This window comes from Lepus europaeus, chromosome 15 (genome assembly GCF_033115175.1).
Source record: "Lepus europaeus isolate LE1 chromosome 15, mLepTim1.pri, whole genome shotgun sequence".
Taxonomy (NCBI): Eukaryota; Metazoa; Chordata; class Mammalia; order Lagomorpha; family Leporidae; genus Lepus; species Lepus europaeus.
The window spans coordinates 39221047-39293135 of NC_084841.1; positions in this window are offsets into that span (position 1 = coordinate 39221047).

The following is a 72089-nucleotide window of genomic DNA, read 5'->3' on the forward strand; positions in this document are numbered from 1 at the left end:
AAGGAGAAAGGAAGGGAGGATAGCAAGAAGATGTGAGGGAGAGAGGAGTGGAAGGGAAGAAAGGACTGGATTAACAACATCTTCACTCCAGTTGCAATAGAACTTCACACACAAACTTTGAAGATTACTAAAGACAATATTTCCATTTTTCAGATGAGGAGAAAAATCCAGAGATATTGTGAGCTTTCTAACCCAATTAGGGAGAGAAAATTCAGAAAGGAGTTTTCAGGTTTGTAAAGTCCATTACATGGTTCTTTCCTGTATATTCTTACGGTAATTATTGAACTTAATCACCCCTTAACATTTCTTAATGCAAAATCTTTGTTCCTCCTTTATCAACATTTTTACATGATGAAGTCTTTTTTTTTTCACAGTTTATTCACATTTTACTAACAAAGACACTGGGGCACAAATAAAGCCAGTTAAAACCTTACAAATTGAGCTGGTATTACGGCACAGAAGGTTAAGTCACTGCTTGTGGTACCCGCATTCCACATTGGCGCTGGCTTGAGTCCTGGCTGTTCACTTCTGATCCAGATCCCTGCTAGTGCTCCTGGGAAGCCAGCAGGGGATGGCCGAAGTGTTTGGACCCCTGTACCCATGTGGAAGACCCAGATGAAGCTCCTGGCTTTGGCCTGGCCCAGCCCTGGCCATTGTAGCTGTTCAGGGAGTGAATCAGCGATGAAAGATCTCTTTTTCTCTATCTCTCCCTCTCCTTTTCTTCTTAATCTCTTTTTCCAATAAATAAATAAATTTTTTCAAAAGCAAAAAAAAAAAAAATCACATAGCTTGACCAAAGAAAATTGGCCCAAAATAGACTGTACAAAGAGGGACTCAAGGCCAGACAGTGTCAAGTGTGAGTCCATAAACTTGACCTTCAGACTCTGCTGATTTCCATAAAACCTTAAAAAGGAATAATTCAAGATGATGCCATTTAAGATTGGCTGGGGGACTAGGAGGAAGGGAATCTATGAATGAAAATGACCTGGGAAGCCTTTCTGCGAGAGAGGTCTTTCTTTTTTTTCTTTGTAAAAAAAAATATTTATTTGAAAGACAAAGTGGCATGGGTAGGATGGGTTGAGGGGAATAAATCATCAATCCACTGGTGTGTTCTCCAAATGGCTGTAACAGCTAGGGTTGGCCTGGACTCAAGCCAAGAGCCAAGAGCTGTCTCCCACATGGGTGGCAGGGACCTGAGCACTTGGGCCATCTGCTGCTGTTTTCCCAGGCACATTTGCAGCCAGCTAAGTGGAGCAGCTGGAACTTGAAGCAGCACTCTGTTGTGGGATGGCTGGTGTTGCAAGTGACAGCTTAATGCTTGGTTTAAACTGCTGCATTGCAACACCAGTTACTAAAACGAGGGCTTAAGTCAGACATTGAGAGCTAGAAAAACATTAAACTGTATTAGCCTAAGTACTGATAAAGGAGAGAAAATTCTGAGCAAGGAAATAACCCACTTAGAAATTCAGAAGCTATCAAGATATATTCAATGAAAAATTAATAATATTATAGAGATTTTCGTTTTACATAGAGATGTTCTGAGGTGTTTTTTTGTTTGTTTGTTTGTTTGTTTGTTTGTTTTTTGATAATGGGTGCAGTGGGAAGCCAATGGTTAGTGAAGAGAGGAAATAAATGAGTTGTGGCCTTGATATGAAAGCACTACTCCATCTGATTTTGATTAGAATCTAAATATATGGAGAAGATGGAGCAAATTTTTTGAATTGTTCAGAGGAAATGACTTAGAAATGTTATTTGTTAATCTCTTTCTGGTGACTATGTTTCTAACAATTGTATTTTCATTATATATTTTGCCCTTAAATACAATGAACTCAAAAATGCTTTCAAAACCAACAGCAAAAAGGAAGACCTTTCTCTCTGTCTCTCTCTCTCACTATCCACTCTGCCTGTCAAAAAAAAAAGTGATTTAAAAAACATGCTTTCAAAAAGTGATGGCATCATTCAAAATTGTGATTGTGAATTGCCAAGAGCCATTGACCAAATCACACATATGCACATAGACAAGGGAAAATTAAATTGAATCACAAGGACCTTTAATATTAAGCAGAATCAGTCAGATGATATTTCAATTTGATTAAGTATACTGACAAGCTGATAATGCTCTCCACTCACTTGTGGATATGCTTCAATAACTTTCTAAATTCATTTTTCATTTTATTATTAAAACAAAAACAAGTTAAATAATACTGAATCCAATACTTCTTAAATAATGGTTTAAATTTTATTTTACTTATTTGAAAAGCAGAAGGACAAAGAGACAGAGAGTGGTGAGAAAGAAACAGACACACATACACAGAGAGAGAGAGAGAGAGAGAGAAACAGAGACAGACACACACACACACAGAGACACATACACAGAGATATAGACACACACACACAGAGGGAGAGAGAGAGAGAGAGAGAGAGAGAGATCTTCTGCTGGTCCATTCTCCTAAATGCCTGCACAAGTCTGAGCTGGGTGTGGTGGAAGCCAAGAGGCAGGAATTCAATCTGGACTTTCCACAGGGATAGCAAGGACCCAACTAGTTGAGCCATCACTTGCTGCCACCCACATTATAATACTGCTTCCCACTCTAGGAGGTAGCTAGAATCAGAAATGGATCCAGTTCAGGAACTCAGGAACTCCAATATGGGATGTGGACGTACCAAGTGGTGTTTTAACTGCCGCGACCAAGACTTGGCCTGAATTCCATATTTTTAAAGACTTGCTTTGATAGAATATCAAATCAAATGATATTGGAGGGTACGGCACTGTGGTGCTGCAGGTTAACGCCCTGGCCTTAAACGTCAGCATCCCATGTGAGCGCTGGTTCTAGTCCCGGCTGCTCCTCTTCTGATCCAGCTTACTGCTATGGCCTGGGATAGCAGTGGAGGATGGCCCAAGTCCTTGGGCCCCTGCACTCACGTGGGAGACCCAGAGGAAGCTCCTGGCTTCAGATCAGTGCAGCTCCGGCCCGTTGCGGCCATCTGGGGTGTGAACCAGTGGATGCAAGACCTCTCTCTTTATCTATAACTCTCTCTGCAATTCTCTTTCAAATAAATAAAATAAATCTTTAAAAAATGATATTTGAAGCCTCACAAATGTTACTAATTACACAGTAATTTGTGTAAAACTTGTGTAGAAAAATGCCTACTTTTAAATTTACTTCGAAAATACGTATTCTAATACTTGTGACAATGCTTATGTAACTCAGAAATCTTGGTTTTTTTTTTCATTACATTCTCAATTTAACATTAAAAATAAAGAACAGAGGGATTGACTAAATAATCCTACTAATTTTAAAGTATAATTATAAGCTAAATATTAATAGAATAACAAAATATTAGCAATTAAAATCTACTTATCATTTGGAAATGCTATTTTTGCTTATTGAAAATAAGTTTGGTTTTTGTCATCATTAAGACTTTTTGGGATATATAAAGGATAATTTTAGAATATAAAGAATGTGAAATATAAAATATCAATAACATTTAATCAATAACATGTTAGTCTGTGAGATATCCCTACAGGTTAATTTTAGCTATGTGTGTCTTCATTGTTTATATAAAGAATCATCGTGGGGCCGGCACTGTGGCAAAATGGGTAAAGCCACCACCTGCAATGCTGGAATCCCATATGGGTGCCGGCTCGAGTCCTGGCTAATCTACTTCCTATCCAGCTCTCTGCTATGGCTTGGGAAAGCAGTAGAAGAAGGTCCAAGCCCTTGGAACCCTGCACCAGTATGGGAGACCCATACGAAGCTCCTGGCTCCTGGCTTTGGGTTGGCACAGGTCCAGCTGTTGCGGCCAGTTGGGGAGAGGAACCAGCAGACGGAAGAACTCTCTCTCTCTGCCTCTCCTTCTCTCTGTGTAATTCTGACTTTCAAGTAAAATAAATAAATCTTTGAAAAAAAGAATCACCTTAAAACATTCTTTAAAATACAGTATTATGTTAACATGCTCCAATAAATATAAAACAACTTTTGAAATGTAAGAAATTATAATTTCTATAAAGACAAAATGATATTGTAATGATCCTTCTCTCAAAAATTTGAAAGCATTTATTCAGTGAAACAACTTTAAATATATTTCATGAGATGCACATAACCAATTTATTCATCATTAGCTTTTATATCTAGAGAGATGTTGTGTAAGATCTTTATCACTCATACGGAAAATGCTAGAGCAATAATCTTCAAATTTAGTATTCATCAGAAACTAAGTGAAAGCAAAAACTTCAGAGCTTCAACTTCAGAGTCTCTCATTCAGTCGTTCTGGAGTAGGTCTAAGGAATGCATTTTTAACCAGCTCTTCATTTAGGGCGATATAATTGTTCTCAAACTTCATGAGCTTGCAAAATCTGAAGTTTATTCAGAATCAAAGGCAGATACCACTGCAATTCTTTCTCTTTTACTTGTCCATTCATTCAACAGCCACACCATATGAGGAAGCAGTTGCATGACATAATCCCTTCCAGTTTAATAGAAGAAAGTTTTAGACCAGAAGGAAGATCTGGGTCAAATTCAACTGGTCATGTGTTATATGCGTGGTTTGGGGTGAGTTAATGTCTTTGAATTTTAGTTTCCTCCTTGTAAAATAAAGATAACTGTTTTCAAATTGCAGACTGTGAATATGAGTGTTAAATACATATATTTCTTTTAAATTATATATTCTACACAAGTGGAAGGTATCTGTTTGCTTAGAGCTCAGAATTTCTTATGGTGACATAGTTATGAAGGAACATTCAATTAGTTTACTAAAATCTATTTGAACAACATTTGGAACATTTAAAGAGTACTGAACATATCAGTCCATAAGAGTGCTTTCCCACATGCAGCCATTATTCAATACTTTCCTTTCCAAGGAGTTTTCGAGTCTGTTAAACATCCACAGAGCCAGAGTGATTCTCAAAGTGATTCTCCACTATGGCTGGAGCTATGCTGATCCGAAGCTAGGAGCCAGGTGCCTCCTCCTGGTCTCCTATGTGGGTGCAGGGGCCCAAGCACTTGGGCCATCCTCACTGCACTCCCGGGCCACAGCAGAGAGCTGGACCAGAAGATGAGCAACTGGAACTAGAACTCGAAGCCCATATGGGATGCCAGTGCCACAGGCAGAGGATTAACCTTGCACGCCACAGCACCAGCCCCTAACTCTACCATTTCAGTTGACTTTAAAAAAAAATTTTTTAATTTTATTTATTTATTTGAAAGGTGGAGTTACTGAGAGGGAGAGGCAGAGGCGGGGGGGGGGGGGGTCTTCCATCTGCTGGTTAATGTCCCAAAAGGCTGCAACAGCCAGGGCTGGGCCAGACCAAAGTCAAGAGCCAGGAGCTTCTTCCAGGTCTCCCATGTTGTTGAGGGGGCTCAAGGACATAGCCCATCTTTCGCTGCTAGAGCTAGGGAGCTAGAATGGAAGTGGAGCATCCGGGACTCCAACCAGTGCTTATATTGGATGCCAGTGCTGCAGGCAGCAGCTTAACCCACTATGCCACAGTGCTGGCCCAGTAGACTATTTAGATTTTATCAGTGGGGAGTATTACTACCTCACTAATTGGGGAGAGCAGCAAGGTGCTATCAAGATGGCTGCTTCTTGAGGCATGGAACCTTCACCTTATCAGGACTGGCCAAAGCAGACTTTTCAGTCTTTGAGGGGCTACAGCTAGCTGGACTCATTTGTTGGGACAATACAAACATTATTGTTCTGGACCCAATAGTGAAGATGTTCTGGCCCTCTTAATTCTTATTTCAGATCAAATAGGAGTCTTCTGACCTATGCCATCTACAGAACTTGTTAAGCCACCAGAGAAATCATACTAGCTGTCAGTGAAGCCACTATAATTGTTTCTACTATAGGAACTTCAAGTTAAAGCTCTTCCATTCAGTCAATGAAGGAATCAAGTTAGTGATCTCCAGGAATATGGGAAGCTACATTTCATGGGCTAATCTTCCAAGAAGCTATTCAGTTAGCCAAAGAAATAAAGTAAAATCTCTCTAAGAGTAAAAATAAAAGAGAAATGATGGCTATGGTAGAAGTGTTGGAGAAGGGAAGCTTTGATCAACAGAGTAGGAAAAAAAGAATTCCTAAATTTGTGAGCCATTACTGTATTTAGCATTCTAAATTTAAGTCACCACTCTCAAATATCTGAGCAGTGTTGACTGTTGTGTCAGTTTAAAACAATAGAGTTGGAGCCAGCGCTGTGGTATAGAGGATAAAACAGCCACCTGCAGTGCCAGCTTCCCATACGGGGCAGGTTTGAGACTGGCTGCTCCACTTCCCATCCAGCGCTCTGCTATGGCCTGGGAAAACAGTGGAAGATGGCCCAAGTCCTTGGGCACCTGCACCTGTGTGGGAGACCTGGAAGAAGCTCCTGGCTCCTGGCTTCTGACTGGCACAGCTCTGCCCATGCTGCCAATTGGGGAGTGAACCAGTGGATGGAAGACCTCTCTCTCTCTCTCTCTCTCTCTGCCTCCCCTTCTCTCCCTGTGTAATTCTGACTTTCAAATAAATAAATAAATCTTTAAAATATGTAAAATAATAGAGTTTAAAACATTACAGAGGTGTTTGCACAAATTACTTAGTTCTGGCTTGTATCTGTTGTTCCAGGAGATACCTGTCCATGGGGAGAGGATGCGTCTAGACAGGAATCACCACTTGAGTTACTGCAGTGTGGGGAGGTACGGTGCTCTTATTTACTCAGAGACTGAAGAGTCAGTGGTATATGAGTAGGATATTTCCAGCCCATGGAATGAACATCTAGGGGACTGTCAATTAAACTACATGTGAAGGGGAAGATTGTCATTCACATACATATATGTATATGAATTTGGTATAGACAACAGCAAAACAATCAAAAAGATGTTCAGATGATAAACTTGTACATCTGGTTTTCACAATGCATCATCTATCAATGATTTGCTGAAGTTGATTTCATTAAATATATAGGTTGAGGGGTTGGCTATCTATTCCTCAGTTGCCTTATATTCCTTTCTTTACTTTATGGTCCTCAGTAAGTGTGTCTTTGCAGATTAACAAAATATATCTGTATGTAATGTAGTCAACCCAATAGAGCACGTCTACATAGATTATGCTTACACACTTATTTTTACTTTCCTGGGTGGATACCTTGATTTGTTTTTGGTCTTTTATGCCCATTGTGTCAATATTCCACACACACTCACTAGAGTGACATGTTATTGTACAAAAATACTTTAATATATTTACTTAAAGCTATATTATAAATATTGATTATGTAATTATTTTTCTAAAATGATCTTTGTGAAATACTTTATGTATGAATTATAATTAATAATAAATTCTTGATTTACAGATTTTTAAATTATTTCCATGTTTCTACTATTACATGTCTATTATGAATATTTTTGTAATGTATGGTTTCCTTATAATATATTCTTGTTACAGAATTGCATTTAACATATGAATGCTTTCTTCCAAGTGTTTGTAGCAATGGATACATCCCCACAAATATGAGGATGTTTTCAGCCCTGTGTTTTTATTAACACTAAATACTGATAATTTTGAATTACCATATTTATATAAAAATAATACCTCATTTGGTTGAATTTGTTATTCATTTCTTTTAAATAATGTTAAGTATAATTAGCATGTTTATTGTTTTTGAACTTTTTCTTTGAAAGAATGTAGCGTTTATTACTTGAGTGTGCATGTGTCAATGTACATATATAGTGTGTTTTAATGGTTTTAACTTCTTTACCTGTATAGGAAGTAATCTTGGAACATATAATGCAAATTATTTTCCAATTTTAAAAATTAAGTAAGTAGCTAGAGAGGCACAGACACATGCACACATACACACACACACAGAGGTATATAGAGAAATAGACACTGGTTAACTCCCCAGACGCTTACAATGGTCAAATGACAAAGACTGGGGCAGGTCAAATCAAGAACCAGAAATCAGGAACCTAATCCAGGTTTCCCACAAGGGTGGCAGGGACCCACTCATTTGAGCCATCCTGTTATGTCCAAGGATACAAATTAGCAGGGAGCTGATACTGAGAACGGAGCTAGGACTCAAACATAGGCATTTCAGTATGGAATGTGCACATCTTAACTACTGTGCCAAATGCCTGGCCCTCCTATTGAGTTTTGTGTTTTTATTTCAATGTTTAATATTTTGCTCTATTCAGACTACTACTTGTCATCTTTCTATGAATAGTTCTCCTGTCATCTTTAAAGTGTTTTGCATTCTCTAAGAAATAGTATATCTATATATTTGTTGGATATTTATATTTTTATTAATTTTGCTTTCCATTTAGCTGCTTGTGCCAACTATCACTTATTTTCCATTATGTGAGTTAATTCCAATGAGCTTAATTCATTTGTCTTCTCAAAAAGAAAACTTGTTTTTGACATTTGCCACTCATTCTTACACAACTTTTTACATATGTCTAGGTTCTTCTATAATTCCCTATCTAAGTCCCACTTCCCACATTTTTTATCTTCTGATTATCCCACATCATTGCTTTACACGTCCAATACTTGCTTTTCAAGTTTGTCCACCATTTGGGATTGATAATCAGGTTTCTGGCCAGAATTTATTTAAACCATTCACATTATTTATGCTGGCCAATATATGGCATTTTGGTTCACAGTATGGGAAATTCATTTGTGTATTTTGAAAAGCTTTTATCACATTGTACTGGATCTTTCACTTCTATAATAACCACTCACAACTACTTTAAGCAACTCAACCTCTTTCAATTGACTGCAAAAAAAAATCTTTTTTAGCCTCTGTTTTCTTTCTTTTATCCCCAACCTTGATAGTTCATGCTGTTTATTGGGATACCAAATCATATGTTAAATTTTAGTGAGTTGTCCTTAAATTTGAAGTTCTATGTTTTTCTTTCTTTCTTTCTTTCTTTCTTTCTTTCTTTCTTTCTTTCTTTCTTTCTTTCTTTCTTTCTTTCTTTCTTTCTTTTTTTGACAGGCAGAGTTAGACAGAGACAGAGGAAGAGAGAAAGGTCTTCCTCTTCCATTGGTTCACCCCCCAAATGGCCACTATGGCCGGCACACTGCCAGCGCGCTGTGCCAATCCGTGCCAGGAGCAAGGTGCTTCCTTCTGGTCTCCCATGCGAGTGCACGGCCCAAGCACTTAGGCCATCCTCCACTGCCCTCCCAGGCCACAGCAGAGAGCTAGACTGGAAGAGGAGCAACCAGGACAGACTCTGGCGCCCCAAATGGGACTAGAACCCCGGGGTGCCGGCACCACAAGCAGAGGATTAGCCAAGTGAGCCATGGCACCTGCCTGTTTTTCTTTTTTTTAACCCTTTGCCAAAGACTCTCAGAAAATTAATTCCAAATAGCAGAAATCCCAGTGACCTTAGTGATCACTCTTCCATTTTAATGGCATGCATTAATTGAAAAGGGAAAGAAAATAAACAATAATTCGCATGTAGTACTACAAATGTAAATTCTGCACTGAAGATTAAATTTCAACACCAAACAGGAAGGAAGACCAGAAGATAAAACAGGCTGTATTTGAAGCCAGTGTCATGTGCAGGAAGCTGAGAATCCTATGCAACGCCGGGTATAAAGTCTGGCAAAGATCTGCTATCATGGTCAGAGAATCAAGGGAAGTTTCAGAGAAATATTTGGAAAGGCACAAGCCTTCAACCAGTTTATTTCTTGGCCCTTTGCTAAATGCAAGAACTGCACAAGTGGGATATTAAAATCAAGGAGTTAGTCTTAGAAAAGCAAGTGATTTTATTTTGACATTGCCATAGCTCAGAGAGTTGAGTTTTAAATCATGGGAAGAATCTCAAATAAAGTAGTTGAAAATCTCATAGGTTCTGAAGGTCAGAGTAGAGGAACCCTTACCAATGTTAGCAGTCACACAGCCACACACAGACCTCCACAATGACCCTTACCTGCTTAAGATGATCACAGCCAACAAAGTACAAGAAGGAACTCCCCCTGTTTGAGGACAACTTTACTTGGATTATTCATTTTTTATACAGAATGCCTAGTGCTTAGTAAAACAAAGGATTCCAGGCAAAAAACTGACAATACAAAATTAAAACATAAATAAAAGGAATGCATCTAGAAATGACTAAGAAACTTCATTTAGTGCACACAAGCTTTTCAGTGATTGTATTTAATGTGTTCAATACAATGGAAGCAAGTGATAGTCAAAATAAATGAAATATGAAGTATTTTGAAATGAAAACATGAAGTGAGTGGGGATCTAATTTCTTAAAGAATCAAATAGTCATCATAAACAGAAAAATAAAAATTAGAAATTAATTCATTAAACAAGATTAACAATAGATTCACCACACTGTGGGAAAACATTAATGTTCTTGAAGGCAGATCAGTAAAAATATCCAAACTGAAACACAGAGAAAGAACATAAATCCAGAAAATATATTTCATATGTGTAGTTCTCAATGGAAATATCGAATACACATGATATATTAGCAAAAAGGAGAGCAAAGAAATAGAGTAGAAACTCTACTTAAGGCACAAAGAGGAGAAAGTCTATTAATTCTAAGCAGAATCGCACCATACAAAGACATTTTATGGATACACTACTAATTACTAAAGGCAAGGAAAAATACTGGAAGCATCCTGAAGATAAAATTAAGATTGCCTTCCAAAGAGCAACAATTATACTTACAGATGAGTTTTCAACAGAAATGCTGGAAGCCATTATGAAACATTTTAATACACTTAAAAGAAATAATTGTGCATTAGAATTGCATATGTATGCTGAAAAATATTTTAAAAGTGAGAAAATGCTTTAATTACAAAAAGAGAAATGAGTAAAAAATTTTAAGGGCATGTCTGAATAAAAGAAAAATAAAACAAAGAAACAAACTGATTGAAAAAAAATTAAAAAAAAACTGGATGAAAACATTTCTGGATGATAAAGGTACCATCAAAAGCATCAAATACACAGGAGGAAACTTAATAGAAGATATACAAGACCTCTGTACTGAAAATCATTAATGTTACTGACAGCAATTTAAAATACTTAAATAAAGAAATATATGAAGTTCATGGATTATGAATCTTAATTATTTTAATTTTTAAATTATTCTCTAGCTAAGCAATAGACTTAAATTGCTTTCAGAATCATAGCTCTAGTGCATGTGTGTCTATGTGTGTGTATGTGCTTACAAAAAGTGAACTGATTGAAAATTGTGCATCAAACAACCAGGGAAGTATATAAAGAAAACTGTTGAACTTACTGTACTAAATGAAAAGACAAAAGCTGGAGTAATTAAGACAGTACAATATTATCTTAAGGATAGATACATAGATAATGAAAGAAAAAGAAGTTCTAGAATCAGATCCATAAATGTATTTCCTGATTTATGAAAATATGGATATTGCATTGTAGTAAAGGAAAGAATAAAATTTTTAATAAATTGTGCTGAATCAAATGGCTTTTTAAATGAATTTGTGTGTGAGAGTGTAGGTGTACTTAAAAATTCTTTGCAAATGGAATTAAAAGATAATTTTGGTGCAAGATTTTTTGAAATCCATTTAACTGGCATCTTCAAAATGTTTATGGAAAATGTACATTATAGAAAAGCTATGAGAGGTTTCAAAAATTTTTCATAAAAATAAATATATATTTAATTCCATTTTCACATAGTTTTTGAAACTGTGTGTATAATATCTCTATCATATATAATACAACAAAATCAAAACCAGATGGTTATAAATCTAAAAGCGAATAGTAAAACAGCGATATTCAAAGAGAATAAATAGCTTTTTGTCTTAGAGAAGGCAACATTTCTCAAACAAGATGTGAATAGCATTTATTCCTAAACTTAAAAACCATTAAATTGGACTACATTATGATTACAATTTCAGTTCACCTAAAAGTTATATTAGGAACTAATAAAAAACCACAAGCCATTCAAAAGGAGAAAAGACAAGTGTAATCTTTATTGCATAAAATATTCATGCCATGAATGTAAACATTATACTGTCAATCAATTTTAAAAAGGCAGACTACAGTGGGGAAGTGGGAGAAATGTATTTTTACAAGAAATTCACAAAAACACATAGCTAGATGGTTTAAACAATTACATAATTAGTTTTCAGAGAAATGTAATTTAAAACTTGCAGCACTACCAATACAGCAGCAGAGCACTGTTAAAAGGAAAAAAAGACATTACCAAGTGCTTGAATGTAAATGGATTAAATTCACCAACCAAAAGACTTAGGATGACTGAAGGGATTAAAAAAAAAAAAAAAAGCGAGAATCCACTATATGCTGCATATGGGAAACTCACTTCAAAAAGATACACACACTGAAAGTGAAGGGTTGGAAAAAGGTATACAAAGCAAATGGAAATCAAAAACAAGAAAAATTAGCTATCTTGATATCAGATAAAACAAACTTCAAATCAAAAATTGCAAAATGGCATAAAGAAGGACATTATATTTTTATAAATTATACAATTCAGCAAGAAGATATAAGCCATAAATATATATGTGACTGACATCAGACCATCCAGATACATACAGAAAATACTATTAAAACTAAAGGGAGGGCCTGGCGCTGTGGATAGTGGGTAAAGCCACAGCCTGCAGTGCTGGCATCCCGTATGGGCACCGGTTTGAGTCCTGGATGCTCAACTTCAGCTGTAGCTCTCAGCTGTGATCTGCGAAAGTAGTAGAAGATGGCCGAAGTCCTTGGGCCCCTGCACCCACATGGGAGACCCAGAAAAAGCTCCTGGCTCCTGGCTTCGGATTGGCACAGCTCTGGCCATTGTGGCCTATTGGAGAGTGAACCAGCGGATGGAAGACTCTCTCTCTCTCTCTCTCTCTCTCTCTCTCTCTCTCTCTCTCTCTCTCTTTCTCTCTCTCTCTCTGCCTCTCCTTCTTTCTGTGTAACTCCAACTTTCAAATAAATAAATAAATCTTAAAAAAAAAAAACTAAAGGGAGAGATAGACTATAATACAATAATAGTGAGTGACTTCAACTCCCATTCTCATTAATAGACAGATCATCTAAACCAAAATAAATAAGTAAATATACACAGGAGTTGAAACGTACTTTCCAGCAAATGGACCTACCAGACATTTACATGACATTTCACCCAACAGCTACAGAATACACATTCTTCTTATCAGCACATGGAACATTTTCTAAGATAGAACACATATTAGGCCAAAAATCAAGTTTCAATGAATTCAAAATGTTGAAATCTTATCATGTATCTTCTCAGACCATAAAGGAATAAAACTGGAAATCAACAAGAAGAACAATACAGCACTCATTAAATACTTGGAAATTAGCAACATGCTATTGAATGATCAATTGTCATTGAAGAAATTAAAAAGGAAATCACAAACTTCCTTGAAATATATGAAAATGAAAATACAACATATTAAAATCCTTGGAATACAGCAAAAGCAGTATTAAAAGGAAATCTATAGCATTAAGTGTTCACATTAAAAAATGATAAATGTCTCAAATTGAAGATATAATTATGTGGGGCCAGTGCTGTGGCTCACTTGACTAATCCTCTGCCTGTGGCGCCAGCATCCCATACGGGAGCCAGGTTCTAGTCCCTGTTGCTCTGCTTCCAGTACAGCTCTTTGCTATGGCCCGGGAGGGCAGTGCAGAATGCCCCAAGTGCTTGAGCGTCTGCACCCACCTAGGAAATCAGGAAGAAGCACCTGGCTCCTGGCTTCAGATAGGCACAGCACCAGCAATAGCGGCCATTTGGGGAGTGAACCAATGGAAGGAAGACCTTTCTCTCTGTCTCTCTCTCTCACTGTCTATAACTCTACCTGTCAAATAAAAAAAATAGAAGATATAATGATGCTAATAATGCATCTTGAAGACTTAGAAAAATAAGAGCAAACCAAACCCAAAATGAGCAGGAGGTGAGAAATAATAAGGATCAGAGCATGAATAAGTAAATTGAAACTTAATACAAAAATCAACAAAACAAAAGTTATATTTTGAGAAGATAAACAAGATAGATAAACCTCTAGATAAATAAAAAAGAGAAAGAACTCAAATAAATAAAATTGGAGATAAAAAAGAGACATTACATCCAACACCACTGAAATACAGAGGATCATATGAAACTACTATAAAGAACAACATGCTAATAATCTGGAAAGCCTCTAAGAAACGGATAAATTCCTGGATTTATATAACCTACAAAGATTAAATCAAGAAGATATAGACAATCTAAACAGACCTATAATGAACAATGAGTTTGCAACGGTAATCAAAAGTCTTCCATCAAGGAAAAGTCAAGGACCTGATGGTTTTACTACTGAATTATAGAAAACATTCAAAGAGGAAGCAACTCCAAGACTCTTCAAACTATTCCAAAATACTGAACAGGATGGAACTCTGCTAAATTCTTTTTATGAGGCCAGCATTACTTTGAACCAAAACCTAACAAAGACATAAGAAGAAAAGAAAATGAAGGACCTATATCCTCAATGAATATAGATGCAGATTCTCAAAAAAATACTAGCAAATTGAATCCAAAAATCATATATCATGATCAAGTGGGATTTAGCCCGGAAATGCAAGGGTGTTTCAACACTCACAAGTCAATAAATATCACAAATCACATAAATATAGAAGAAAAAAAAAAAACCATGATCATCTCAATACATGCAAAGAAAGCATCTGATAAGATTCAACAGTACTTCATGTTAAAAATCCTCCACAAAGTAGGTACAGAAGGAACATTCCTAAAAATTATAAATGTGATGTATCACAAACCAACAGCCAATATCACATTGAATGGGGAAAAACTGAAGAAAACTGAAACAGTTTCCCCTCAAATCTGGAACAAAACAAGGATGTCCACTTTCACCAATCTTACTCAATGTATTACTGGAAGTTTTAGCAACAGCAATTAGGGAGGAGAAAGAAATAAAGGGCATTAAAATTGGAAAAGAGGAAGTCAAATTATCCATATTTGCCAGTGTCATGATGTTGTACATGGAAAATCCTAAACACTCAAACCAAAAGCTGTTATAATTTATAAGCCAATTCAGGCAAGTTACAAAGAAAACATACCAAAAACAATAGCTTTTTGTATGCTAATGATGAACTCACAGAAAGAGAAATTAAGAAAGAAATCCCATTCACATTAACCACAAAAAAAAAAATCAAATGTTTAGGAATAAATTTAACCAAAAAAGTGAAAGATTTCTACAGTGATGAAAGAAATAATCAAGAACACACAAAAAATGGAAAGATATTCCTTGTTCATGGATCAGAAGAATCAATGTCATTAAAATTTCTATACTACCTAAAGCAATCTGTAGATTAAGGAATCCATATCAAAATATCAAAGGCATTCTTTACAGAGTTAGGAAAAAAATCCTAAAATTCATATGGAATCACAAAAGATCCCCAATAGAAAAAGTGATCCTTAGCAAGAAAAAATAAGCTGAAGGCATCACAATACTTGATTTCAAAAAATACTATTAAGCTATACTAATTTAAACAGCTTGATACTGGCATAAAAACTGATACATTGATCAATGGAACAGAATACAGAGTCCAGAAATTAATCTATGTACATCCAGCCAGGTGACTATTGACAAAAGTTCTCTGAGCATACAGCGGAGTAACAGTAATTTCTTCAACAAATGGTGCTGGCAAAATTGGCTGTATATATGTAGAAGAATGAAATTAGACCCATACCACTCACCATATACAAAAATCAACTCAAGATGGATCAAAGACCTACATTTAAGATCTAAAACTAAGAAGTCGCTGGGAGAAAACATAAGGGAAACACTCTAAGACATTGATCTAAGGGATGACTTCTTGGACAAGACCTGCATGGCACAAGCAACAAACGCAAAACTGAACAAATGGGACTATATCAAACTCAGAAGATTTTGCACTTCCAAGGAAATGATGAGTGGAGTGAAGAGACATCCAATAGAATGGAAAATATATTTGCTAAACACCTACCTGACAAAGCATTAATATCCCAAATATATCAGCAACTTAGATAACACAACAACAAAAATCAATCCACTTCAGAAATGGGCAAAGAACTTCAGAAGACAGTTCTCAAAGAAGAAATACAAATGGCTAACAAATATATGGAAAAAAAAATGCTCCATGTCACTAGCCATTAAGGGAGTGCAAATCAAAACTACAGAGACATACCAACTCACCCCTGCCAGAATAGCTAAAATCCAAAACACAAAGAATACCAATTGCTGGCAGGGATGTGGACAAAGGGAGACACTTATACACTGTTGGTGGGAAAGTAAATTTGTGCAGCCACTGTGGAAAACAGGGTGGAGATTACTTTAAAAATTAGAAATAGACTTGCGGTATGATCCACCAATCTCACAACTGGGTATATATATCCCAAACACATGAACACAATGTATCTGAGAGATACCAGCACCATCATGTTTATAACAGCACTGTTCACAATAGTCAAAATTTGAAATCAACCAAGATGTCTATCATCAGATGACTGGAAAAGAAAAAAGTGGTATATATATATATATATATATATATATATATATAATATAAAATATGGAATACCATTCAGATACTAAAAAGAATGAAATCTTAAATGTATATATATGTATACACACAATGGAATATTATTCAGCTATTAAAAAAGAATGAAATTCTACCATTTGCAGCAAAATGGACGCAACTGGAGGACATCATGTTGAGTGAAATAAGCCAGACCCAGAATGATAAATATCACATATTCTCCCCTATATGTGGGAGCTAAAATTTTAAAAAAAGAAAGAAATGTCTTTGTGTATCAGTATTGCTGCAAATATAGTTTTGTAATACTTTGTTTTACACCTTTGTCAAACCAATGGTAAAGAAAGTTATACTACTATAAATTTAATGATCTGTGATTAATTTAAAATCTACTGTTTATGGGGGAAATGGTCATTTTTCCAGTCAATTATTGTTTATAGCCATTGGCTATATTCCCACTGATCTAGGGTCTTTTTACTTTACATTTCTTAAACTCCTTATTCAGTGAAGCATTAAGCCTTTTTAGTGTAATGTAAGTTTGAAATATATTATCTCAAAAACTAATAAAAAAGAAAGGGCAAAGCAAGGAGAGTGAGAGGGAGAGAAGGGGAGGGAGGGAGGAAGAGATCATTATGTTCTAGGAATTGTATCTACAAATGACATTGATTCTGTTAAATACTAATTAAAAATTTTAGAACTTAAAAAAATTTGGATGCAGCTGTTTAGTGGTCTAGCATGGAGTAAATTATTTCTATTGACTTAGAATGACAAAATGAATAAAATTACAATAATACTAATTGGTGTTACAATATATTCTTAATTGTTGGTTGCACTGTTATAACAATTAATTCATGTCAAAACTGCAAAGCAGTAAGTATAGACTTGCCCATGACAAAAATATTTAATTTAAAAATTCAAAATGTCACAGTCATAAAAATGCAAAATTACATTTCGAGTCATAATGATCTAATGTTAAACAACCAAAATAACCGAAAGCTTAAATTGGATGACAGTGACGATGTTATTCATGCATTACATATGCACAAGAGTGCTGTGACAGATACATTTAAATATGCTTAATGCTCCAAAACCCGCAAAGGCAATTAGTGGTGATAAAATTTGTATTGAATTTGGATAAATTTTAGACAATTAGCCATCTTCTAAATGTGATTTTAGCCAAGTAATCCAATGGGACATATGACTTAGCCACATTTATTACTCATTAAGGAGAGTAATTCCTGTCATAGCTGAACATCAAGGGATTTATTGTCATAAATTCAGATCAGCTAATGGACTCTGTAACCCTTTTTGCCCAAGTACAAATCCCTGGGTAAGACAGAGAACTATAAATTGATCACTGATATGTCTCTAAAATAGATAAAATGTGAACACATACCTGAAATTTTCCAGTCTACATATTCTATAGACTTTATAGCTACCTATGCATCCTATGCGAATTTAAAAAATTCACACAGTACTTAGTTAATAGTACACACAGAGTGGAAAATTCTATTTCTATTTCTATTTTTTCTTGTTTCTGGCAAGAAGACGTGTGTGTGTGTGTGTGTGTAAATTCATATACCATGGCCGGCGCTGTGGCTACATAGACTAATCTTCCGCCTGTGGCGCTGGCACACCGGGTTCTAGTCCCAGTCGGGGCACCAGATTCTGTCCCAGTTGCCCCTCTTCCAGTCCAGCTCTCTGCTGTGGCCTGGGAGTGCAGTGGAGGATGGCCCAAGTGCTTGTGCCCTGCACCTGCATGGGAGACCAGGAGGAAGCACCTGGCTCCTGGCTTCGGATCGGTGCAGCGCCAGCCGTGGCGGCCATTTGGGGAGTGAACCAATGGAAGGAAGATCTTTCTCTCTGTCTCTCTCTCTCACTGTCTAACTCTGCCTGTCAAAAAATAAATAAATCATATAACATGTAAATGTTTACCTTTAAATCCAACACACACACACACACACACGCACACTTTTTTTCCCAAATGTTTCAATATCACACACTGTACAAAAATGTCTCAACTACTCATCAACTGCTATGAATTTTAAGACACATCGCCACCAGGGCTCAAATAGTAGATTTCGATGATTTTCTTCCCCTTCCTAGTTCCTCCACTATCACCACCTGTTTTCTAATATTGTTTCCCATTGTCTTTAGGAGCCGTATACTTTCCCCTAAGATTCTTTCAATGCTCTTCCATTCAAAAAAGACACAAACAGACTCCAGGAAGTCACACATATTCACCCAGGCCACAGGTCATTTTTGTTTACATATGGGCTGCTTCTCCCCATCTGTCTCTGAGGCGCTGATGCTTTGGAGACAGCAGCTTGCTGCCTTCTTTCCGAGCAGTGACATTTCCTGTCAGCAGCAGAAATGGCAAATGAGGCTGGGTTTTATGAGAACTAGCCTGTGGCTTTCCATCAGATTTAAAACATACTATGCTCACATGTGTGGGAGGAACTTCATAGAACTTTCTTTTAATATTTTCAATTCTGTTACACTGTCTGCCAATTCATTTGGAGGTTATCAAAACATGAGAAGAAATAATTGAACTATCTTTTCATTATTGATTTTAAATTTTATTACACCTGCCTAGCAGTGTTTTCAATTTAATCTCTTTTTTTTTGATATTTCATTGGAATTGACATCTATCCACTCATGTTATCCATGAAATATTTGTTGGGGTTCCTCACTCAGGAAATTTTTAAAAATATTTGTAAAGTCAAGCCATGTACATGAACATGTGTGTACATGCATGTGTGAGGACAAAAATTACTAGAAATATTAAGGCCTTTAAAGAACTTCCCATTCAAAAACAAATTTAAGACCCGTAATAAAATACTAATCAAATGTGGGAGAATTCTTTCTCTCTAGAGGTTGGAGAAGGCTACAGATATTTGAAGAGTAGAAATGGCCGATTTAAAAGCCAATAAAAAAAGTTATCCTGCTTTCTTGGTACTCTGACATTATCACGTCAAGTTAACTTTTTATTTTCTGAAAAGGAAAAATATATTCTTATTGTTTCCCAGAATGAGAAGATGGGCTCATAGGAACTAAATTAAGCTGGTATAAATACAGCAACATAAACTGGCCAAAATAATCATGTAGTCCAAAATGTTCTCTATCCAACCTCCCTGCCATGGTAAGTCAATTCAACATTTACCCACAGCTTTATTGTATTTTATTGATTTTAATTGAGTTTATTATCACATGACATCCCTCTGTCTCTATATATCTCTGTTACACATACACACACACAAATACACAAATGTGATATATTATTTGTTATTACCAATAGAATGTAAGAAATCCATGTTTTCAGGGATTTTTTTCCTCCAAAATGCCTAGTCCCTAAAATATGACCCATATGTGGTAACACCTCACTAAGTATACACCAAATTAATGAAATTGAGGACTGTGAAGGTGATGTACCATTCGGGGCACCGGATTCTGTCCCGGTTGCTCATCTTTCAGTCCAGCTCTCTGCTGTGGCCCGGGAGTGCAGTGGAGGATGGCCCAAGTGCTTGGGCCCTGCATCCGCATGGGAGACCAGGAGGAAGCACCTGGCTCCTGGCTTCGGATCGCCACAGTGCACCAGCCGCAACATGTTGGCCACGGCAGCCACTTGGGGGTTGAACCAATGGAAAAAGGAAGACCTTTCTCGCTGTCTCTCTCTCTCTCTCTCTCTCACTGTCTAACTCTGCCTGTCAAAAAAAAAAAAAAAGGCATTTGTTATAAATTCATAAAAAGAAAAATGATGATACAACTAGATGGTATAGCATATAGTAGCCCTTTATAAAAGAATATTTAATGACATAGAAATGCTTATGACATATAAAGTAAGAAGTAGGTATAGGGACTGACACTGTGGTACAGTAGGTCTATCCTGCCTATGGCGCCGGCAACCCATCTAGGCGCTGGTTCTAGTCCCAGCTGTTCCTCTTCTGATCCAGCTCCCTGCTGATGGCCTGGGAAAGCAAGTACTTGGGCCCCTGTACCCATGTGAGAAACCCAAAAGAAGCTCCTGGATCCTGGCTCCTGGCTGCAGATCGGCTCAGCTTCAGCTGTTGTGGCCACTTGGGGAGTGAATCAGCAGGTGGAAGACCTTTCTCTCTGCCTCTCCCTCTCTCTGTCTGTAATTCTACCTTTCAAATAAATAATAAAAAAAATCTTTTTTTAAAAAACGATGTATAGATTCCTACATTTTTGTAAGAAAGCATTCTCATACCTCAACAGGAAAAAAGGCCAAGAGAAATGAACCAAAGCGTAAAGCGGTTCTGTAACAGATGTGTGGGTTATACACACAGCTGTAATTCCCAAGTGGTCAAGATGAAGATATCTCACTGTCAAAATTCGTAAAATGAGATGAGGCTTCAAAAACAAATATTTATATGACTATTTGCTTATTTTAGAAGGGGGGATGAGTATGAGCAAATGTTCCTATCAAAAATTATCTAGGTTATGGTACATTACACCTCAGCTTCTCAAGCCAGTGGTAGTGAAGGACTAGTTTTCCCTCCATTCCATTATATATTGAAGGGTTTGTAAAATACAGTACCAAGGTCTCAGCAAAAAAAAAAAAAAAAAAAAAAAAAAAAACTCTCAATTCTCGTGTCCAGTATGGTTAGGCAGCAACAGTCCTGATGCAAACTAGGTCATGGGAGTTATAATTTATCCTATTAAAATGTAACAGTGGGTCCGGCAATGTGGTATAGTGGGTAAAGCCGCCTACAGTGCCAGCATTTCATATAGGTGCTGGTTCGAGTCCCGACTGCTCCACTTCTTATCCAGCTCTCAGCTATGGCCTGGGAAAGCAGTAGAAGATGGATCAAGTCCTTGGGACCCTGCAACCACGTGGGAAGACCCAGAGGAAGCTCCTGGCTCCTGGCTTTGGATCGGCGCAGCTCCAGCTGTTGCAGCCAACTTTGGAGTGAATCAGTGGATAGAAGACCCCTCTCTCTCTTTCTCCCTCTCCTTCTCTGTGTAACTCAGACTTTCAAATAAATAAATAAGTCTTTAAAAAATGTAACATAACAAGGTTTCTTGGCAGAGATCATTCTCTGAGAGAACTGGATGTGAGTCACACCTATTTTTGTATAGAGGTGCAGAAAAATCTTCACTACTGGGTATTTTCAAGGTCCGAACAAGATTCTCTGGGATGCCTCCAAAGTAACTTGAGGACAAGGGGTTTGAGGTTCAGATACAGGAAATGCTAACCATGTGGAAGTCATCCTGGGACCTACCACATGCTTTTCACAATTCTGCTTGTGCCACTCTTGAGTATCTATTTCACAAATGGGAATGACCTCAGAGATCATCTCATCCAGTGACCCTCAGCTCTGGCCACACATTAGAATCACCTGGGGAGCCTTAAATAGCTACCAAGACCTTGGGCCACACCCCCAAAGACACTGATTTAACATTTGTCTGCAGTAGACTCCAGGCATTGGCAGTTTTAAAATCTCCCCAGGTAATTCTAATGTGCATCCAGGGTGGGGAACCACAGATGCAGCCTAATGTACCCTCTTGACAAATAAGCTAATTGAGACCCAGGGACGTTTAACATGTCTCAGGACCATTATATGGCTAATTCTTGTTCATCAGTTCAGATTTAGCTCTAGGATTGTCTTCTTCAAAAAAACTTTCTAGTGCATCTGGGGTAGGGCTGCAAACCAGCCCCATTCTAATGTTTTTATTTTTTTGGTGGTTGATAGTGGGGAGGGGTTGCCCCACTGTCTCCTGTATCCCTGTTCTCAAATTGAGGACCTCAGATTTGAAGGGCAGAGATACCCTCTGCAATCAACACTTCTGCCTCAGAGGCATGGAAGGTCATTGTTGACTGGTCAACTATCCTCATCTACTCTCCTAATTTTCCAGAGAGAGTAAGCCACAAATTCCACATGGGAGAGCCAACATCCTTAACCATAAGGTCACAGACCATCTTTCTAAGTTTATTTTCTAGAATACATCTTCAGATTATTTTATATTTCTTCCAAGAAAGAATTAAGCTCTCAGGACAATTGCTTTTCCCTCTCCATGGAATTCTCTTCCCTCTGCCCCTTTTCCATCCAAATAAGACCCATCCATCCTTTAAATTGCAGCTCAAATATCACTTCCCCAGTGTAACCTTTCCCTGACCTCTCAGACAGAACAGATCACTTCCTATTTCATGCTCCTGTAGCACTCAGGGCATTGTGCTGCCACCAATGGGAAGGGATGCAGTCCGTGGGGCTCCCCTCCATACCACTTTGTATAGTGCTTTCAGAAGCCACTATGATTTCATTTATTTTTATATCTCTAGTACTTAGCACATTGATAATATACTCAGTACCTAAAATACACTTGTTGATTAAACATAGGCAAAAGCCTAATTTTTTTTCATAGGGATTCTCTGGGTTTAAATAAACAAAGAACTTAATGCAAATGATTATGTTGACAACAATCAATTCAATCTTGATTGATTTCAAGATTGAAACTGAACTTGATGTTAAAAAAAATTAAGACCTTTATACATTGGTAAAATAATGGGACTCCAATTCTGAAATCTCTGTAGACAGGCTAGCAGTTTACAAAAGTGTGAAGGTGAGATGCCATTTATTGTTAGATTCTAGTTTCTACTTAGGATTTAACTTCAAATTCAGGCCACTATGGTCTTTCCTCATTGTTAAGCCAGAGCTACTGAGGCTTCTAATCAACTTGTTAATGTGTGTGTGTGTGTGTGAGTGTGTGTGGGAGAGAGAGAGAGAGAGAGAGAGAGAAAGCTGACTGGAATGGCAGAGTAAATCAATCCGTGCATGTGTCAGGACAAGAAAATCATATAAATCAAAATTTTGAACTTAACAAGAGGTAGGAAAAGAATTATCCTCTGGTTCCCACCTTCTCCTATAAATGAAGAGTGCAGAATTTGAAAGGATTGTCTAAATATCTTAGAGACACTTTTATAAGTTAAAAAGCAGCCAAGACATGTACTGATTTGCCCAGTTTCACAGCAAGTTTTCAGTATAATAGGTGCTGGAAGGTCAAGTTGGATAGTCACTTGTTCCATCATCCCATGTTGCTTCTCTTTACAAAGCTTGATTCTACAGTTCCATTTTCATAGTAGATCAATTGAGTAAATTGTTCCATTTGGAGGGGGATACTTATAAGTCCAATTATAAAACCTAAGAATTTTTCATTAAATACACACCTTTGGGTATACCTTAGCATGTGTCAAGAGTAATAATATAATCTCCTCTAAGTCACAGTACCCCAGTTTTGCTTCAGGAAGAGCTGTCTAGTACCATATCATCGTCTGTACTTGCTACCCAGTTGCCTCTCTGTGTGGGTTGTCTTTTCCCACCCCCTTGGGTTATACATGCTATAAACTTTATCTCAGATGAAGCTTCTCTGGGAAGATGTTCAAGACCCTCAAATTGTATGCCCATTACAAGTGGCACACATATCATCCCCACTTTTCCACCTATCTGAAGGGTATCTAGTGATTGCCTGCTCAGGATCCAGCCTCTTGGAAAGTCCCTGCCAAGTGTGGATTGCACCCCTTTTCACATGCCTCCTGGGAACTGTCAATTTCCCATATGACTCCTATCTTTGACATCATCAAATGTTCTGGAGCTGGTACCTGAGTCATTCTGAAAGTAGCATAATACAATGTTGCACACTTTTATAGCTTGTTTATCTACTGGTATACTTTGGACCCATGCCAACACTGTCTCATTTCCTCCATGTTTCAGTTAAATAGGCTGTATGCATCTTCTGTGTGGTAAATTCCTAAAAACTGAAATCAATTTTGTTGTTGTTTTCCAGAATAAAGACTTTAGGAAGAGGGCAGCTTATTTGGGTGTAAGATTAGTCTTCAGGTTGAATTTGGAGCATGGGTAAACCTGTGCCATAAGGGAACCCTGCATCTGATGACTTAGCATGTGATAAAGTAGATACCAGGTTGTGCTACAAATTTCTCCTCAACTCAAACTTTTATTGGTGAGATACATCTGTGGTTTTGCACCAGGATGTTCCTGGCATGCCAGAAAAATGACTACAAGGATTTTTAGCTGAAGCCGCCTGGCTTTGGAGAAATTTCCACTTTGATGCAGCACTGTCTGAAATACATTCAGCAAGACACAAAGCACAACTGTCAGTTCCCTGGGGGTGTGTATTCAACATATGTTCTAATTAAAAATTTATTTTTGTCCATTTAAATTAAGTTCATATGTCATGCTGATTGTCTGTTTCTTCCCATTCTTTGTCCCTCAATCCACTGACCTGAAGGTCCTGAGTCAGAAGGCTGGAGAAGAATGCATGTGCTGCAGGAGTGGGGGGCGTTTAGCCAGGACTGATAATGGAGAAGTGGGACAGAGCAGAAGTGCAGCTTTCTGGGTCATTTATTGCTGGTTTTGTTGCTTTAAGTATCCACTGTGGGAGGTACAGGGGCAGACTGACCACCATGTAGACATGTAAGATTGAATGGAGAGTTTTGTGCTCTCTCTAGCAGCAATGCCTTGTCGTCTCTAAATGCCTGAAGAGGGGTCTGCTATCCCTAGAGCCTTTGAGAGCTGTGTTGTGTAGTCACTTTGGGGTGAAGAACAGGAAGGAAGGACAGATTTTTTCTTATGACTTTTGCCCCATACCTTATTCATCAAGCTATGGATAAATACATTTTCATTTGAATGAATATGAAAAAATATTGTTTCCTATATGTTTTCTTTTGCCCACATACTTGCAAGTTAGGGCCTGGATAGAACAAGTTTATATTCTTCCACAACTATTCTGCTTTAGTGTTAATTTCTTAACTTTCTTGGGCCTCACTTTTCTCATCTGTGAAAAGAACACAGTAATAACTATATTTTGAGGTCATTGTGATGATGAATGAGGTAAATTGAGGATATTTCAAAAAGTTTGTGGAAAGTGGGATTAAAAAGTAAACTTATTTTGGTGCAAACACTTTTGTGAAAACCACATGCAGGTTTTTATTAGTGTATATTTTTCATGAATTTGTTGACGACTCTCACATGTCTCAAGCTCCTGGAGTAATGTCTGGATTTTAGCAAATGTTGTAATTATGAAGCTGTATGTTGGCACTTTGCTTCTCTAAAAGAAGGGACTCAATTATCAATGTTCTTTGGCAGTAAGCAAAGGTTTCATTTTTTAGCTACTTTATAGTCATGGCAAAACCACCAGTAGTTACCTGGGAAATTTTCAAGGAAATGAGACAATGAATAAATTCCTTTTTATATATGCCTTATGCCTTGGTTTTAGTCAGTTCACAGAGCATCCTGTGATGTCACTAACTCATGCTATTTCTGAGGTGGAGAGAAAACAACACTAACATTATGTGGAATTGATCAGAGATCTCTTCTAGATATTGTGATGATGATTGGTGGTGGTTATTGTTGGGCTCTAGTGCCCCAATTTTACACATATTGGAATCCAATTATTTAATAACAACATTAGTAATTGATTTTTTTTAAAAATCCTTTTATTTAAAAATTAAGTTTGATCACTACTCTCTATTGACTGGGCACTTTAAATGTAATACCTAAGTCCTACCATCTGGTCAGGACAGTGATACAGTATGATCTGATTTCTTTTCTCAAGTTATAGACTTTTAGGATATGTTTACAGGCATTTCTTTTTCCCTACTCCCTCTACTTTCAGTACATTTTAGAATCCCAGCTGTAAATGTGCAAAGCAGTGCATTAATTATTTGGATAAATATATCATAGAATTTTAGTGAGGGTTACATTAGCTTAGTTACAGTTTAGAAAAATTTGTTTATGTCAATAAGTTCTTTTTGGTGTTTTTTGACTTCTGAAGAATGACAGCTTAATTGATAGCAAAAAAACATTGCTTAAAGAGGTTGAGGTTGATAATAGCATTGTATAAAAAAGGTCTTTGAGTTAGAATATTCTAACATAAAGTAGTTAAAATTATTTTTAACAAAAACTGTCCATATTAACATAAATATTTTAAAATAAATTATTTACTTATAGAATTCAATTGTATTTGATTCATTAGGGTGAATGTATTTGATTCTTAAAACAATCTGCAAATATTCTCTTTAATTCATTTGACCCTACTAATTTAAAATTTGTAGAAATTTGAAAAACACTTTGTAGCCTGTATGATAAGACAAAAGAGAAACAACAACCATATTTCTACTAATATTCTCTCCAGCATGGTGCCAGTAATTCTTCATCTTCTGTAATACCTCTGGTGACTAGAATCATTAATCCCATGTTTTGAAAATTATTTAAGATTGAAGGTGCCACAGTTGTACATATTGGTTCAGTCTCCAGAGCCCGAAGAAAAGATTTAGTGCATTTTCAAAAGAATTTTGCAGGTAGGAGCCCAAATGGATTTTCAACTAGGCCTCAACCTTTTTGAAACCTACTGATGTTGAATAGTCTTTTACTGGTTGCCATGCCAACTGATACCAGAGGAACACTCTGCAGTGTGTTCATCCCCTAGAAAGCTTCACCAGATGTCTTCAACAAATTGCTATGAAAAGACTTTGGTCTGTCAGTCTTGTTAGGAGATAAAAATCAGGCTAAGAGCCGTCCCTGCCTCCACTTCTGATAAAACCAACCCATAAAATATGTAGACTTGTTCTACTCTCACAATAAACCAGTAAAATCTCTCACCCCCACCCCAACCCTCCTTACTTCCTGCAGCAGGATTTTTAAAATATTTATGCTCTTATTTCTACATGAAGCAGAGGCCATTATGTGTTGCAGCTGACATTGTCTGGCCGAGCAAAGCGAGAAGCATCTGGCTGGCAGCAAGGAAAGACAGCAAGTTGATAAATTATTGATTTACATAAATCAACACCCTTTAAATATTGTCTTTTGAAGAAAAAAGCTTTTATGTTATTTCAGGTAGAAAAGTGTTAAGTGATAAACAGAGTCAGCTGCATTATGATTTTATATTTCTAATCAAACATATACAGGTGTCATATATATATAGTATATCTTATAAATTTGGGACGCACATGATAAATTTTTTTTTCAAATAGGGAAAGAGGAGTATTTTTTTCAAATATTTAAAATGTAAACTTTTTTCTACTTCAATAGAAAGAGATTTTATGTAATGAAAATAAAAACATTTATGTAAGGGTTAGTTTTTTTCAAAAAGAGAAAAAAGCAGATCTATCCAATAGGGTCCACATGGAATATTATTTACATCTACCAATTGGCATCTGTATGTTAAAATTGTAGGTTTGCATGTGCAAATGAATCATTAACTGTCAAATTACCTGTTTGCATATGCAGTTATTCCAAGCAGTATGAAAATGTGTGGAATTTGCATATACAATTGAAGCTTAGGCATTTATGAAGTCTGATTTTTAAACAGAAATTTAAAATCTTACTGCTAATTAGCAAGACAAGAATTACCAAATTGAATCCAAAATGTATTTCGGGCTACAATGTTGTACTGCAGTTCAAATTCAAAATCCAGACAAAACATTTAAATCAGTTATAAAGTGCTATCTATTTGTATATTCAGGATTTTGTAGTCTTTTGTCATTCCATGTATGTGTGTGTGTGTGTGTGTATGTATGTGAAAGTCCATTTGATACGTTCGCATTTTTGACACGTACAGAAGAGACATTTGGAGAATATGAGATAAGTGATAAGTCTTATATTCATATTTTGTTTTTGAAAAAATATATTTACGTATTTTAATTTTATTTGAAAGGCAGAGGGACAGAGAGGCTGAGAGATATACTCCATCTGTTAGTTCACTCCTCAAGCACCCACAGCAGCAAGGACTGGACAAAGCTGAAGCCAGGAGCCAGGAACAAAATCCAGGTCACCAACATGGGTAGCAGGGACCAAAGTAGTTGAGCCATAAACTGTAACTCCCAGGATGTAAATAGCAGGAAGTTGAATCATAAGCAAATGAGATAGATCTCATATTTATATTTTTCAAATCTCTCCAGGAATTCAGTTATTTTAGTATATCATCTGGATAATCTGATTGAAAATTCCATTTCACTCCTGTGATTTGTTTAAAATGGCAGGTCCATGGGATCAGATTAATTGTGTTTCCTCCATGATCTCAAAGGAGATCAGAAGCATGCACCTTCCTGATATGGCTCCTCATCACAGAACCACAGAGTAGGAGTTTTTAACAAAAATTAGAAAAGTTTGTAAAAAAAATTTAGTGGTAATATTCCATCACTTTATACAGAGATGATAACTCATTACTATATGTCTGACTCCACATGACTGATGGAAAAGCTCAGAAAACAAGTCATATATATGTCATAAATAAGAAGCATATTACTAAATTAAATTACATTTTTGTGTTGTTTATGGATTCCCTTCATGCAAGGTGTCCTTAAAAAGTTCATGGAAAATGTATATTACTAAAAAAAAAAAAGACATGGATTTCAAAATTTTCTTGTACCAAAATAAACTTATCTTTTAATTCCATTTTCCCACTGACATTTGAATTACTCTAATGTATGTATTAAAAATAGGATCCATTTCATTTTTTAGTCTTGAATGTTTTAAGAGGTATCTTGTAAGAATTTTATTTGTGAACAAAAGAAACTGTCGAACTGAGGGAGAAAGAAAAGCAGACAAAACATGTTGCATTGTGAAACCAGCCACCACTTTTTTCAGCTGAGGAAGGTCTTAAAGCCAAGGATATAACCTGAGTCATGCACCACACTTATCTGTCATTGGCACCTGGGACTCAGAGGAGCATGCAGTAAAAGGAAAAGAGAGGACATGGACATGCTGCTGCAACTATGTGTGTATTGTTTCCCTCCATGTTCTCTCCATTCTACATAGACATTTTAGTAACTTCACTAAGACCCTAAAAGCACTAAAACAATTCTGCAAGCATTCATGTGTATCATCTACCACCTGAAATGACTTAACTCTTCTGGCAATAACACCCAATAAATCAATTTCTACAGCAACAGCTATCCAACATTAGTCTGTGCCTTGGAACTACCCTCGGGCAACTAGGCTTTCCAAACTTTCTGTCCAGGGGTCTCCATGAATTCACTGGACCACAAGCTGAGACAATTGTTTTGCAGTACACACTCAGTTCAAGTCTACTCCCCAAAGACCACCATATATGTTTCATAATGAATACTTTTTCAGTTCATGGGTGACTGACAATAGTATTCTTCAAGGTGACAGAATGACACAATGAAAAAACTCCCATCCAGTCTTTCAAAGGCTGGATCAAGCCGCTAACAATGTCGCTTATTAGCTGTTGTGAGTTACAAAATAACATGTAGACTCACTGAGTTCCAGTTTATTCACCTCAAAAAAAATCTAGTACAAGAAGCATGTTACGTAGAAGTTCTTCAAGTGTTCCTCAAACTAATCAATTAAATTCTGATTATTGATTGGTTGTCCACCTCCCCTCACACCATTCAAGAAACTCACATTTACAAGTCCAAATAGCAATATTTTTTACCATCTTGAGTGGAATTCTATTTCTTCTTTATAAGCTCTCTGCCTCTTGGGGAAGTTCACTTGATCTCATTAACACTTTCTATTTTGTATTACTTGAAATCATTAGCTAGGATTATATCATAAATTCCTTATAACTGTATTATTCTATAGGTAATTTCATTTTTGAATATATGACATTGTACAGTATTAGGTCCAAACTTTCTGGGACAGTTTGGATTCTCCAGAATCAGAGCTTAAAATGGAGTTCCGGTTACAAGATATTTATCAACAATCAACAACCATGGGACAAAGGAAATAAAAGTTCAGAAGCATCAAATTGATGTCAGGCTTGACAAAGCCAGCAACATTCTGGCCAAGTTTTGCCTGTCATGTTTTCCCACGGGGTTGAACTGACTGAGGCTTTGTATCCAGTTCTGCCCCACTTTTCTTACTCATCTGATGAGGGCTGCCAGGAGAAAGGCTTCACATCAAGCATGATAGCTGTCTGCTGCAGAAACAGATTCCTGCCTCCTCCCCGAAGGAGGTGACAGCTGGGTGTTTTCTGCCAGCTTCGCCTCAACGACTGCTTAGCAAGTCTTTCCTGGAAGGGGAATCTGACCAATGTTCCTTTACTTCCCCTCCACCATTCTTACTAAAAACCAAAATACACAGTAAATTCCCTATAAGAAAACAATTCGATTGTTTGCCTAGATGGTTTTAGAGCCAACCTGCTATTCAACTCATATTTTTTTTTCAAAATTGGATATAGATGTTGGTAACTGCAATTTTTAAAATTGGTAATGTTTGTGGTCAAAAACATGGATGTCGAGAACAGACAGATAACTTCTCAGATTGGGCAAGCACATTTACTTCTGGAAACATTGATAGCTGAGTGCTAAAGCAAATGTACCTTTGATATATGAACATGAAACCTTTGAAATCTATCCATAGAGATGTTGTAAAATAGCATAGCTGCATGTCCTGTGTTTCACAGTGATTGTAGAGAATGGCAAAGCACATAATCAGCATCCACTCTACAGAACAGCAGCAGCATTCTTTCCCTGCATCATCTTCCCATTGCATTGCATTGTCAACCTCTTACCTCGTAGGATCAGTTTCCAAAAGGCAAAGCCCATGTTTGTCTCGTTCATCGCCATAGCAGATATTGTAGATGGTCTGCTGCGTGCCCACTCTGTCCACCTCTGAGTTCAGCTGCAGTGTACAGAGAGTTTCTTGGAAGACTGACATCTTTCTCCAGGGCCTGCTTTTCTTTATTTCCCTGCTGGAGACAAGTGAAAACAGGTGGCAGGGGATACACCCTCCCACCTGTAATCCTCAGCTAATGGTCACGAGAGGTGGAGTTCAAATGCCCCTTCTTCCTGTCATGAAGTTTCTCATAATATCTCCAAGTGATTTGAGCCTCATTATCCCATATAGTTTTTCCCATGTTTTTGGTCTCACTTCCAGTATTTTTTCAGCTGTGCTTCCTGTGGTTGCTATTAAATTAACCATCTACAACCAATTCCTTGTCCCAGAATCCTCTTTTGAAAGAATCCAAACTGAAATAGTTGCATCTCTAGTAAATTAGTGTTAACAGATTTCATAGTTTAACAAATATGTGCTTGATTATCTGATGGTATTGAGGTCCCCAGATTAGAAAAATCAACTGACTGAAAGTCTTGCACCTGGAGCCAAAGAATGAGGACTCTACCCTTCACACTCCCATTTACTATTTATGTGACTTTGAGCTCTGTACACCTTCTTGCTCCTTTGCAAGACAACATTGCCTACAGCATTAGTATAACATCAAATGCCTCATGCACACCTATGAAAGGACCCTGTACCATAAAGTGTTGCACTTGCATTTATTTTTATGTAGACTTCCCATAGTAGCTTATAAGCTACTGTGGGTAGAGCTTATGCTTCAGAAAACTGCATATTTCTAGACAATCATACTGTAGAACACATTTTTGAAGGAGCCAGTGTTATATCTAGAATTTTATAAGATGAGAAACAATAAACATTGTCCATTTCCAACCAATTATTATGTGGTTGGGAGGAAAGAATTAGCACATGTGAAACAACTGGAGAACTAAACTGTGTGTAAGCTCCTGGCTAATTGTTGAAGAAATTAAGAAGTGGGAAAGATCTATAGTTAGATTAGCATAGAGTTTATCATGGAAAAAGCAGGGGCTGTCTGGGAAATGGGCAAACAAGTGGGACGAGTCCACGAGAAGTGAGGAACTTGAGGTGTCCTGGTGACAGGAACTAAAGTGGGTAAATCTGGGTGTAGAGTATTAGCGTAAGATGTGGTCAAGAACATGAACTTGCCTGCCTCTGAGTATTACAGGGCCCTGACTACAGTAGAACGATCTCTATTTGCATATCTGTATTAATGGAATGAAGACTAAGCTTTATAATATGTGTGAAGTATTGTGGCCGGCATTGTGGCATGGCGGGTAAAGCCAGTGCCTGCAGTGCCAGCGTATCGGTGCCATTTCAAGTCCCAGCTGCTCCACTTCCCAGCCAACTCTCTGTTATAGCCTGGGAAAACAGTGGAAGATGATCCAAATGCTTGAGTTCCTGCACCCGCATGGGAGACCTGGAAGAAGCTCCTGACTCCTGGCTTCGGATGGGCGTAGCTCCGGCCATTGCAGCCAATTGGGGAGTGAACCAGCAGATGGAAAACCTCTCTCTCTCTCTGCATCTCCTTCTCTCTCTGTTTAACTCTAACTTTCAAATAAATAAATAAATCTTTAAAAAAATGTGTGAAGCATTTAGTGAGAAGTATAGTGCCTTATTCTATTGATTATATATATATATAGAGAGAACAAATATGAACACTGTATGGTTGAGATATGAAAGCGTTTTTAATTCACCATGAACTTGATGTTTTTTACCTTTGACATTCATTGTCTGTCTAGTTTGGTCACGACCAGGAAGCAAACTAATAAAAGTAACAACTTTTAAAATCTATTGAGGGACTGGTACTGTGGTGCAGCAGGTGAAAGCCTTGGCCTGAATCACCGGCATCCCACATGGGTGCCTGTTCTAGTCCCAGCTGCTCCTCTTCCCATCCAGCTCTCTGCTGTGGCCTGGGAAAGCAGAAGATGGCCCAAGTCCTTGGGCCTCTGCACCCATGTGGAAGACCGGAAGAAGCTCCTGGCTTCAGATTGGCGCATCTGGTGAATGAAGCAGCGAATGGAAGACCTCTCTCTCTGTCTCTACCTCTCTCTGTAACTCTTTCAAATAAATAAAATCTTTTCATGACTAGAGCTGAGGGAGATTACTGATGCCATAAACAAGAGTGTCAAATTGTTAAGTCAACAACAGGAGTCACTGTGTACTTACAGCTCATGTGGGATCTGTCCTTAATGCGTTGTCCAATGTGAAGTGATGCGATAACTAGTACTAAAACAGTATTTTTACACTTTGTGTTTCTGTGTGGGTGCAAACTGATGAAATCTTTACTTAGTATATACTGAATCGATCTCCTGTATATAAAGATAATTGGAAATGAAAAAAAAAAAAACACCTGGTGTTAAATTGGAAATGGCATAGAAAATTAATTAATTTTTTTAAAAAAATATTATGTAGGATCTCTGTCTTTAATGTGCTGTACACTCTTATTTAATGCTATAACTAGTACTCCAACAGTATTTTTTTTCACTTTGTGTTGCTATATGGAGGCAAACTGTTGAAATCGTTACCTAATATATGCTAAACTGATCTTCTGTATATAAAGAGAATTGAAAATGATTCATGATGTGCATGGAAGGGGAGAGGGAGCGGGGGGGGGAGGGTTGTGGGTGGGAGGGAAGTTTTGGGAGGGGGAAGCCATTGTAACCCATGGGATGTGCTTTGGAAATTTATATTCATTAAATAAAAGTTTAATAAAAAATAAAAAAAAAAGAAACTGAAACAAAAATTAAGTAACAGAATAAGCAAAGAAGGAGGTACCTTTTTCTGAAGGGAGGAGAGAACTTCCACTTTGACTATGACCCTATCGGAATAAGATCAAAGTCAGCGAACTCTAAAGGCTTCCATAGCCCTGGCAACTCATGACTAGAGCCTAGGGAGATTACTGACGCCATGAACAGGAGTGTCAAATTGTTAAGTCAGCAACAGGAGTCACTGTGTACTTACACCCCATGTGGGATCTGTCCCTAATGTGTCATCTAAAGCCAAGTGATGCTATGACTGGTACTGAAACAGTATTTTTATACTTTGCGTTTCTGTGTGGGCACAGACTGATGAGGTCTTTGCTAATTATATATTGAAGTGATCTTCTGTATATAAAGAGAATTGGAAATGAAAAAAAAAAAAAACAACCTGGTGTTAAAATGGAAATGGCATAGAAAATTAATTAATTTGAAAAAAAAATTATGTAGGATCTCTGTCTTTAATGTGCTGTACATTGCTATTTAATGCTATAATTAGTAATCCAATGGTAGTTTTTTCACTTTATGTTGCTATATGGGCAAAATGTTGAAATCTTTACCTAATATATACTAAATTGATCTTCTGTATACAAAAAAAAAAAAAAGAAAATGGAAAAAAAAACTTGGTGTTAAATTGGAAATTGCATAATTAGTTAATTAATTAATTTTTAAAATTAATTAATTTAAAAAAATATCATGTAGGATCTCTGTCTTTAATGTGCTGTACACTGTTATTTAATGCTATAACTAGTACTCCAACAGTATTTTTTCACTTTGTGTTGCTATGTGGGGGCAAACTGTTGAAATCTTTACTTAATATATACTAAACTGATCTTCTGTATATAAAGAGAATTGAAAATGAATCTTGATGTGAATGGAAGGGGAGAGGGAGCGGGAAAGGGGAGGGTTGCGGGTGGGAGGGAAGTTGTGGGGGCGGGGAAGCCATTGTAATCCATAAGCTGTACTTTGGAAATTTATATTCATTTAATAAAAGTTTAAAAAAATTTTAAAAATAAAATACATCAAATTTTCATAAAAATTTCCCAGTATTTAAAGAGGAGAAGGGGTGTTAGTAAATAAAGAAAAAGTTGTAAAAATGAGTACATCAGAATATTTATGAAGTTAAAATATAAATTTATTTTAGTGCCCAAAATTTTGAAATTCATCCATGTCTTTTCATACTACTCATTTTCCATGAACATTTTGAAGATTCTTGTATTTCCTAGAAAGTGAATATTATTTTTCTTTCTGGTTTTCTAATCTTATTTTCAACTTCAATTTATCTCTCATCATTAAGGGAAGCCTCAGGAAGAAAGACTTTGGCTGAAAATGCAATTGATTCCCAACAATGTGTTTGCTACATCAGTTTTACTGGCATTTAAAAATATTGTCATAAAAATTAAAGTGATTTCAAGTAGAAAAATAATCAATTACATTTTAATATCACGCAAATAAAGTGCCAAGCAACAATGCAGAGAGATGTTCTGCCTTCAGCTACTTATAAATTTCAGTCAGTTATTTCCAGTCATAAATTATTGAAAACATTGATTTGATTTCTTATGAGATCTTTGATGTGAAATTTAAGACAAATAGCTTACTGTTTTCGGATATTCTTGTCAAATTATTCTAAATATGTTTGGAAAAGAAATAACTTTCTTATTAAAAACAGTCAAGTACAAGAAAGAAGGAATGATATATACATAAATATTCTTACACTTCTAGGTAAATACTCTAATACTTTGAGTGTACAGAATTTCATACTTGTATTTATATTTTTGTGAGGCTAAGAATATTCTTGCTTTTACTGGAGGGGGTAGCATTGGGTTTATTATTGTTGAAAATAAACTATTTTAAGAAGCACTAATTTATTGTATTTTTAGGCTTAAAGAAGAAGAGAATGAAAGATAAGAAAAAAGACAGACAAAACAACATGGAGAGCATCCACCCACTGATACACTCCCCAGATGCCAGCAACAGCCAAAGTCAGAAGCCAGAAATGCAATCCAGGTTTCCCATGTGGATGAGCCATCACCTGGTACCTTTCAGAGTGTACATTAGCAGGAAGCAGAAATTGGCGGTAGAGCTGGGACTCAGTGTCATGCTCTTGGATTTCCAGAACTGTGAACTAAATAAACCTCATGTCTTTCTAACTGATTTAGCATTGAGTGTTTCATTATAGCAACAGAAATCAGAGCAAGACAAATGCATTGTGTTTTTCTAATTTTATTAAACCCTGCATAGCAATAGTCATCAATAACCTATAGTTATAGGAAACATGAAAAATATTTTTAACACCAAACTTTAAAATGAGTTTCAAGGAAGCAACATAAAACATTATCATAGAGTCCTCTTCATATAAAGTTTAAAAACAGGCAAAACTAAGTTATAATATTTAAGAGCCCATATTTAGGTAGATAACAGTATAAAGAAGAGCAAGGGAGTGATTACTAAACATGAAAAAGTGTTGATCACTTTTATGGAGAGGGAAAGACAATGTGCTCAATGACCCATGATATTGTCTCTTACAAATAATTTTTCCCTTTCATACGTTCCCTACTCCTTTGATTTCTCTCCCTCTGAACCATTATCCACAAATTCTATTCCTGATTAATCTTTACTCAGTCTGCTCTGTGCCTGTTTGAAAGTAACAGAAACTACCTGATGAAAAATATTAATGTTGTCTGGTATCTTTATACTTTTTTGACCACAAATCTATAAGCCAGCCATTTCTTTTCAGTGGTCATTCCACATTTCCACATTCAATTTGCCCTCTAACTATTCTACCAAAATGTTATTATTTCTCCTCTCACATTGCATCCCTACATTCTCTCTTCTTTCCACTTGTAGTTAATAATCTCATTTCCCTTGGAAAACCAAGGCCAGTCAATGAAAATATCCTCATTTTCTTACTTCTGAATCTATCAGTCTTTACCAGCCTGATCCATACATTCTCCCTTTCTTCATACAACAAAAGAAACCTTTCTGCTCCTCTCTAAGGCCACATTTTCTGTAATTATTGATGCCAAGTCCTTCTTATCTTGTTAAGATCATTGCTTTGCTTTTTGTTTCCTCGCCTACCCTTTCTATTTTTCTCTACCAGGTCATTCACATTATCATAAAAACACAATGAACGTCTCCCACTTATTAAACAAAACAAAACAAAATATTGTTCTGATAGCTGTTTTCATCTAATAGCTCTTTTATTCTGTTCACTTTATTGCAAAAATTATTCTCACTGTCCTTGCTCTCCAAACCCCACTATTTCACCTCCAGTGATTCTATGCAAACTATCATTTCTTTTATTTTATGGAAACACACTTACTGAGAAACTAGGAATGCCCCTGAAGTCAAATTCCATTCACCCTCCTATTTTTTTCCTACCCTATGGTAACTCTATAATATTCTCACACACTGCATCTTTCTTAGACCTGTACCTCTAAATTCCAGGTCCCCAGTATTTCATTCCTCTGATTCTTTCTTTCATTGTGCTCACTTCAGTGATGCTTCTTATATAACAGACCTCCATCTCTGTGTTTGTCTGCTTCTCTCTATTTGCCTTTCAATCATATAAAATAAGTTTTGAAAATTAGAAAAGTATGCATTGGAAAATGGAATAAAAAGTTAATATTTTAAAATGCATCCATATGGTAAGTCTTCAAAATGTTCACGAAAGGGGCCAGAATTGTAGTGTAGATGGTAAACCTGCCACTTGCAATGCCAGCATCTCATATAGGCCCAGGTTTGTGTCCTGGCTGCTCCGCTCCTGATCCAGCTCCCTGATAATGGCCTGAGAAAAAGCAGAAGAAGACTGCCCAAGTGTGTTGGCCCCTGCTGCCCACTTGGGAGACCCACCTGAAGTTCCTGGCTTCTACTTGGGCCACTCTGTGCAATTGTGGCCAACTGGGCAGCGAACCAGTGGATAAAGATATATCTCTGTTTTGCAGGCATGAAAACCTTAGACACTCTGGCAAAAAAAAAAAAAATGACCTAAATGAAAGATCTCTGTGAGTAAGATCCCAGCGGGAAGAACAGGCCATCAAAGAAGGCAGTACCTTTCTCTGAAGGGAGGAGAGAACTTTCACTTTGAATATGGCATAGTCTAAACAAGATCAGAGTTGGCAAATGCAAGAGGCTTCCTTAGTCTTAGCAGCTCATAACAAGAGCTTTGGGTGATTACTGACGTCAAAAATAAGAGTGTCAATTGTTAAATCATCAACGAGAATCACTGTGCACCTGTTCCCCATGTAGGACCTCTGTCCTTAATGTATTGCACTAATTCGCATAGTACAATAATTCGCATAACGGTAAAACTAATACCCAAACAGTACTCTATACTTTGTGTGTCTTTATGCGTGCAGTCTGTTGAACTCTTTACTTAGTATATACTCAGTTGATCTTCTGTATATAAAGATAATTTAAAGTGAATAGTGATGAAGAATGGTTGGGAGAGGGAGTGGGAGATGGGATGGTTGCAGGTGGGAGGAATGTTATTGGGGGGAAAGCCGCTATGATTCAAAATTTGTACTTTGGAAATTTATGTTTATTAAATAAAAGGTTTTTTTTTAAAAAAAAAGAAAAAAATTCAGAAACCAAAAAATACTCAGTAAATGTTTGATACAACGACAACAACAAAAATCTCTCTTTCTCACTCTCTCTCTGTCTTTGCTTTTCTCTCTATGTAAGTCTGACTTTGAAATTAATAAACACATCTTTTAAAAATGCTCATAGAAAATGAATAGTATGCAAAAATGCATGGGTTTTATTTTTTGTAGCAAAATAAACATATCTCTAATTTTATTTTTCTATGAACTTTTTAAAGTTCCCTCATGGATTATTCAGCTTGATAAAATGGTGAAATGATATTTTCAAGGCACAGATAAAGTTCAAGCTAAGTGACAGTACAGTCTAGGGATAATGTTCTCCAGAAGGCTGCATAAACTATGAAATTGTGTATAGTACCATTTCTCCCATTGCCAACATTCATGATTCAAGGAGTTGAGGGGTGGATATGGAGTGGCAACCACTCACTGTTAATACTTATAACCAACAAGGAACTTTCGGTTTCCTTTTCTGCAACTTTATGCTCTATTGGCCTAAAGGTCTTGGTTCCAGGAGAAATACTTTCACCAGAACACATGAGGATGATACCATTGAACAAGAAATTAAGACTGCACTCTGTCACATTGGGATTCTCCTGCTCAATAATTAACACACTATGAAAAGAGTTATAGTGTGGGCTAGGGTGACCAGTCTGAACTACTAACAAGAAATTGGACTACCAATCCATAAAAGAATCAAAGGAGAATATGTCTAGAATCCAGGAAATCCATTAGGTAATCTCAAGATTTCCATGTCCTGTGATTAAAGTCAATGGGAACTACAGCAATGCAATGCAAGCAAGACAGAATGACCAAGACACGAAGAATGCAGATTTGTGTCACCATGATGAGTGCTGAACCATAACCAGCTGAGATGCTTGCTTAAGGTAAAGGGAGAAGAAGGGCAGTAATAGAAGAAGATAGTTATAAATACCAACTACATACACTTGACTAATTACAGAATTGAGGGCTTTAATTGTCATGAATGTTTCCTTCCTCTTTATTAAGAAAAATCTCTGCATATAAAAACATGTGGATGTCATTATTTGGTATATAGAGATATATATTGTCTTCACTGAATTGAGCTATCTACTTAACAATATGCTCTTCTTTACTAAGTTGATGATCAGTCATGAATCCCACATTATATATTAGTGTCCCTGTTTTCAAGAAAAAGTAGTAGATATGTGTGGTTTTATATGTACATATAAAGTGAGCATGGCGAGATGCTAAAAATATTAAATCCTAAATATAAGGTGAACAGAAAAATAGTTTTATTATAAAAGAAAGTATCTATATAAATTAAACAATATTTTTCATTTCCCTCTTACTTATCATTTATTATTTAAGTCACAAGATATCATAAAATGAGCAAATACCATCCAAGGACTTTAATTTCTTCTGGGGAAGGGATAGTGCATTTTTTATTGTAAATGAGCTAATTGCATCTTGGTAGATGAAGTCATTATCTTGTTTCTTTATGAGGAAATTGAATATGATTTACAGTGATGCATATGGGTGTCAAGCTGACATAGGGTCAAATTTTGAAGATTAATTACATGGTGTCAACTTGACTGGGTTAGGAAATATCTAGAAACCTGGAAAAAGTGTTATTTTGGATGTGTCTATAAGTGTGTTTCCAAACATGGTCAAGCATGTGAGTCTGAGTGGCCTGGGTGGAGGGAGGAGAGACCTGGTCCCATTGTGAGTGGGCATCATTAACTGACGGGGCTCCCAGAATACATACTGCAGGTAAATGGGCATGTGGCTCTGAGGCTAGGACACACCTGACTTCACCAGGCTCTGACCTTCGCCCTCCAGGACTTACCCCAGTGCCCTTCTTGTGGGCACTCCTGCTTTCCGCTTTGAACTGTTACAGCTTTGGATTCCTTGATTTCGAGTCCCTCAGGCTTAGATTGATCCATGCTACTGACTTTCTAGGGTCTTCAATGTCCAGATGACCTGATGTAGCACTTCTCAGCTGCCATGATCACAAATCAATCCCCTTTACAAATTCTCCTTCATATAAATAACTATATATATTCTTATTAATACTGTATATTTGGGAAACTTTGACTGAACACTTTGTATGTTTATACCTATTAACTCAAGTATTTATATACAAAAACTATTAATATTTACATTCTCAGTGGTAAGATATTGCAGGTATTTTTATTTCATTTGTACCTTTTTACATTGCATTGTATAGCATTTTTTTAGAAAAGCAAAGTCATCATTTTAAAAATATACACAAAAATATCAGCGAAGTATACAGTAAGGAGAAAAAACCTCCCTTTCAGACCAAAGGGAAAGAAAGTTTTAAAGTGAGAATATAATTTTCCTAATGGGCATTGTCTACCATAGAAAAACTACTACAGAACATGCCTGTGACTATAGACTTGTAGTTCAGGCCACCAAAGATTAGAGATGGGAAACGGGCACTCCCTTGACTTGCATCCTCTGGTCTGCTTTAACACAAACCAGGAGGAAAAGAAAGCTAGGCATCAGAAGCAATGGGTGGCAGGCCCATTAATGGCTGATCTGTACAGTGATCTGCCCTCAAGGAGACCCAACAGGCCAGTCTACTGCAGTGGCTTTCAATGTGGTAAGCCTGGGCTTCAGCAGAAGTTAGCTTGTGAAGAGCCCTGGCAGCTCTGCCAAGAGTTGGATCACTGGAAATGGACCTGCCCTGGAGTCGAAGGTTGCCTAGGTCAGAGCCACAGATCTTATTGGCTCTAAGCTGAAAAGCCCTTCACTCAGCCCAACTTCCAAAGTGACCACTGTAGCTGAGGGGATGGTCAAGTAGGGTCAGCAACATTGCAGGCAGAACTGTAAATTTCTTGTTAGAGATGCCCCCTGCCTTTACCTGGCCAGCTCTCCTCCCAGGCCAGCCAAGTAATGAAAGTCAACAGAGTGCCTTCCCCTAGGAGGTTCACACCTCCCTTAGGATATACCCCATGTGAAGAGATCGATAGGTCTGGGCCTCTTAACTTACAAGGCCTAAAGCCCACCAGATTATTATCAAGCCCCTTCTATCAGGTTCTATTTGCCTCTCAATCAGAAAACTTCATTGTAGCTTAGACAGCACCTTTCTTAGCTCCTCTAATAATGACTCTGTCCTTTGTTCTAGACCCTGTCTAGCACACTTGGGCCTCATTCCTTTGTAATCATAACCTCTACTCTACCACCAATGGCTCTACTCCCAACCTGTGTGTACTGATGGTCCTCTTCCCCACTTAATGCTGTCTAATTGTTCAAACCTGGTAAAGGCCACTCTTAGGATCATTGGTTACTATTCTCACTCTGTCTTTTATGACCTTGTCTAAATATGATCAGAGTCGGCAAACTTGGAAGGCTTCCATAGCTTTGGCAACTCATGACGACAGCCTAGGGTGGTTATGGCGCCATAAACTAGAGTGTCAATTTGTTGGGTCAACAACAGGAGCCACTGTGCAGTTGCTCCTCATGTGGGATCTCTGTCCTTAATGTGCTGTACATTGTGATTTAATGCTATAACTAGTACTCAAACAGTATGTTTCACTTTGTGTTTCTATGTGGGTGCAAACTGTTGAAATCTTTATACTAAATTGATCTTCTGTATATAAAGAGAATTGAAAATGAATCTTGATGCAAATGGAAGGGGAGAGGGAGCGGGAGAGGGGAGGGTTGCGGGTGGGAGGGAAGTTATGGGAGGGGGAAGCCATTGTAATCCATAAGCTGCACACTGGAAATTTATATTCATTAAATAAAAGTTAAAAAAATACACAAAAATATCATAATGTTCCTGAATATATATATATATATATATACATATATATATGTATATGTGTGTGTGTGTGTGTATGTATTAAATCCACCTTAGGAAAAATAAATAAATGGTAAATAACACCACCCTTGTTACTGCCTACATGACTTGTTAGAGTAGGCATTGTTGGTGCCCTACCCACAGCTCCTAGAGTCATGTTCAATAAAATTGTGTGTACTTTTTGCTCCTATTACTCTACACCTGCAACTCTCTAAAGAACTATGCAACAGATAACTGAATCAGTTTTGACTGTTTATGCAGACAGTTGGAAGTGTATGAGATGTTTCATATCATTATCTTATCAATGGTCAATGGTTGATAGTGCCGGAGGAAAGCCCAGAAACCACACTTTCCTTACCTGAGTTAGAAAAAACTCAGGGTATACTTCACACTCTACAGCTCTCAGAATAAGGCTGATCCAGGGGCCGGTGCTGTGGCGCAGTGGGTTAACACTCTGGCCTGAAGCACCGGCATCCCACATGGGTGCCGGTTTGAGTCCCAGCTGCTCCTCTTCCAATCCGACTCTCTGCTATGGCCTGGTAAAGCAGTAGAAGATGGCTCAAGTCCTTGAGCCCCTGCACCTGTGTGGGAGACCCAGAGAAGGCTGCTGGCTTCAGATCAGTGCAGCTCTGGTAGTTGCAGCCAATTGGAGAGTGAACCATCGGACGGAAGACCTCTCTCTTTCTCTTTCTCTCTCTCTCTGCCTCTCCTCTGTGTAATTCTTACTTGCAAATAAATAAATAAATCTTAAAAAAAAAAGAATAAGGCTGATGGACTTTTGGCACAGAGGTTAAAATGCTGTGTGGGACAACTGCATCCCCTGTTAAAGTACCTTGTTCGAATCTTGGCTCCTGCACTTCTGATCCAGCTTCCAGTTACTGTGCACCCTGGGAAACAGTAAATAAATGTTCAGGTGCCTGTGTCTCCCTGTTGGAGGTCCAAATTGAATTCCTGGCTTCTGTCTTTAGCTTGGCCTAGCCCTGCTGTTGTGGCATTTGGGAAAAGAATCAGTGGATGGATCTTCTTTGTCACTCTCTTTCTGTGCCTCTCTGCTTTTCACATGCAATGAAAACAAGTAAATAAATAAGTTTTTTTTTTTTTTTAATGCTGATGACCCTGAAGGCTGAGACTTTCTTGAAATGTGACTTTGCTTGGCTTCCCTTCTGTCCTTTCCTGTCTGTCTCCCTCAATCCTTTACAAGTTTCTCCTTGGAGTACTTCACTAACAAGTAGGTTGTGGTTACTGGCGCTATGGATTCTTATCTTGTATCCTGAATCTGGCCTTTCTTTATGCAGTTTTAAAAATAGAAGAGTATCATTTCAGAAATACAGATTCAAATCTGGCTACAGACCTATCAGATTTAAGTAACATAACATTCTTGTATAAAACTAATTATAGAGTACATCATGGATAATCCTTAAAATCAGTTCACAACTGATCACACTGATAGGTCTAAGAGTCAAAGGGATCACACAAACAAGACTAATGTCTGCTAATACTAACTGATAGAATCAAAAAGGGAGAAATGATCCAACATGGGAAGTGGGAGACACAGCAGACTCATAGAATGGCAGATTTCCTAAATAACACTCTGGCCTCAGAATCAGCCCTTAAGGCATTCGGATCTGGCTCAAGAGCCCATGAGAGTATTTTAGGCATGGAAAGCCAAGACACTCTGGAAAAAAAAAAAAAAAAAAAAAAAAAAAAAAAAAAAAGGAAGACCTAAATGAAAGATCTCTGCAAGTGAGATCCCAGTGGAAAGAACGGGGCCATCAAAGAAGGAGGTACCTTTTTCTGAAGGGAGGAGAGAACTTCCACTTTGACTATGACCCTATCGGAATAAGATCAAAGTCGGCGAACCCTAAAGGCTTTCATAGCCTTGGCAACTCATGACTAGAGCCTAGCGTGATTACTGACGCCATAAACAAGAGTGTCAAGTTGTTAAATCAACAACAGGAGTCACTGTGTACTTACGTCTCAGGTGGGATCTGTCCTTAATGTGTTGTCCAATGTGAATTAATGCTATAACTAGTACTGAAACAGTATTTTTAAACCTTTTGTTTCTGTGTGGGTGCAAACTGATGAAATCTTTACTTAGTATATACTGAATTGATCTTCTGTATATAAAGATAATTGAAAATGAAAAAAAAAACTTGGTGTTAAATTGGAAATTGCATAGAAAATTAATCAATTTTTAAAAAAAATCATGTAGGATCTCTGTCCTTAATGTGCTGTACATTGTGACTTAATGCTGTAACTAGTACTCCAACAGTATTTTTCACTTGGTGTTGCTATGTGAGGGCAAACTGTTGAAATCTTTGCTTAATATATACTAAACTGATCTTCTGTATATAAAGAGAATTGAAAATGAATCTTGATGTGAATGGAAGGGGAGAGGGAGCGGGAAAGGGGAGGGTTGCAGGTGGGAGGGAAGTTATGGGGGGTGGGAAGCCATTGTAATCTATAAGTTGTACTTTGGAAATCTATATTCATTAAATAAAAGTTAAAAAAATAGTAGATTTTTCATCTCTTTTCCTAAAATAAAGAAATAATTCTAAATGTCATATACTTATATTATGATTTGTAATATTTCCATCAAATTTCTGTTGTCTTTATTCTAGAAGTATAAGACATTTAATTTAAAATATAGGGAAAGTATTGAGAATATTGCCATGAAATAGCTTAAATGTTTCTCTTGAAAATCAATGTTAATCTTAAAAGTAAAATCACATGCAGTGTATGATTGTGGAATATTTATTCAAATGTTCTTCCAGCACATGTAGACTTCTTAAAGTTTCTAATTTAAAAATTAATGTATAAAGATGTCATTCAGTCATTTTCTCAGTGTCACAGTTGAGTAACTACTTTGCTTCATTCAGGGGTTAGAAGAATTGAGCACGGAGCAAAGATAACTGTGGACTAGATGCTATTCACTTGTATAGTGTAATCGGTCTCCTGCAGCTTTTGCTTATCACTGCCCTGACTTCATTTTATTCCCCTTAGGAACTTGCATGCAGCTTGGCCAAGGTAGTAGAATTATCACTAAAATCAGCCCCATTGCTGCTTGACCAGTGAATAAGACCTTGATGATTCCTTGATCCCTGTTTGGATTTATACATTTCATCAATCGCTAATGCAGCCTCTGCCTAATGTTCCATCCCCCACCATTACACCTCCTTAGAGAAAGGAAAAGCAAGAACTACAAATTCTATATGGAAGAAAATGGTCATTATTTCCTTCCTGTTTCTCATTTCTCTGTTATTAAATCTTCTGAAATGACAACTACTATTTAAAAACAATTATTTGGATATTATGCTCTTTTGAGTGAATACATTTAATTTCTTAAATTAATAGGCTTTACTTTGCTTGTTCCAGCTTCTACTTGAGTTATATTTTTTTCTTCATACAATAAGGATTATACCTGCTATAGTACCTGCCAATAGTACCTGATAAAATTTTTAGGGATAAGTGGATTGAATAGCAGTATCTTTCTGTTTTATGTAGCAGAAATATATAAGAAACAGGATCTACACACAGAGATCCTGAATTTGAATTGCTATTCTGCTAATGGCTAACTCCATGAGTTTAATTACATTAAATAATATCTCTGTAGTTCATCTTTCTTAGAGGCCAAATGAGAATAATAGGATCCATCAAAAAATATTTTCATAAATTTGTGAGAATTAAATGAGACAAGAACACAGTGAATATCACATAATGAGTTCAATATTGGTAATCTTAGTTTTGTCACTCTAAGACTTCAAGGACTTTTACTAATTCATTGATATTTTAAATAACTATTTATTATTTATTTTCATCTTGAAATAGAAAAAGAAAGATCTTCTTTCCACTGGTTCTCTCCCCAAATGCCTGAAACAGCAGGGCTGGGTCAGGAAAAAATCGAGATGAGAACTCCATCCAGGCCTCCCAGGTGGATAGCAGGAGGCCAGGCCCTTGAGCCATCATCTGCCTCCTGCATTAGCAAGAAGCTGGATTGGTAGCCAAGTAATGTGGAACTAAACCAGGCACTCTGTTATAGGATACAAGTGTCCCAAGAAGCAGTTTAATCTGCTACACTACAACGTTTGCACTCATCAGTCTCATTCAAACTTATTATGGGTTAGGCATTATTTATGGTGCAGGAATTGTCTAGATGACTATGACACAGAGCATTTCCTCAGAAAAAATCCATCTAAAAGAGAAGTCAGACAATGTTAAAATAATTACAGTACACAGTCACTATGACAGATGTTAATAGAAAGAACCTAGAAAGTAACATCTCCACACTACACAGCTGCCACACCTGACCCTCCCAACAAGGCTTCCCTGCTCACTTCTCTTCATAACATTATCAACATATTATCTACTATTATCTACTTTCTTCAAGTTTATTAATGTCTATTTTCAATATGATGTAAGCTGATAAAAAAAGGGATTTTTTTTTTTTTTTGCCATTTACTTTCCTTCTGCTGTCAGTAGCTGGCACAGTTTGGTACTTAGTCCCCCTCAAAATTTATTGAGAGAATGAATTATCTAGTTTCTCTAGATTTATACTACTCTCAACCAATGATCAAAGAATTTCCTCTATCAGGCTCATCTGTTATCCTGAATGACAGGATTTAACATGTGACTTCTTAGTTTTGAATATATGAGCTTTGGATGAAGACATGTAATATATATATATATATATATATATATGTATATATATATATATTTCAGTTTTTTGTATGTCACAAACATGAAGAGAATTAATTCAATCAAAGAATTTAAAAAAAAAAAAAAAAGTAAAACATAGGGGCCGGTGCTGTGGCTCAGTGGATTAACACCCTGGCCTGAAACGCTGGCATCCCATATGGGTGCTGGTTCGAGTCCCGGCTGCTCCTCTTCTGATCCAGCTCTCTGTTGTGGCCTGGGAAAGCAGTGGAAGATGGCCCAAGTCCTTGGGCCCCTGCACCCACATGGGAGACCCGGAGGAAGCTCCTGGCTCCTGGCTTCAGATCAGTGCAGCTCCGGCTGTTGCAGCCAACTGGGGAGTGAGCCATCGGATAGAAGACCTCTCTCTCTCTCTGGCTCTCCTTCTCTCTCTGTGTAATTCTTTCAGATAAATAAATAAAATATTAAAAAAAAAAACATAAAACAGGTATAGGCAGTGAAATTTAAAGAGGCAAGTTTACATTTCTATATTCATGGCCAAACTAGAAAAATATAGGACTGGGGAAGAATTTACTTAATAGCAATTAATGGAAAATAAGATATTCAGTTTATTGTAAAGATATAATGAGTGGAGGTCTTGACAAAATAAGCTAAGATGTAGTCTCTTCAGCACAGAACTAAGACTTAACTTTCACAGTGTAGCATGTACTAGTTGGAAACATTTGAGTTACTGTGCTCACTTTTAGTGTCAATAGTTAGTGGCAGCTTTGAATGGTCTACTTATAAACATTGAGTGTTAGGAAAATGGCGCAGTTTTATCTATGGCACGATCTACACCCTGTCACCATCCTAGGCTCTAGCCCCCACCGTCATTGCTGGAAGCCAGGTGGCCACATGGCCCAACTGCCTTTGTCAAGCTCCACCCCCACCCTAGTGGGATTCGCTACTCCTGCCTCCCTGCCCGCCCTCTGGCAAAGTTTTAAAAGGACCTACTCCTGAACACGGGGCGCGCTCTCTCTCTCTCTCTATCTCTGTCTCTCTGCTCTCTCTCAGCTTCTCTCTCCCCTCTCCTCTCTTGCTCACTCTTTTTTCTCTGCTCTCTCTCGGCTCCTCTCTCCTCTCGCTCTCATCTTCTCTCCTCACTCCTCTTCCTCTCTCTCTCTCTCTCTCTCTCTCTGTCTCTCTGTCTCTCTCTCTCTCTCTTCCTCTTTGCCTCCTGACCTTCGTCTCTGTCTCTCTCTCTCTTACACTCTCCTTCTCTCTCTTCCTTCCTTCCTCACCCCTTCCCTCCAGCCTGCTGGGTTTTCCACAATAAACCCTTTCCCTTACTCATGTTTTGGTGTGTTTTGTGACTATCTTACATTGATTAAACTAAGTTTGCTTGGTTTGAAAAAGAAAAAAATGGGGGAAAAATATTATTGCTGCTTTCAAATATTTGCAGGACCATTTTGCTTAATCATTTATACTTGTTCTAACAGTTACAGAGATTCTGGTATGTGGAAGTACACACATGTACTGCAGTCAAATGGAATGAATTTCAGCTCTAGCACAGACCTGGTCTGTATCATATGAGTCCTGGACCCTCAGTTTTCTAATATCAAAAACAAACAAAAGTTTATATTACATGATTGCTGCAATGATTGAAAATACTACTGTGTAAACATGTGGCACATACTTGGTATTATATAAATGATTGTTATTCTAGTTCCCAATGGCAGAAGTAGTACTAATAGAATTCCAACAAAACTCAAAACAGAGAATTTGCTCAAATATGAAATCAACTGCCTGAATTATTATCACTATTTCTATGAATAAAAGAGCATCTGTCATCAATTTTGTGAGTTTTTTTTTTTGATCATAATGATTTTAGCAATTGCCACTGTCTATAACTACAGTGGAATTTGTTCTGTAAAAATTTTAAAGAGGCAGGATTTTTCTAATATTACCCTAGTATTTCACTTAAAGATATTGAATACAAAAAACTGACTTTCATCTATAAATATATCTTCAAAGAATAGTAGAAACATCTTGAGAGAAGACACAGGCTTGAAATCTCAGTGAGACACTTAGCAGCTTTAAACTCAGGCAAATTCCTCATGTTTCATAGCATCAGTAAGTAGAGTAAATTAGAGATTATATCATCTCACAGAGTCATTGAGAGTAAATATCTTGAACTTGGTGCAGAATCATACATCTTAAAGTCACTCAGCAAATCATTATTTCTCCCATTTTATTTCCCTGAAAATAATGCTGTGATTACTTATCTTCTCCTTCATTCGATTTTTTAAAATGGAAACCAGAATGTGATACTGATAATTTTAGCAAAATGAGAATGAGGGATGGATATTGTGGTACAGTGTGTTAAGTTGTTGCTTTTGACACCTGCATCCCATATCAAAGTGCCTGAGATCAAGTATTGCTTCTGCATTGTATTCTCTTTTTTCTAATCAACTGTGAGGCATCAGATGATGGCCCAAGTTCTTGAAATTCTGATATCCACATGGGAGACTTTGTCAGAGATCCTGGCTCCTAGATCCTGGCTCCTGGCTTTGACCTGGTCTACCTCCACTGTTGCCAGCATTTGGGAGTGAACCAGCAGGTAGAATCTCTCTCTCTCTCTCTCTCTTTCTCTCTCTCTCTCTCTCTCTCCACCCCCACATCCCTCTCTTTCTCTGTCACCTTGCCTTTCAAATAAATAGATAACTTTTTTTTTGAAGAAAATAAAATCTGAGCAGAAGTATTCATAATAGTTTCAGCAATCATTTTGTAGCCGGACTATTAGAAACAATGAGCCAAAGCATTAGACAAAAAAGCTTTGTGATTTAGGGTCTGCCATTGCCTGTGTGACAATCAACAAGTCATCAACCTTTTACTTCATCATATATTCAAACAAGGAAAGTGTTCTTAATAAAACAGGAGAAAACCACCCAAAAATATGAATGGCAAAGCATAAAATGTATTTTATTGAATATTTTTACATTTTATTTAAAGGTAGCCAAGTGTACTATTTGTATGGAAATAAGAGAAAGGAGATGACAGTAACAATGAAATAGTTGTAAATGAAACATTTCATTTCTTTTAAAAATTAGTGGATTGTAATGATCAAGACTTTGCTTTTATAAGAAAAACTTAACAAATACATTAAAATTTTAGGTAAGCTAGTTTTCAAATTATTATTATACATTCAATAAATATGTACTTAGTGTTAGAATCTTTCTTGATGGAATATAAGCAAGATGGGAGATATATAAGCAAGATGGAAATCTCTCTCTTTTTTGCTATTGTATTTGTCGTCTTGTATGAATATGTTTAATGGTTATGTTTGGGGTAAACAAGCAAATGAATCCACCTAGAAGTTTGTCCTACAGAGGCACTGGCATCAACCCAACTCACCCACTCATCCCTATCCAATGAACGCTTAACATGCCCACCCCTCATAACAGAGTTTTTTTTAATGCTGATTTTACATTCTTCTTGTTTTAGCTTTTGTAATAGCACAGTTATTTTATTGTTATTCCCACAGTTTCTGGGAAATAGTAAGCCATCTAGAAGTGCTCCAAGAAAGACAGGACAGCCAATAATTGCAGGAAAGAGAGTTGTTGATGCTGATAACCAGGCTTCAGGCAATATTTAAGCTCTAATTCTGAGACTTATCAGCTGCTACAGCCTTAAATCATAATGGCTATGTCTCCCACATTTCTATTTCTGTTAAACATGCCCAGAAACATGCATAGGAGCAAGAATTTTATTTGAAGTATTCAACAACTGCAAGAGAGTGGATGCTGACCAATCAAACTGGGTACCATCTGTATGTCTGTGAGAGCAAAGTCCCACAAACACCCCTGGGTGCTAAACTTTGTACTGAAGATGCAAAATAGTAAATTGAGCTGGACAGTGCTGGAGGAAGTGGCAAACTGTTAAAAGAGGCTAAATGAGAGGATACTAGGAAGCATGTAGTGGATGTTTACCCACTGGAATGGAAAGATTTACAAATCTGAACAATCAGTTTGGCTGTGCTGGAACATACTGTCTGAATATCAGGTCCGCTTAGCAACATGTATTAATAAAGAAACTGGCAGAATGTCAACAAGTTCTACCCATTGGAATCCTGCCAGTTCTCTTGACTACCACAACTCTTTAACAATCTCTGCTAACATCCCTTTTCTTGAAGAATGCAGACTGGAAAATGAATGGCGAATTTTAGTATCTGCAGAAATGTGAATGGTATAACTCAATATTTTACAGAAGCCTGATTTATAGGAGGGGAATGGGAAATTATGTGTGAGATCTAAAATTGCATTCTCTTGAGATCTTTCCTAGTTTTCAAAAGGGAGGCATGTCAGGTCAGAATTTTATTATTTTTGGCTAAAGTCCAATGAAAGCCATACAATGTGATCTTAACATGTTATAAAAAAATCAAATTAGAACAAAGTTAGAGTGAGATTCTGAGCATAAAAGTTGGTAATAACAATTGAGAGTTAATTTCATGAAAGGAGACAACAGCTTAATACACTGCTATGCTATTTTCATTTGAAGTGTCTTAACTTTTCACCAGCTGTTTCCAATATCTGACATGAAGGGAGACTCTATCAGAGAATCACCAAAAAGAATGTATTCTTTCCTAAATCTTTCAAATCCTAACTATACCCAAGAAACTTATGTAATCACAGATTCATGTAGCAGAATCCCTTGCTATACAAAAGGGGTCTTAACTCAGGGATTCCATTGTTACTAACTTATTGCTTTAGATGAGTGTTGGGTTCTTGCTTTTTACTATGTGATATTTTACAACTGAAAAAAGCTCCAACTAACCAGGTAGAATTATCTATTTCAAATTATATTTGATTCTTTAATTCAGGTAAAAATACTTTACATAACATTCCTTAATGGTAGATATTGGAGTGTATGTAAATCATTCATACTCTAAAAATGAATAGTGAAAGTGGGACTTATTTAACTAGCATGGGTTATATATGTATAGATTATAATAAAAATGCATTTATAAAACAGGCAGGAACTTTTTATGGTTAATCATTTCATCCCAATCTGGTAAAAACAAATAAACAAAGTGTCATAAAATGTTATAAAAAATGAATGCCTTTGTTTTAAAAAGAATAAAGAATACACATAAATGCACATTCGCATGTGTATAGTTTTTAAGAATTTTTAAAACCTTTCTGATAAAGCAGGTTCTTGTGAAAAAGAAAAACATCAACTTATGGCTTTTTGGTTTATTTCTTAACATATGTATAGGACTTTTTAATATAATATTTTCCTTATATATTCATTGAATTTTCTTAATTTGTTAATTTGTTTCTAAACAATTTTGACCCCCCAGTTTTCCCTTAACATTAGGAAAAATAATTGCTACTCACCTTCTGATATAGTCTTATGATATTTTAGGTCATGTCCAAGTACACATCCTTTTTTTTTTTTTTTTTTTTTTTGACAGGCAGAGTGGATAGTGAGAGAGAGAGACAGAGAGAAAGGTCTTCCTTTTTGCCGTTGGTTCACCCTCCAATGGCCGCTGCGGCTGGCTCATCGTGCTGATCCGAAGCCAGGAGCCAGGTGCTTCTCCTGGTCTCCCATGCGGGTGCAGGGCCCAAGCACTTGGGCCATCCTCCACTGCCTTCCCAGGCCACAGCAGAGAGCTGGCCTGGAAGAGGGGCAACCGGGACAGAATCCGGCGCCCCAACCGGAACTAGAACCCGGTGTGCCGGCGCCGCAAGGCGGAGAATTAGCCTATTAAGCCATGGCGCCGGCCCAAGTACACATTCTTTATAGCTACTCTTTATCACTAATAGATTTTTGGAGTTCTTCATCTCATTCAAACCAATCAATTTACTCCATTCCTCTCCACCTTGAACAAATCACAAAAACTTCTAACATTTGCCAAAAACAACTTTCAGAAAAATATAAACAAGAATGAGAGGAGTTAATTAAATCCTACAATTTCTTCACTATCTCTCTTTCTGCAATGTTTTTACATTATGATTTTATGTAATCTGATTTTCCCCCAGGACTAAAGGACTCAGGAGGGAGGATATACATCATTATTTTGCACACATTATCTTCCTACTGAAGTGTGAGAATAGAGAACGTGCCTAGTCAATATTGGTTTTATTCTTATGCTTCTGCATCCCTTTCTAAATTATTAAGGCAATAGTCATGAGAAGGAGATAATAATTGCCTCTGGTTCATAAATATTCAAAGGTTTATCATTGTTGTTCAAGAAAAATATAAGCAGTACCATGGCGAATGAAAAACAAATTTATGATTGCATTATTGCTGGTCACCATTATTTCTGGTTTTTTGTGTCTTCCAGGAAAGTGAGATGACTTGATGGGCATTAGGGACAGTACCAGCTTATGAGTTTTGAGTGAAGATGTTACCTCCTTGCCAGAGTATTTAATTTTCAGTAAGAGCACAGATTACCTTTCTCTCTGGCATAGCAACTGGTGCCAGATGAGGTGGCGCGTGTTCCCTCATCAGGCTCTATCATTGTACCAGTCAAATCCTGGCTAAAAGGGTAGCGTGAGTGAGAGAGAAATAAGTCTTTGTTGTTTCAAAATGTGAAACAGCCACTTGTTATCACTGTACCTTCATTTTCAGCTCTCATAGGGTTAGTTTGATGCATACCTTTGCACACGTTGGTTCACAATCCTGAAAAAATATGCAACCAAATTGATTACAATATTCTCCTTGATTTGCGGATTTTTACAAAACAGAATTATACATACACATCATATTCTGATTCTACATAAAATCTTAATTAAAATAATTGATATATGTATGCATCTAATAATACTGAAAATGTTTATTTTATAATATGAGAGCTTTCTAAGAAAACAAGGGACACTTTCATAGAAATCTATGTGTTTTTGAAAAGATTTTCCTCACTTTCAAAGATGATTCTGTTCATAATTAGGCTAATAAGCATAATGTTTCCCAGTTTTCTTTTTGCAATATATTCTTTTCTAACTGGATTTTTCAGACTTTCAAATATATAAAACATTAATAGAAACATGTAATTATCAAGTAAACCTTTGAGAAATTTTCAGAATTTCATCTAGTAAATAAGTTGGATTGCAAAACAACACTGCAGACTCTGATTTCATAATTTTACCATTTAACTTTGCTAGTAATTTTAATCTATTCATTTAATGTAAATATTATATTATGTTTTAGAAACATTTGCTTCTATTTACATATGTTTAATTAAATGCTTTATATACAATATAACCAACTTATGGTTAGATCAAGCAACTACTGTTTTGCTGAATAATTTGCAATGAACAGTAATATGGGCATGTTGGTGACGGCTTCAAAGCCGTCAGCCACCAGTGAATTCATGCTGATTTCAGGAAAGCAAGGTGTATATGTGAAGTAACATAAGAGAAGAAGATTAGATGATTAAATTCTAAGTACCGACTATTCATGATATTTTAAAGTAAAAATTTCTCACTTCTTGGGCAATATTTCTGTTTATATCAGTAATCTTCTTAAACAGAAATGCAAAGATGATGTAACATGAAAAACTGCTTCTTAAGAATACTGATTTTCTGGTTGGTGCCGCGGTTCATTTGGCTAATCCTCCGCCTGTGGCACCAGCACCCCGGGTTCTAATCCTGGTTGGGGGTGCCGGTTCTATCTCGATTGCTCCTCTTCCAGTCCAGCCCTCTGCTGTGGCCCGGGAAGGCAGTGGAGGATGGTCCAAGTGCTTGGGCCCTGCACCAGCATGGGAGACCAGGAGAAGCACCTGGCTCCTGGCTTCGGATCGGCGCAGCGCACCGACCATAGCGGCCATTTGCGGGGTGAACCAACAGAAAAGGAAGACCTTAAAAAAAAAGAAGACTGATTTTCTGAGTGTTTATATATTTGTAATATGGTTTCTTTAAATATATAATATCAAAATATATTTAATGACACAAGAAGTAAATATTTGTTAATTGTTATCCCATTGTGATTTACGTGATCAAAATATCATTGAAAACTTTAAGTTATAAGCTTATCACTTATTACCTATAGAAATAATTAGAAGTCACAAATTCATTTATTATTTGCCATTAATGTTGTCAAATGTTTATATACACTTAGAAATAAATTATATGTGTAATATATATATTAAGGTTGGCTACACATATAATTTATTGTTGTATTATAATATGAAAATACAATTACCAAGATTTTGATATTTAATCAATAGGAAATATCATTGACGGAGGATAACTCAGGATATAGAGGCTTTTATGTTAATATACATCAATCATTTAAAAAGTCATTCATAAGACAATGATTTATAAGAATATGGTCTTTCATACTAACAAAACATTTTGAGATTCGCAGGAAGCAATGTATAATAAAATAAATAAATATACACATACATATGTATACATCATTGGCTAGTTGACTTTTTAAAGCTGATAAACTCATTGATTAAGAGCATGATTCAGTTCCAGAAAACAAAGGAAGTTAATGAAGGCAACCTATTTTGATTCTTTTAGAGAGTGAAGCCAGTTTCTGGCTTTAGAATGACATGCATTCATCCATGCTAATGAATGATCTAAGTTATCACTCCTTTATATGGAGAGATATAGATGAAGAGAAAGCAGAGAGGGAGAGAGAGAGAGAGAGAGAGAGAGAGAGAGAGAGAGGATGCTTCAAATAGGATGCTTTCATCATTTCAATAAATTTTTCTTCCAGAAAATCACTACCAAAGAAACAACTTTAATCATGTCCAACAAAATTTGGTCAATTTTTCCAATGTTTTCCTTAGCAACAATGTTCAATGTTCTCCAAAAAAGTTAAAGAAACAGACTTAAAGAATAATTCTTCACAATTCCAGATCTTTCTCTTAAAAATTACCTGGAGTGTCAAAACTCATATCTCAGAAGTAGCTTTATTGCAGGTACTAGGGATGTAGGGTGCGAGAAAAATGATGTACCCTCTCCATAAAAATGTCTACCTTCAACGTTCTTTATCCACCACTCTTAGAAGCTAAGTAAACTTACTGTAAAGGCATTGCGTTGTTGATACTACTTAATAGAGGTTTTTCCAAGATAGTTAAGCCACATTTGAACAATGGGACAAAAATTCATGTCAGCAACCACTCTTAAGGAACAATTGTATGTAAGATCCAAATTGTTCCTTTTTTATTCAATTATAGAAATCAAGAAAATCCACAACAACAAAACAAACAACCCACTTAAGAGATGGGCCAAGGACCTCAATAGACATTTTTCGAAAGAGGAAATCCAAATGGCCAACAGACACATGAAAAAATGTTCAAGATCACTAGCAATCAGAGAAATGCAAATCAAAACCACAATGAGGTTCCATCTCACCCCGGTGAGAATGGCTCACATTCAGAAATCTACCAACAACAGTTGCTGGAGAGGATGTGGGGAAAAAGGGACACTAACCCACTGTTGGTGGGAATGCAAACTGGTTAAGCCACTATGGAAGTCTGTCTGGAGATTCCTCAGAAACCTGAACATAACCCTACCATACAACCCAGCCATCCCACTCCTTGGAATTTACCCAAAGGAAATTAATTTGGCAAATAAAAAAGCCATCTGCACATTAATGTTTATTGCAGCTCAATTCACAATAGCTAAGACCTGGAACCAACCCAAATGCCCATCAACAGTAGACTGGATAAAGAAATTATGGGACATGTACTCCATAGAATACTATACAGCAGTAAGAAACAACGAAACCCAGTCATTTGCAACAAGATGGAGCAATCTGGAAAACATCATGCTGAGTGAATTAAGCCAGTCCCAAAGAGAAAAATATCATTTGTTTTCCCTGATCGGTGACAACTGAGCGCCAAAGGGGAAACCTGTTAAGTGAAATGGACACTATAAGCAACAATGAACTGATCAGCTCCTGTCCTGACTTTAGATGTACAATGTAATACTTTATCCTTTTTAGTATTTGTTGTTGTTGTTGTTGTTCTAGTACTATTGGTTGAACTCAGTAATTAACACACAATTATTCTTAGGTGTTTAAATTTTAACTGAAAAGTGATCCCTGTTAAATCTAAGAGTGGAAAAAGAGAGGGAGGAGATGAACAATTTGGAACATGCTCAATCAGACTGGCCGCAAATGGTGGAGTTAGAAATGTGCCAGGGGATTCCAACACAATCCCATCAAGATGGCATGTACCAATGCCATCGCACTAGTCCAAGTGATCAATTTCAGCTCACAATTGATAGCTCTGATAGGTCTAAGAGTCAAAGAGATCACACAAACAAGACAAGTATCTGCTAATACTAACTGATAGAATCAAAAAGGGAGAGAAAGATCCAACATGGGAAGTGGGATACACAGCAGACTGTCCTAAACAACACTCTGGCCTCAGAATCAGCCCTCAAGGCATTCAGATCTGGCTGAAGAGCCCATGAGAGTATAGCAGGCATGGAAAGCCAAGATATCATGGAAAAAAAAAAAAAGACCTAAATGAATGATCTCTGTGAGTGAGATCCCAGTGGAAAGAACGGGGCCATCAAAGAAGGAGGTACCTTTTTCTGAAGGGAGGAGAGAACTTCCACTTTGACTATGACCCTATCGGAATAAGATCAAAGTCAGCGAACTCTAAAGGCTTCCATAGCCCTGGCAACTCATGACAATTATTAAGTTTTCTAATGAAAATAATAACCTTGTGGCTTGGTTTTAAACACACATATGTGCTTGCAAATACTTGCACTTTAATTTTATATTATTTAACCTTCTTAATCAACTAAAATGATTTCTTTTAACTCACACATGGTAAACCTGAAGTCCAGTTAAGTGAATTCTTCAGGGTCTTATAACTAGTAAATAGCAGAATCACTGTTGATAGCAAAGCTATTTGATAAACAACCTGTATTTATTTCACTATGTCACTGAATTTAATTCAATGTCAACATAGCTACAAGGCAAAAATAATAGAAAGGTATTATTATTGTTATCATTATTATTGCCAATTTTGTGTATTTTGTGCCAGAAACTGGACAAAAATACTTTTCAAATATAGTATTCAATCCTCCCAATAGCCCAAATTTTCACTGTTTTAGCATAGAGAAAAAAAAAACTGAGCTACAGAGTGTTCATTTACCATAACCTCATATTAGGTCATAAAGTGCTGGGGCTGTAATTAGACCCAAGGCAGATAGAAGGTAGATCCACAGAATGTTTGTAAATGAAGATAAATGTCTGCACATGAACAAATGTGAGGGAGGATTTAAGCAGTTGCTCAGTAAATTTTCTTTCATTTATACCAGCAAGTGAACCAGCCGTGTCGATAACCATCTCAGTATTCCATTAAATTCCTCCTGTCAAAAAGAAAAAAAAAAGAAAACATAATGTATTCTGTACTAAGATCTCATTATTTTTTATAATCAATAAAGTTACATAAAAATAAAGTCAGAAATAGTCTTTTGGCCCAAATGATGGTGTTCTGTTTTTCTTAAATGCTGCTTTACAGATTTTGGACTCTTAGAAAATAAAGAATGAGGGTTGGAGAGATTCTGAAAAAATTCTTAACACATTCTTTGCATTATTATAAGTAAAAAAGAAATGTATGGACCCAAAAGCTCTGGAGCACATGACTTAGGTAACAAAAATAATGTTCATTGAGATTTTATTTGTTTAACTTGAAAGGCATATAAACAAAGAAAAAGACACAGAGATAGACATAGAGAGATCTTCCATCTGCTAGTTCACTCCCCAAATGAGTCAGGCTGAAGCCTAGTGCTTGGAACTCAACCTGAGTCTCCCAAGTTGGTAGCAAGGACATGAGTTCCTGAGCCTATAACCTGTGCCTCCCATGGTGAGCATTAGCAGGAAGCTGGATCAGAAATGGAGGTGAGATTCAAGCCCAGGCACTCTGAAGTAGGATGTGGGAGTCTCACGTGGTATATTAACTGATGTGCCAAACACTTGCCTTAGCAAAAAGTGTATTGATGACTGATTTCATGTGTCAACTTAGTTAGATTAATCTAGATGTTGCTGTAAGAGTATTTTATACATGTGGTTAACACCTACAATCAGTTGACTTTAAGCTCAGGAGATTGTCCTCAAATGTGTGGGTGAGCTGTACATTATCAGCTGAAGGCTTCTGGAAAAAAAAAAAAAAAAACAAGAATGTTGGTGTCCTTGAGATTCAGTCTCAAGATGATAGGAACTGCAGCGAGAGTACCCAGCCTGCAGCCTGCCTTATTTATTTTAAATTTGCCAATTAATATGTGAAAAATAATGACTTTGTAACATCATTTTATTGTTTAGGGTTTCCTTGGCCATTACTTAAATGAAAATGATATCCAGTTATACTGATGTTCTTGATAAGTCTAAAATATTGTATAGACAGTATTTTTAACAGCATTCTTATTCATCAAATTTGAACAAGACTGGATTAATGTTAAAATGTTTCACTCTGAATTTCTTATATAATGCAAGTAATTTTTCTATAAGGTGGACATGAATTCAATATGACAACTTTTATAAAATTGTAACATAATATTTTACATATTAATTTTAACATATTTTAAATTTTATTTATTTATTTGAGAAGTAGAGTTACAGAGAGAGAGGAAGAGACAGAGAGAAAGGTCTTTCACCTGCTGGTTTACTCCCTAGATGGCTGCAATGGCCAGAGCTGAGCCAATGCAAAGCTAAGAGCCAGGAGCTTTTTCCAGGTCTCCCATGTGGGTGTAGAAGCCCAAGCATTTGCACCATCTTCTACTGCTTTCCCAGGCCATAAGCAGAGAGATGGATTGGAAGATGAGCAGCTGGGGCACAAATCAATGCCTGTATGGGATACCAGTGCTGGCAGGGGGAGGTTTAGCCTACTAAGCCACAGCACCAGCCCTTACATATTAATTTTGCATATGAATGATGTTAACCACAAATAAAAACATAACCAGTATTCTTTCCCTATAGATGAAAAATTGTCTCATTATTTTTAAAAGACACCACCAATTACCATAGATGAGTTTTACAATAAAAAATTTTGAACAAATTATTTCACATCGAAAACAATGCTAGTGTTTTAACTTTAAAACAGTACAATAATTGGAAGATGGCAGAATAGGAAGGGAGCACACTATTAGTCCGGGGGAGAGACAGGTTAATAAAAGTGGAGATACTGCAGGGTCAAGGAAGAGTAGGGGAAGAAACAGCAGAGGAAACTCTTCTGGAACTAGTGATTCACAGCGGACCTGCGTGGAGAGCGTGGGAGCCCAAGTTCGGGACACCAGCGGCAGACTCAACACACCAGCGCTGGAACGTGAGGTGAGCCGAACCTCAATAGCCCGAGACACCAGTGGGCAAACGGAAAGAGGAGGCTAGAGGGAACAAGGCTTGAAACTCCGTGGGGAAAAGTTCACCAGACTAACTAGAAGAGAGAGAGAGAGAAAAAAAAAAAGTGACTGATATGGACACGAGTTTCTCTCTCTCCACTCACCCCTCAAAGGCGAGCAAGACAAAGAGCAGGCGCCATTTTGGACATACGTCATAAGCAGGGCGACCTCAGGTCTGCACTGGCCCTGAGCCTAGCAGAAAAACCTGAATCTGGGGGGAGGGGTGAAATAACAGGAGATTAGCATCTAACTTGGCAACCCAGTGGGAGACTGCAGGAGAATTGGAGCCCACACTGAGGGCAGCAGAGATTCCCTGTGTGGTCCTTGGGAAAGAGCTTCCAATCTCTGGCTCCTGTGGGTATGTCATTTGCCTGCTAACTACCTCCAATTACGTTCAGCTGTGCGGAATTACTTCCCTTTTGAATCAAAAAAAGAGAGAGAGATTTACCACACCTAACCTGGGAGTGTCATCTTTGACACACCCTCAACCCTGAGAACCAAACCCAGCTCTCAGTCCACACTCATCTCAAGCCTCTAAGGCTCCATCGAAAGCAGACAGTCCACTTAATATAGAGCCATAGTGTAACAAGCAAAAACACCACAGTGAAGAAACCAAATATCTCCAACATGCCAAACAACAAACGCAAAAACCGAGGTAACAAGAACAAGGAAGACACTATGACGCCACCAAATGAAAAAGACACTCCAATTCAAGATTATGAAGATGATGAGATAGAAGAAATGCAAGAAGCGGATCTCAAAAAATTGATAAGAACATTAAGAAGTTCTCAGAAACAAATTCTTGAACTACAGAAATCCTTAATGGACAAGATAGAAAATCTCTCGTGAAAATGAAATATTAAGGAGGAATCAAAATGAAATGAAACAACAAGAAACTGTGATAGTGACGAGAAATCATAATGAAATGAAGAATTCAATAGATCAAAAGACAAACACATTAGAGAGCCTTAAAAATAGAATGGGAGAAGCAGAAGAGAGAATATCAGACTTAGAAGACAGAGAACGGGAAAGAAAACAGACAAACCAAAGAAAAGAAGAAGAAATTAGAAATCTAAAAAATATTGTTGGGAATCTACAGGATACTATTAAAAAACCCAACATTCGGGTTCTAGGAGTTCCTGAAGGCATGGAGAGGGAGAAAGGATTAGAAGGAATTTTCAGTGACATACTAGCAGAAAATTTCCCAGGTTTGGAGAAGGACAGAGGCATCTTAGTATAGGAAGCTTATAGAACCCCTAATAAACATGACCAAAAGAGATCCTCACCATGACATGTTGTAATCAAACTCACCACAGTGAAACATAAAGAAAAGATCCTAAAATGTGCAAGAGAGAAACGTCAGATCACTCTTAGAGGATGTCCAATTAGACTCACAGCAGACTTCTCATCAGAAACCCTACAAGCTAGAAGGGAATGGCGAGACATAGCCCAGGTACTAAGAGAGAAAAACTGCCAGCCCAGAATATTATATCCTGCAAAGCTGTCATTTGAGAATGAAGGTAAAAAAAGACCTTTCATAGCAAACAGAAACTGAAAGAATTTGTTGCCACTCATCCTGCCCTGCAAAAGATGCTTAAAGATGTGTTACACACAGAAACACAGAAACATGGTCACCAATAGGAAAGAAGGTAAGGAAGGAAACCTCACAGCCAAAGATCAGAGGAAGCTCAATTTCTCTTTGACATAGAATTAAACTCTGATGCTCTGTTAAAGCAATGTGTTAAAGTAATCTGTTATGTTCTCTTGATGTCTGTTAAATTCTAATTGTTCAAAAACAGCTGCATTTTTATTAAGAGCTATGGGTTATTTAAATATGTGCTTATTTTCAAAGATTTGAATAATCACCTTGTAACAATGATCAAATTTGGTCTATGTTATGTCATGATTTTAAGGAATCTTATTTCAACCAGATATTTTGGATTTTGAGCCTTCTTGGCATTCTTGACAGGCATTCAAAAAATCAAAGTTTCAAACAATCTGGACTCTAAAATTTCCAGTAAATCTTGGACTTTGGTTTTTCCAGTTTTGGCACAACTGAAAAAAATTCGAAGGACCTATGTCTCTCATCTTATAGAGACACCAACCAATCAGGCTATTTGGATTATAGTAGAAGTACTGTCAAGATGTGATGTGGTACCAAACTTTAATTTTCTATAATGGAAAATGCTATTAATACAAATGTTTGAGTATTAAAAAAGTCTAATGATTTTGTGTTACTAGACATGATAGTTATCTTAATGAGAAAGCCCCAGAAGCCTAAAGGGTTAAATACTTTTAAAATCCTACAGGTGCTTTCAAAAATACTGTGAAGTAAGCAAGTGCCTCTTGTTGGTCGATGAGTTTATAATTTTAAACATGGCGACTTAAAGTCTTTTGTCATCATAGTTATATATGATTTGCTGCTCATAAAACGAAAGTGTTGTTGGTTCTGTGTTTAGCTGTCCTCCTATAGGTTCCTATGGACTTTTCCGAGCCACTTCTATTGTATTCAGTACTTTGGGATGGCTCTGTAAACAGATGAAGCCAATAATGTTTCAAAAGTACCAACTGAGAGAAAGTATGGTTAACTGAGGTTACTAAAAACAAAAAGCAATTCAAATCAATTGGCAATCTACAAAAAGAGTTAAAGATTCTAAAAGCTATTATTAATATTGCTATATTGGTCTATTATGTTATGTTATATGTGTGTACATATTGTATGTCCACATGGGGAAATTTTATTAAGAATTTTATTTTAATTGGTTTATAGATAAAATTGTCCATAAATTTAAGCTGCTAAAATTAATCAAAGATACATTTTAATTTGTGTGACCTGAATCTCTGCATCATATGTTTTATACTTGTTGGTAGAAAGAAACTAAAAACATTTTATATGGTTGTGCTTAAGTTTAACCAGTAAACAAATTACACCATGTTAGATATTTAAGAGGTGTTTTCAAATACATGATTCTTAAAATTTATAGAAGGCATTGGACCTTCTGGTAAATGTTTTCTTAAGTTGTTATCTAATGGTTGAAACTGTTTGCTAAGTATTCATGTGATATTGCTATTGTCAGCAAGCGATCTAGGACTTCCTCCCTCATTTCTCTATTCTAAGACCAACTTGTTCTTTCATTTCTCTATTCTCTTCAAGGTAGGAAACTAATTCTATTATGAAGGAATCTGTAGTACACACAATTTAATCTTTAGACCTTATAAAAGAGATGGCTAACATTTTTCTGTAATAGCATAGCCAAAATAAGAACGTAAATAATAATCTCATAGCTAGATTTACTTCGCCATCAGCGAAGTATACAGTAAGTAGAAAAACCCTCCCTTTCAGACCAAAGGGAAAGAAAGTTTTAAAGTGAGAATATAATTTTCCTCATGGGCATTGTCTACCTTAGAAAAACTACTACAGAACATGCCTCTGACTATAGACTTGTAGTTCAGGCCACCGAAGATTAGAGATGGGACTTGGGCACTCCCTTGACTTGCATCCTCTGGTCTGCTTTAACACAAACCAGGAGGAAAAGAAAGCTAGGCATCAGAAGCAATGGGTGGCAGGCCTATTAATGGCTGATCTGCACAGTGATATGCCCTCAAGGAGACCCAACAGGCCAGTCCACTGCAGTGGCTTTCAATGTGGTAAGCCTGGGCTTCAGCAGAAGTCAGCTTGTGAAGAGCCCTGGCAGCTCTGCCAAGAGTTGGATCACTGGAAATGGACCTGCCCTGGAGTCGAAGGATGCCCAGGTCAGAGCCACAGATCTTATTGGCTCTAAGCTGAAAAGCCCTTCACTCAGCCCAACTTCCAAAGTGACCACTGCAGCTGAGGGGATAGTCAAGTAGGGTCAGCAACATTGCAGGCAGAACTGTAAATTTCTTGTTAGAGATGCCCCCTGCCTTTACCTGGGCAGCTCTCCTCCCAGGCCAGCCAAGTAATGAAAGTCAACAGAGTGCCTTCCCCTAGGAGGTTCCCACCTCCCTTAGGATGTACCCCATGTGAAGAGATAGATAGGTCTGGGCCTCTTAACTTACAAGGCCTAAAGCCCACCAGATTATTATCAAGCCCCTTCTATCAGGTTCTATTTGCCTCTCAATCAGAAAACTTCATTGTAGCTTAGACAGCACCTTTCTTAGCTCCTCTAATAATGACTCTGTCCTTTGTTCTAGACCCTGTCTAGCGTACTTGGGCCTCATTCCTTTGTAATCATAACCTCTACTCTACCACCAATGGCTCTACTCCCAACCTGTGTGTACTGATGGTCCTCTTCCCCACTTAATGCTGTCTAATTGTTCCAACCTGGACAATGCCACTCTTAGGATCATTGGTTACTATCCTCACTCTGTCTTTTTATGACCTTGTCTAAATATGATCAGAGTCGGCAAACTTGGAAGGCTTCCATAGCCTTGGCAACTCATGACGACAGCCTAGGGTGGTTACTGGCACCATAAACTAGAGTGTCAGTTTGTTGGGTCAACAACAGGAGCCACTGTGCACTTGCTCCTCATGTGGGATCTCTGTCCTTAATGTGCTGTACATTGTGATTTAATGCTATAACTAGTACTCAAAGAGTATGTTTCACTTTGTGTTTCTATGTGGGTGCAAACTGTTGAAATCTTTATACTAAATTGATCTTCTGTATATAAAGAGAATTGAAAATGAATCTTGATGCAAATGAAAGGGGAGAGGGTGCGGGAGAGGGCAGGGTTGCGGGTGGGAGGGAAGTTATGGGAGGGGGAAGCCATTGTAATCCATAAGCTGTACACTGGAAATTTATATTCATTAAATAAAAGTTAAAAAAAAGAATACTAACCTGTAAAAAAAAACAGTACAATAATTGGCAAAAATGCTATTTACTGTATTTCAAAGCAAATTTAAATGAAATTGCATGCCATTTGAAAAGGAGCAAGTGACACAACGCAACACAACACAACAACAAAAGCCAACCTCCTCATACAGAAATGTTTAGCAGTAAGGTATTTTCATTTTTCAAGGAATGATGAGTTCAAAGCACATTTACAAAATACCATTTCAGCGACATCCATGAATTGAAAAATAATAAATAAAGTCTCAATACCTACCGTCATAAACACACATTGTCCAATGCTTGGTCAAAACTCAGTTTTCCTTTAGTTTATTTAAGATGAACCCCCAGATTAGGGTGCCCTAACAACAAAGTCAAAGTTAATTAGTCTTAACTAACAGACAAGTAGTAAACTTCTTAAGGTCAGCTCCACCCTCAAGAAAATGGACATTAGGGAGAGATTTTAAAGCAACGTCTGTTTTTATAGGCAGTGCAGGGAAAGGCTAAGCCAATAAAATGTAATGGCCCCATTCTATATTTTAATAGCAACCTCCAAAGGACAGAACACTTCCCTGTGATTTGACGGCAAAGTCTTGTGCCAGGTTAAAAATGACACATGTGCAAAGAAAATTACTATCATTTTACTTTCATCCTTAGCACTGAATGTAACCACTGAATAGCAATCAAACACATACCAATCATTGACTTTTTTAGGCCAGCATCACTCATGCCTTGGGCCACATACAGACATCAGAGGCTACCTTGAGGCTCCCTTGGTTTACCCAGTTAATAAGTCATACAAACTGCACATAGGTCTGTGATTGGGAGGGAGTAAGAATCATCAGCCTAAGAATCTTAGGATGCTGTTGGGAAATGTTAGGCGTGAGCAGCTGTAGTCAATTATGGCTTCATTTTCTCTCCAGTCGTCTTTGGTTGCGTGCCATAACTGCACAGGGGCATTGAGGTTTATGGCTCTAAAATAGCCTTGTCATTTTGTGAAGCCTAACAGAGCAAAGAAGTTTGATAAATGGTTAAAAAAAAATGTTCCTTAGAAATCTGCTTCAATCAGATTAGGTTTCTGCTGTTTGTTTTCAGAATTCCAGTAGCCATCCAGGATCTAGAAGGTAAACATCCATGGCACCAAATAGATGAATAAAATAAAAGCTGAAAAAATTCGTGCCTATATTTATTTACAAGGTATCCATGCTTCCTGCTACTTCAAATTAATTTTAAAAGTAGAGTGTTTAGTTTGTTCGGAGAAAGAGCATGTACATATAACACTAGGATAAAGATGTTCTAAACTGGCAAAAGAAGGTATGGGTTCCAACTCTCCAAGTTCAAAGTTTTCATTGTAATCTCAGAAAAAGACACTAATGATTGTTTTACTGCCATATTTTTCATTTATGTCATCACTTAATATATGGGAAAAAGTTATGAAATATGGAGCAGTTTATTTATTCCAGCCTGAGTGGGCCGATTAGCTCCCACATTGTTGAATAGATGCAGGGGAAGGAAAGATGGTGATGTCTATTTGAAAAGAGATATAGTTACATCCATCGAATTATTTAATTTGCTTTTAAGTGTACTCTTATAAACAAATCTCAATTTATTGAAAAAGGAATCATATAAAATTCTGGAAGCTGAGGACTTGGAGAAATTCTAATTTGCCATAGACTGCAGAAGCAACAGGGCATTTTCCCACTAGTGTTCAATGTAATTGCAACAGTGATGGGATTCAGACTCTCCTCCATGTGAAATTTGTCTTCCATCCAATCAGCACAAACAACTAATGCACTGCAAGGTATATTATATTCCATCCACTTCCCAATAAAGCCAGTGGTGTCCAATCAGACACCTATTGTTAACAGAGAATCTGAAATTGATACAATCATCACATTGATCCAAAGTTGTCAATCATCTTACATCTTTACTTCTTTCTCTTCTCTCAGAATCTATAAAATCCCAATGGATATCATCATATTTATTGTAAATTTTAGATAGTAATTGTTGAAATGATAGGGTTTCCAAATTATTTGAAAATACATATTTTTAAAAAACCTTCCAGATATGTCTACTTGGTAGTTAATATATTGGACTAGTATGATATATTCTTTCCTGAGAACTAGCTTTACTTTAATTGGATCTAAATTCTATGTATTCTATATTAAAGTACTATATAAAGGCTATATTGTATATAAAATTTTGAGACTTATGAAGAGTTTTTGAAGTTAAATTTTATTTCAGCTATATTTCTTTGCATATACATGTATACAGAGCTAAAAGCTATTAGATATGCTCTTTCTATAAGAATTTAGTCATTTTATTTAGACTTTTAAATTTAATAGATTGTAAGCTTCTTAAAGACAAGGACCTGAATTGTATGTTTCTTGCACCCTTAAACCCAAATATTCCAGATATTTTGATATCATGCTACATAATGAATGAACATAATTTCATGATAAGTAAACATTTCTTTTCTTGCCACATGTTTCTGAAGATGTCTGAGTTTATTATCCATGATATGTTTGTTTAAATTTTTCACAGTTCAGTGTTATCAGTTCCATGACAGTCAAATGATATCAGGGCACTAGTTCAGGTAAATTAATAGAATATACATAAAAGACCCCTGGTCCCAACATACTCATAGAAGCATAAATACTCCTTTGAGCTTCCTTTGGTGGTGTGAATGAACCATAACTTCCATTCACCTTGCAGCCTCTATCTAATTAATTATTTTATGACATTTTTAGTCTAATAATCTTGTCAGTTCACAGTAGGTTGGTTATAAGACAGTACTTCACTGGAATCCCTCTTTTGCCAAGCCAAAATAACACACAGTAATCTAGGAAATCACACATAAATAACTGCAACATAGTTCCAAATGATATTGTTCATGGAATAGATTAAGTTCACAATGATACTAAGATTGATGTGAACACTTAAAAATATTTTGTGCTGAACTTTAAACACAAAAGCACAAACATGAATGCAGGTCAGGTGTGTGAAATCATATGTTGAAATCATTATAGTTTATTTATACTATCCTTATTGAGAACAAAATGAATGAAATTTCTACCAGTTTCAATTGGTGACTCAGTGCAGTCAATATTTTGAGGAGTATATAAGCCTGTTTATAACAAATAATTCGTTAAAATGAAATGAATAAACCAATATTACACACATACATATATATATATATATATATATATATATATATTACACACACACAAATGTGTTTTTAGTATACTCATATCATGGTCACAAATAGAAAGATAATTACCATTTCTAAGATTCTGAGTTCCCCACCCTCAACTCCAGTTGCTGTTTATTACAAAAATTGTTGCTAAGAATATAGACACACACATGCACACACACAGTGCAATGGCATAGAGAGCAGATGCCACCCATAGGATAAATGATGTCATTGCCATTTAAGCTATTAGAGAATAAACAGTGACAAAATTAGGCCATTACTGACCAGGGCCATGCACTTGTGACAAAATTGTTTCCCAAAGAGAAGAATTGTGACACCTGTTTACAGAGTTACTATTAATATTCATATATCCATCCAGAAAATCATATGGAAGCAGATGGGTGAAATTTGAAACCAATTAGAGAGTAATTTCTTAATTGCTTTAAGTAAAATACTCCTACAGTTGGTAGAGAAGTAATTATATGTATGCTGTATCCATTATTATTTTTCAGTGTCACAGTTTTGATAATTAAGAAAACTGATATATAAGCTAGTCATCACAACATCAGTAACTGGTAAAAATACTCCACTTTCGAATTTTCAATGGTAATTGTTGAGAATCCAAGTATTTTCAGAAATATCAACTTATGCAAATGATGTTCTTCTAATTTCTCATGGTTTTTGTGTGCCGATGGATAAAACCTACAAATTGAACCATATATATTAAGAAATTTATATTTTTTTAACTTGAATGTTCTAGATCATGCCCATAGTCTGTGTTAAATCATCTTTGGTTAGTGGCAAAATAACAACATCATCATATAATATGGTGGGTAATTAATAATGATATAATCATATAATAAATTTGCTGAATTGAACATTTTTCATATTTTCTTACTGTTCACACTTTAAAAGTTTTTGAATATAAAATTATTTTAATTTTAAGACATTAATTTCCTAAAATTGCCCCAAAGATCCAATCATAATATTTCTTTTTCCTCCTTCTCTTTTCTCCCCTCTGCCTCTCTTTCTCTACCTTTCAAATATATAAAATTAATAAGCGTTTGAGATATTTGAGAAATATCTAATTTGAAAGTTGTTTAGGCATTTAGATGTCTTTACTTTAGAAATACAGCCTGAAATACAAATTTCAGAATTAACAAGAACAGCTAATATTTGACTTCTTGTGCATGGCCTTGATCATCTATGGGAATAATGAAATTAAGGAGAAAAGAGTAACAATTATTAAATCCTTAGTGCTGATATCTGCAGGCAAGGAAGATAAGCCAAACAGTCCAAACAAATGAAGAAACAATAAGGGAGGAGAAAAACCAGAAACACACAGCCTCACAAAAGATAAGGGCTGCACATGTTCCTGAAAGAAGAGAAGGACCAATGCTGCAGAATATGGATGGATAACTAAAAAGACTATGAATTAAAACAGTTCCTTAAATATTTGTAGTCTGAAGGTCATCTATAGGGTTATTTACAAGATAAGTTCAGATAGAATGATAGTGTTAAAAACCGAATTTGCGGAGCAGGCATTTGGTGCAGTGGTTGAAATGCCTGACTTGGATATTTGCATTCCATAGCAGTGTGCCTGGATTTGAATCATGACTCTACTTCCAATTCCAGCTTCCTGCTAATGGATACCCCGGGTGCAGCAGATGTAGCTTGTCATTTACGAGGGAGACTTGCACTGAGTTCTGAAATCCTGGCTATGACTTGACCCAGCCCTGTTTGTTGTGTACTTTTGAGGTTTTAACCAACAGATAGAAGATCTCTCCCTATCCAACACATACCCCCCCTCTCTTCTTCCTTTCTTCCTTTCTTCCTTCCTTCCTTCCTTTCTTTCTTTCTTTCTCCTTTCTTTTTTAAAAGATTTTATTTATTCACTTGAAAGGCAGAGTTACAGTGAGGCAGAGGCAGAGACAGAGACAGAGAGAGAAAGAGAAGTCTTCCATTCACTGGTCAGCTTCCTAAATGGCAGCAATGGCCAGAGTTGCACCAATCTGAAGCCAGGAGCTGGCAACTTCTTCCAGGTCTCCCACATGTGGACAGGGGCCCAAGAACTTGGGCCATCCTCTACTGCTTTCCCAGGCCTTAGCAGAGAGCGAGATTGGAAGTGGAGCCGCCAAGACTGGAACCGGCGCCCATATGGAATGCCAGCACTGCAGGTGATGGCTTAGCCCACTTACACCACAGTGCTGGCCCCTCTCCTCTTTCAAATAAAAAGAAAGCAATTATTCTGTAGAAAAAAATTGAGTAGTTTCAAAAGTAAGCGTGTAGCAAGATAGTGAGTAGACAACTCAAGAAAATTGTTAAGGGAGAAAAAGTTATAAAGGGCAGAATTTAAAAGATGTGATGAGTCAAAATTTTTAAGAGAGATCATTAAAATCTTATGGTGTCAATAAAATCAGAGACATCTGATGTGCCATGTGAGAGAAGCCTTGTGAGCATTATGAAGGGAACAGAGAGAACTTATAATATAAATACACTATAAAATTAAAATTGAAATTGTGTGGCACAGACCAAAATATTGTTTTTCTTGAAATATATCTTATTATGTAAAGGAATTTAAAACATACTAGAAGAAAAAATAATAAATGCCAATGAGAAAGTCCATACAATGTATGTTTAAAAAGAATAATTTAGGGCACTATGTGCTCTAAGCAATGTCATAGTTGACAATACAGTAGAGAACCAAGCTGAAGACATCCTCATGTAATATACTTTATTAGACAGAGATGAGCTGCACATTAAGATTCATAAATAGAAGGCGCATGACTTATGCAATGGAGAACAACAATGCAGGGACAATAAATGATGAGAAGTGTTGGAGAAGATGATATTGTAAATAAAAGACAAAAGAAAGCCTTTACAAAGATGATGCTTGAGAAGTATCTTAGAACTGAGAAAGGAGCTAAAATAATATTTGAAAATGGCAGACCCTGATATACAATCCTGTCTGTAGTATTTGAAGAATATAGAGGATCTGTTTAGCTAGTTTGAGTAAGGGGAGAATGTTCCAGAAAAGATATGAGGGTAGGAAAGTGAGTGGGCAACTGGGGCCGGTGCTGTGGCGAAATGGGTAAAGCCGGGGCCTGCGATCCTGGCATCCCATAGGGGTGCCGGTTCAAGTCCCGGCTGCTCCACTTCTGATCCAGCTCTCTGCTATGGCCTGGGAAAGCAATAGAAGATGGCCCAAGTCATTGGGCCCAGGCAACCATGTGGGAGACTCAGAAGAAGCTCCTGGTTCCTGGCTTGGAATCGGCACAGCTACAGCCATTGTGGCTATCTGGAGAGTGAACCAGAAGAAAGATCTCTCTCTCTCTCTCTCTCATTGCCTCTCCTTCTCTCTGTGTAACTCTGACTTTCAAATAAATTAATAAATCTTAAAAAAAAGAGAGTGGGCAAAAGATTGAACAATGGATATAGCAGTAATTTCACCAATGACAAATTATAGAAAATTGAGGACTGTTTTATATCATTATAAGAATGTTGATGTTTACTCTGAAACACTGAAGGCCTTGCCAAAATGTGAGCATGGGAGGATTAGATCTTCTCTAGAGGACAACAGAAGCAGCAGAAGATAAATTAGGAGGCTCTTGTAATCATTCAGACATGGCATGCCATTTTGGGGACAAGGATGGCTGTAGGGTTACGTTGTAAAAGCAGTCAGATTCTTCTACATCTAGACTCCTCAGTTTGCTGAATGATTTCATGTAAAGGACTATGGTGGTAAAGGAGAATCCGAGGTTTGGAGGCCAGAGAATGTCAGAAGTGGCTTGATGGATTGTGATTAAATCCAGTTTCTGGAGCCACAGTCAAC